The following is a 72,089-nucleotide window of genomic DNA, read 5'->3' as shown; positions in this document are numbered from 1 at the left end:
ATTTCAGCAAATCCAGTAAAATTTCATTAGGATAGTTTACTATTCCATATGAGGATGTGATGTCTGAGCAGTTGCTAAGCCATCCTTCACCTTCTATGAGAAGTCATCTCCTAGGTGTCACTGAATCACATAACTAGTGGGACAACTTTCTCTCACACTAGAAAATGTAGAAACAAACATGCATATCTGCACTTAACTTGGAATGTCAGATTTTATAATCTGCTAAATCTCCAAGCCATCTTTAGTTGTTTATTTTTTTGTCCATTGTGGGGCTTGAACTCTGGGCTTGGGTGCTGTCCCTGTGCTCTTCAGTTCAAGGTGAGCGCTCTACAGCTTGAGCCACAGCGCCACTTCCCTTTTTCTAGTAGTTTATAGGATAAAAGAACCTCAGACTTTCCTGCTCGGGCTGGCTCTGAACCCTGATCCTCAGCTCTCACCTCCTGAATAGCTTGGATTACAGGTGTGAGGCACCCGCACCTGGCTACATCTTTAGCATTTTTAGAAACATGTTCCTGAAGCTGAATCTTTTTTTTTTCTCTTCATCTATCTTGGACACCCTTAGGTTCATAATGGAATGTCAAACAAAGTGAAAAATAAAAGAATCTCACTAGAGATCCTTTCATGCTTTCTTGCTGTTGACAATGAATAAAGATGCTGGAACCATGGCTTGGAGCGAAGGCAAATAAGGGAGTCAGAAAAGAACCTGTGTGATTTTACCCTAGATGTTCCTGTACAAAACATGATATGTGGGCTGGAAGAGCCTTGCTATGGGAGAAGAATCATTCCTGTCTTAAGAAGAGCATTAAAGTGTCCACTAAAGACATATGCATGGGGGCTCGGAAGGTGGCTCAGTGGTAGAGCACTTGCCTTGCATGCCTGAGGCCCTGGGTTCGATTCCTCAGCACCACATAAGAAAAAAGAAAAAAGCTGCAAGTGGCGCTGTGGCTCAAGTAGTAGAGCCCTAGCCTTGAGCTGAAGAGCTAAGGTACAGGGCCCAGGCCCAGAGTTCAGGCCCCAAGACCAGACCCTCCCCCAAAAAAAGAACAGAAAAAAAACCTAAAGCTCCTAAAAAGATTGTTGAAAAATTGAACCCAAAAAAGGAAAACATGTCACTTGTTCACTAAAAGTAATTATCACTGAAATACACCTAGGGATATATAAACTATTTTTCTATTAATGTAAAGATATCATAGGAATCCATTGATTATTTGTACTCTACCTCATTTATTTACATATTCAAACACATGTATGTTATGAACATTATTTTGATACAAAGTTACAGAGATAAAATATATACAACACATATTTTTGTTTTATAATGTTTCAGTAGTGGTTGTCATATGGCACATTTCCCTTTATGCAAATAATTACCATACCTTGTACAATGACTTGCAATTTGAGTTTGAACCTGATTTGGCCAAAGGTACATCTGTAATGATGACATAAACACAGATTGAGAAGTCCCTCACTTTCCTAAGTAGTCATATTAAGCATCATGTCCATTCTGCTGGAGATACAGGGCCTAATAAAGATGCAAGATAAAATGCTGGTCAGAGGAGTGACAAAATCCCAGTCAACCATCCCCAGCCAAGGCACCAGTAGATTGAAGTCTTATGTGTTACTACACAATATTAAAAGAAAAAACACCCCAAAATGGAGATCCATCAAAATTAAAACCAACAAATTATATCCCTATGTGCTTTTGCTTGTACTTATTGGTTGATTACACAGGATATTCTGTTATCGAGTAGTGATGTAGTTTTTACAATTACTTAGAAAGGTAATTGTTAATATAAAATACATGACCTTTACAGTGACATATACAAAAAGTGAAAATCTATTCTGTATACATCATTGAGGTTGTTTTTGCTCAGAAAGACACTATGAATCCTTTAAAGGCAATACTTGCACATTACTACTGCGTTTTATTGTCACAAGAATGTTTTCTTACTTTGAAAAACTTAAAAGAATTTATTATAGACTAAGTGTTCACATTCACAATACTTAAGATCAGGAGTGTTACAGATTTCAAGGTGGGGACATTTTCTGTGTGTTTTGGGATTTGGACTGTCCTCATACACCTTAGTAACTGAACATCCTGCCTTGAAAATTTCAAGTTTTCTATTTCATATTATTGCATTAGAATATAATGTGAATTTTAAAAAGAGCATTGTAAGTGGGCTATCATGTTTAAGAGCTGTAATCTTAGGTATTCACAAGGCTGAGATCTGAGGAAAGTTAGTATTAGCCTCACCTTTAGTCCTCAGCTCCACCCAGACCTGAGCACCTCCCAGACCTAGAGTTCCCTCCACACAGCTGGCCACTCCCTCTCTCATCTCAGACTCACCTGAGCATGTACTTAACTCACTTCCTGCCCCCCAGATCCTGTTGCAACCTGAAGAGGGACAAATGCTTGTGCTCCCTCTCCTGGGAAATATGGTCCTTCTAATAAACCTTATACTAATCTTTCTCCTGTGCCTGCTTGTGGTCCCCTGGGAAGGACATGAAGGAACCCTACACGGATCACAGATTGAAGCCAGAGGGATATGGAAGTCTGAGAGACTTATCTCCAATAAACTACCAAAGTAGTGGGAAGTGCAAATGTGGCTTAAGTGGTAGAACATTATCATTGAACGGAATAATTTCAAGGTCAGTTTCCAGACCTTGAGTTCAAGAATCAGGACAGGCAGACACATATCAAGGGCATTTTATTGTATTCAAATTATATTTTAACAATTGTTTTTGGTATACATGTATAGGAAATCTCTCTCATTTTTTTTTGTCGGTGTGGGGCCTGAACTCTGAGCCTGGGCACTGTCCCTCTGACCTTCAGCTCAAAGCTAGCACTCTACTACTTGAGCCACAGTACACTGCTGGCTTTTTCTGCTTATTTGGTTCTGAGGAATCAAACCAGGGCTTCATTCACGCAAGGCAAGCACTCTACCACTGAACCACCTGCCCAGCCAGTCTCTCTCATTTTAAGTGATGTAAAATAGGCTAATTAAATTAGTAGAGAAATTGTAATTTGTCAGAACAGACACATCAATTGGAGTATATCTGTGCCAGCAGCATTTTGAAAGTTTCAAAAGCCATAGGAAATTCAGATGATGAAAAGAGGATCAGTATTTTTATATAAGACATTTTCAAGGAATGTTTACCATTCATTGGCTTCAATTCACAAAAAGCAAGTTAATAAAGTCACCTGGGTGAGTACCAGAATCTCTAGGTTCAGGAATATAAACGTACAACTCCTGACTCTCCTTGTCTGAAAATCAGAGGTTTGTGAGCCAATTTCTGGCACCTGGAGGAACAAGTGCTAATGGCAGCACAAACCTATGAGCCCTAAAATATCATCCACTCCAGCCTGGGGAAAAATGATAAGGGCAGACTCTTGCTAGGAGCCTCAGATCCCTTCATGTTTCAGCTCTCAAGTTCCCCTGAAAAAGAGAATCTGGGCTTCTACCTCTTGGCTCTGACTATGGTGTGCAAAGCTGTACTTCAGAGCACCTCCAGCAGCAAGACAAAAGCAAAGTAACCCGAATTTGTAAACTAAAAACACAAACAGTGGACAAGGAGGCATTGGCACATCTGCCCCCCCATCCCCCTTCCCCCACACACTTTCAAAGGATCTATGCCCCGATAGAAACTACAATTCCCAGAATGCAATGCACAATTCACCTAGAGGAAGTGGGCTTGTTACAGGGTTTTGACTTGCACAAGACACTTGGTCCTAAGTGTGCAAGGATGCATGGGAACCTTTCTCTCCCAGCTGAAGGAACTTAGGTGAGTTTCTTCTTGAAAATTCAGTTTACCAACATAAATATTGTGAGACCAATTAAAAACACAAATATATTAGAAGCATTGTATAATTTGGCTTTTTAATTCTTAGTTCTTTTAATATAATTGAGGTTATGAATCTACATAGATTTTATTTTTGTTTTTGTTCAAAAAGAACGTTCTGCTGAATGTAAATTATGTCTCTGTTTCTTCTTAAAGTTTTGAATATCTCCCCTCTCACTTTACAAAGGTATTTGCAGCTGGGTGCCAATGGCTCATGCCTGTAATGCTAGGTACTCAGGAAGCTGAGATATGAGGATCCCTGTTCAAAGCCAGCCTGAGCAGGAAATTTCATAAGCCTTATCTCCAACTAACCACCAAAAAATTGGAAGTGGCTTGTGGCTCAAGTGGTAGAGAGCTCACTTGAACTGAAAAACGCAGGGACAGTGCTCAGGCTGGTTTCAAGCCACAAGATCGACCAAAAAAAAAAAGTTCGTGCAGAGAGTAAAAAGAATGATTCTGGCATCATCTTCCCCTGTTCTAATATATATTCTGGAATGAAATAACAGAATTTAAAAACAGATATACTTTATAATCTTTGAATTAAATTGATTTGTCAAATTCAACTCATTACTTTCCCAGAAACTCCCAAATTCTATCTATGAAATTTTAAGGAGTGTTTGGTTATTTGTGTCTGAAATTTGCCTTTCCTTATAAAGAAAATCTCTCATTTTGTTGTTGGTCCTGTGGCTTGAACTCAGAACTTGGGCACTGTCTGTGAGCATTTGCTGTAATGTACTTGTCTTTCTTTTATTAATTGCTTCAGGGAAGTAGTGAAAAATTTCCTCTCAGGGGTTTCTTAGAAAATGGTACTCCTCCTCCAAGACTGTTAAAAAAAAAATGGTTGTCTGGGAAGATCAGGATGAATGTGGGAGGAGGTAGGGTTCGGGGCAGGTCCAGGTTCATGTGAAGTTTCATTACTTGCTCCAATCCAGTCTGTTTTTACTTTTCTGTTTTGCATATCCTATTTTGTTTTGATTTTCTACCTCTTCTCTGACCCTAGAAGTTCCTGTCAGCAAGTCTAGGCCACATATCTAGGGGTCCTCAGACTTGTCTTCCCAGACTGTATCCATTACACTGTGGAATAAATCTTTTGCCTCCCTCCCTCATATCAGACATCCTAAGCTTGTCTCCTAAGGGTTTGTTGTGATTGTTGATGATCCTTTCCCCACATCATGACTGGGAAGGATTGTGTAGGAAATTTTCATGCCTGATATTCAGTCCTCCAGTGTAAGGGTTTTCCATCCCTCTTTTAGTGGACCTTAGCTATTCCTCATGAAAATGGAGATCCTGAGGCACATTTGGATGTATAGATGGCAACATTGGAGCACCTATAAAATATGAAGGAAAAGAATTCTTTCTTTTTTTTTATGTGGCAAGTACATTTAATGGAAAGTTTTAAGAGACAAGCCTTTATTCATTGTTAAAGACAAAATGTTTTGAATTTATTAATATTTGTTACAGGAATTACTTCCCAAAAATGTTAATCACAGCTGGATTGAAAGAGTATTTGGGAAATGTGGCAACGTTGTTTACATAAGTATACCACATTATAAGTCTACTGGAGATCCAAAAGGATTTGCGTTTGTGGAGTTTGAAACAAAGGAGCAGGCAGCAAAAGCTATTGAGGTGGGTCCAAAGTGCAGTTCTCTTTTCAAAGGTAGAATTCTTTCTTTCTGTAAAAGTTAAAAGTAAGTTCCTGAGAGGCAAGGACATAAGGATCAGGTAAAAATGGGTGCTTCCTAGACTAGCTGTGTCCCATAGTTGTCATTGTTCTTGGTTACATTTTTCAAACATTCATTTCTAAGTATTATGTTTATTATACTAGTATAAATATAATTTACTTCTTACATTTTTGAATTGTTCATTGCTTCAGGGTCAGATATCTGGTATTGGTCACTCCACCATGCAGGCTTAGCTGTATCACTTCTCCATTACCTGCAGGGATTCACCTTGGGAAATAGCACTCTTTTTGCTATTTCTTTTTTTTTTTAATTTTATTATATTTTATTTGAGAACATACTGTACAGAGGGGTTACAATTATATGGGCAGGATAATGCATACATTTCTTACCAAGCATTGCAGCCTCCTCCTTTGTTTACCCTTCACCTCCCTTCCCAGCCTCCCCCCTCCCCCCACCCAATCATACCCCCCCTCACACCCCCCACACCGACATTGTAAAGCTGGTTTTGACATGACATTTTGTACTTCTCATTGTTGCATCAGGTCCACCTGAATCCTTAAACGACTTGTTTGTCCCCATCTCCTCCACATGTTATACTGACATCAAATATAGTGAAAGCGGGAGTTACACTGTGGGGGAGGGTTTGCTATTTCTTAGGCATTTTCCTGTTTCTTGTTTTGGTATATCTTTTTTCTTCCATTCTGCTGCATTTTCCAGGTTCAGGCTGATAGACACTTGCTCAATTTACAAAATGAAAAAGGGGGAAATGGTGCAGACCCTGAGGTGCCAGGAGTTGGCAAGGGGTGAGCAAAAGATCCACAACCACGGACTCCAACCTTCAGTGCTATATGTACTTCACTTTTTGTCTGGGCCTGGGTGCTTACCTCTAGGAGTTTGGTGGACAAAGGTTGAACTAGAATGAGGAAAGATGCATATGGTATGCACTTGTTGACTCAGTGAGTCCTAGAACAATGTGATGCAAGCACTGGACAGATCTAGAAAGTGTCTATAGCTAAGGTTATTGCTGGAATAAAGAGAGATTCATCATTGGCCTTCTCTCAGTCTGTTCCATTATCATCCCATTGCCCTTCCAGAGCACTGTTTGTGTTGTGGCTGTCCCGCAACAGTGGTAGAGTGCTTACCTAACATGCATGAAGCCCTGGTTCAAGTCCTCAGTACCATATACATAGAAAAAGCTGAATGTGGAATTGTTGCTCCAGTACTAGGGTGCTAATGTGGAGCAAAAATTTTGGGACAGTGTCCATGCACTGAGTTCAAGCCCCAAGGCTGGGACATAAAAGAGAAGAAATGCAAGCTGGGTGCTGGTACCTCATGTCTTTAATCCTAGCGATTCCAAAGGCTGAAACTTGAGGATTGCAGTCCAAAGTCAGCCTGGCCAGCATTGTCTGTGAGACACTTATCTCCAATAAAAACCAGAAAACCAGAATTGGTGCTTTAGCTCTAAATGTAGAGCACTTGACTTGAGATGAAGGGCTGAGAGATGGTTCCTAGGCTCACAGTTCAAGTGGCATGACCAAAAACCAAACCAAACAAAACAAAAGGATAAAGGAATAAAGAAATTCATCACAAATGTAGGCTTGAACAATGAAAACTATATTTCAGGGATGGGATGGTGGTTCAGTGGTTGAGTGCTTGCCTTGCATGCATGAGGCCCTGGTTTTGATTCCTCAGCACCACATGATAAAAAAAAAAAAGCCGGAAGTGGCGCTGTGGCTCAAGTGGTGGAGCGCCAGCCTTGAGCTGAAGAGCTGAGGCACAGCACCCAGGTCCAGAGTTCAGGCCCCATGACTGGACCCCTGCACCCCAAAAAAAAGAAAAAGAAAAGAAAACTGCATTTCACAGGTATTCTAGGGAGTGCCCCAGTTTTTTCCTGATCCTTATCTCTTTGTGTCTCAGGAATTTAGTTTTAGGGAGGATTTTTTTTTTTTTTGGTCGTGGGGCTTGAACTCTGGGCCTGAGCACTTGTCTGTCAGCTCTTCAGCTCAAGGAGAGCGATCTACTACTTGAGCCACAGTGCCACTTCCCAGGAATTTAGTTTTAAAGAATGAAATTATTTTTTCTTTATATTGTTAGAGGTGCTTTTAAGTTGAAGTCTATACATTCAAATATGCTCTTTGATTCTCATTTTCATGAGGAATATTTCTGGTCCACAATAGAGACATGGAGAACCCATACATTGGAGAACTAAAATTCATATGTGAAAGTTTCCAATCCAGTCTTTCCCAATTATTTTTTATGGAAGGGATTACAAAAAAATCACAATAACCATGTAAGAGACAAGGGTAGGTTCTCTAATAAGAGAGAGGGAGACTGTTGCAGACCCTGGGGTGCCTGCCAGGAGTAGACAAAATGTGAGCTAAGGCTTCAGGACCATTGTCTCCCACCCTCAGCACTTCAAGTCCTTGCCCTTTCTTGGTTTGAGGATGTGTGTGTTCTAGTTTTTTGGCCTGGGGCTTTAACTGACAGGAGGCTTGGGTGGAAAAGATGTATTGAAATAGAATGAGGAAAGATGTGTGCTGTTTGCATTTTTGGGCACAGTGGGTCTAGGCCAATATTACACAAGCATTTGAGACTTATAGCAGAATTGTGCCATCAGCCATCTCTCTGTCTCCTTAATTATCATCCAACTGGCTCTCAGAGCCTTGCTTGTGCTCTGATGGGATTGTGGCAGGAGACAAAGATTTACTGCATACTTTAATGGTTAAGGTCTGAGAAGACAAGTCTGAGGTCCCCTAGATATGTAGCCTAAAGCTACTGAGAGGAACTGTTAGGATCAGAGAAGAGGTAAGAATTCTAAAGAGATTTTCACATGCAAAATGGAAAGACAAAAGCATACTGGTTTGCAAATGATTAAGCTTCACATCATCATAGCCTAGCATAAACTTCACTCTTCTATCTCTCCTGCATTCATCCTGACCCCCCTAACCACTATCTCTTGAAGGGAAATGGAGGTGATGTGCCTTGTTCATAAGAATCCCTGTTTGGGAAATTTTCACTAGTAACCTGAAGAAATTCTTAAAGGAAATGCAAATAGAGCATAACAAATGCTCACAGACAGTGCCCAAGCTCTGAGTTCAAGTCATAGGACCAACAACAAAACAAAACATAAAATCCTTAAATGAAATGCAAAATTATAAAAAAAAACAAAAACTCATTTGATTTAATAGATAGAATTGGGGAGTTTCTGGAAAATTAATTGTTAGATTTTGTGAAATCCAAATCACCAGAAGTATTATGCTGCATATTTACATAACAATCTCACTATTTTAGGCCACTGTATATATTACAGTAATGGGAAATGACCCAGGTATAAGTTTAGTGGTTGTGAATACCTTTGTAAAGTAAGAGGAGATGTATTAAAAAAATTTAAGACAAAACAGAGATATAATTTACATTCAGTAGAAGGCAGGCATTGAATAAACAGAAAGGTATAAGCAACGCCGTCTCATAACCTTAATTTCATTATTAGAATTAAGAATCGAAAAGCCAATGTAGCCAATTCTCCCCATATATATCCATTTTCTGGTTGGTCTTATGTATTTCAAGAGGAAACAGTGGTTTTCAAGAAACTGAGCTTAACTTCCACAACAGGGAGAGAAAAGTCCTAATGCACACAAGCACACTTGTTCCCAGGTATGTAGGAGGGTGGCACCGAGCATTGTGGGAATTGTAGTCTCCCGGAGGCTATTTTCTTTGAAAGTCCTGGGTTGTTTTTGTTTTTTGGAGGGTGGAGGTGGGGCAGAAGATGCTTTTGCGCATGCGTCTCCCCGCCCACCACCTGCGTTTTAGTCTGCGTCTTCCGGATTCTTTTCCTTTGCCTGGCTGCTGGAAGTGCGCAGAAATACAGTTTGGCCTTCCACAGGTGGGAGCCAGGAGGCTGGCGCCCAGCTCTGTGCAGTGGAGCTTGGGAGCTGTAACTTGAAGGAATCTCAGGCTTTGGAACTGATGTCAGGTAGGAATTGTGTGAGTGCTGCGGGAGTCTCCCCTCCACAGGTTTCTGTTTGTTTTTCTGTTTCTGTTTGTTTGGTGGGGGGTGAACTCTGGGCCTGCAAGCAGCATTCCTGAGCTCCTCAGCTCAGAGGGAGAGCTTGATACTTGAACCAAAGCGCCTACTTCCCTCTTCATGCTTTTCTCCAGTATGGAGTTGATAATTTGCTTGAGGTTCAAATGTCTGAGAGCAAGCTGGGTGATTGTCCAGACCAGGAGAGCCCAAGAATTGTGCATTTGTACTCCAAGACCAAGGGATTCTTCTATTAACCCATACGACTTTATTTGCTTTGCCTAGGTGTAAGAGGAGTACAGGAAGAATTCTAGTGAAATTGTGAGGTGTGTGCCTGCCTTGAGTTCTCTTACATTGAAGTTGTATTTGGGGCATCTGTGATTTTTCTCCTAGAGATATTTTAATCTATTTGGCTTGAGTTTTTAATCTCCTGGCTTGAGTTCACAAGTGTTTGTATTCGACACTGTTTCTAGAGACAGTTGTACACTGGATATTGGAGTATTGAGTGCTGGTCCTGTAGTTTTAGGAATGAAGACTAGCAATGTTTGAAGCAGAGCACCGTATGAATAGGAATCTCTATCCTAAATGAACAGACCTTGTCAATTCTGAGAAGCCCTAAAGGGAAGAAGCAGAAAAGCAAGGAAGAGGAAGATGTTGCTAGCTTCCTTTGCCTTATGCAAAAATAGTTGCTACTTCCCTGAGCACCAGATTCACGTGGAACTCTTTCCTACACCACTCTCAATCACTTTGTGTTGTTGCAAGATTAAACTAATTTCTAGGAGGCGTGATGAGCTGGATTGAGGAATAAGCCAGAGCATAGTTATGAGAGGGTACCTGAGGCTGTGCTTTGGGATGGTGGGGTAATTGTTATGACTGAAAGTATCTATTCATGTAGTAATCCCTAACCCTGTTTTTGCTAATTTATTCAGCCTGTTAACACTGTGATTTTTAGTATGTAATCATGCAAACTTACATTAAATGTGCCATCTATGGATTTGCTAATGCTAGCTCAATTGGTTGGTTGTGCTTGGTTGTACAGAAAGTGTTGGTCTGGGACATGTGGCCTAAAAAGAAAATTCACAGGAGAAAACTTGAGGTAATATGTCTTATGCAAGTTTGTATGCTCTGTAGGTGTTACTTATCTTCAGGTGTGTCACGCCTATTTCGATTATTTTATGTTGTATCTTTAGGATGGCCAAGGTTCTTCGCATGACTGTTTAGGGAAATGAACGTTAGGGACTTTTCAAACCTGGATTTACCTCATCTTTACTCATGTCCCTTTGGACAAAGCATTTTAAATGGCAAATTGCTAATCATTGCATATGTGTGCAATGGGTAGAGTGAAATGTGCCATTTGACATCCATTATTGAAGTAGTATAACATAAGAAATATATTCTATATACATTTTTCTCTCTAACTTTGGGGGGAAATTACTGAGTTACATCATACATGTTATCCACGGTGTTTAAATATGTAAATGAATGAGGTAGAACACAAATTACAATGGATTCCTATGATACTTTTGTATTAAAAAAGCAGTTCATGGGCTTGAAAAGTGGCTCAGTGGTAGAGTGCTTGCCTTGCATGTATGAGGTCCTGGGTTCGATTCCTCAGCACCACATAAGCAGAAACCGCTGGAAGTGGTGCTGTGGCTCAAGTGGTAGAGCACTAGCCTTGAGGTAAAGAGCTGAGGGACAGAGCCCAGGCCCAGAGTTGAGGCACCTTGAATGGCAAAAAAAAAAGGAAAATAAAGTACTTCATACATCCCTAAGTATATTCAGTAATAATAACTTTTAATGGAAATATGTGTTTTTGCTTTCAATTATTCAATAATTCCAGTGGGGCCATTCATTTCTTTGAATTTAGTGTGTACATAAACATAGAAATTAGTTGCTTTAATAATATCTATCTAACAGGAAATTGACTGGATTTGTTTATTGGACACTTCAATGCTCTGCCTGAGACATTAAAGATTCTTTGCTTATAAGAAGGCTTTACTTTTTCAGGTAAAAATAAATAAAAATTTAAAAAAAAGTTTACGGTTTTGCATCCCATGTATCATGTTTGCAAGAGGAAATTCTGGGCCCAAAATCTCACAGATTCATTTCTGAATGCATCATTTCCCTTATATCCCAGCCATGTTTCCAGAATCTTCTGCTCGTTGTCAGCAGCAAGACAGAATGAATGGATCTCTGGTAAGTAGTTTTATTATTTTTCATTTGTTTTCCATTCCATTATATGAACCTAAAGATGTCCAAGAATTAAAAACAATACCAACCACACAGATTCAGCCTCAGTACCATTTTCATAAATCAGATAAAGAAGGCTTGTAAATTAGCAGATAAGGATTGCTTGTAGGTTTAGCAGATCAAATGGTTATATTCTAAGTTGAATTCAGATTAGCTTCAGAATGTCTAGGTTTCATCTTGTCATAAAATGTAGTCCTACCTGTTATGTGATGTAATGACACCAAGCAGGTTACTTCTCATGGAAAGTGAAGGATAGATTGCCACCAGATCACTTCCTCATGAGTAACATTAAACTATCCCAATGAAATTTTCTTGGAATTGCTGAATTAGTGTGGTCATACATACCTTCATGTGTTCTTAAGGAATGATTAACCTAAATGTACTTACATTACTCTGCATATATAGTTCTTGGACTGCTTCATGGTCTTGGTCTTACTTGAAACTTCGCCTGTATTTGTTGCTAAGCTTTATGGTCTTTCTACAAATTCCTGTTTGTTTTCTAAAGTATTCTGAAAAGATTTCTTTCTCTATTTTCTCTCTCTACTTTTTCTTTTCTTTTTTTTGTTGTTTTTTTTGTCGGTCGTGGGGCTTGAACTCTGGGCCTGGGTGCTGTCCCTCAGCTCTTCAGCTCAAGGCGAGCGCTCTACCACTTGAGCTACAGTGCAACTTCTGGTTTTCTGGTGGCTTATTGGAGATAGGAGTCTCACGGTCTCTCCTGCCCGGGCTGGCTTTGAACCGCGATCCTCAGAACTCTATTTTTGATTTTCTACTCGCTAGTGTTGGTTATTTTTCTCTTTCACTCTCTTTGTATCTAGCTTTCTATCATTTTTTTCTTTTTTCGTTCCCTCTTTCCTCCATATGTGTCTCAGTTGTTTCTTTTCTTCAAATGATCTATCTGGAACAAGATTTTCGTAGTGATCAGCTTTAAGTTGCTGACATGCCTCTTAGGATTGACATTTTTCTTACCAGTAGTATAGGAAAATTATTGCCTAGAGAGTTCTACAGGATTCCAGAAACAAAGAAAAGTAGAGACACACAAAAACACAAACAGATAGACGTACGGGAAACCAGGGTTCCAAAGGCTCTCTGGCACTTTGTCCCTGGGCGCCAGAAAGCTCCTATAGTTCCTTGAGTGCACACTGGGAAGATTACCTTTGATAACATGCAAAAATGAAGTATCTGCCAGGTGTTGGTGGCTCACGCCTGTAATCCTAGCTACTCAGGAGGCTGAGATCTGAGAATCGCGGTTCAAAGCCAGCCCGGGCAGGAGAGACTGTGAGACTCCTATCTCCAAATAACCACCAGAAAACTGGAAGTGGCGCTGTGGCTCAAGTGGTAGAGCACTCGCCTTGAAGAGCTAAGGGACAGCGCCCAGGCCCAGAGTTCAAGCCCCACGGACGACAAAAAAAAAAAAAAAAGAAGTATCTATATTAATAGTACAATCAGAGCCATAACAGGTTGTGAGGAAAACATGTTTCCTTATTCTCCTGAGACAGAAGACTGTCGCCCAGAGAAAATGCAGACATGGAGGTCACCTTACCTAACCTTCAAGGTCAACAGCACCTCAGTTTCAGATGCTATCTTTCCAACAGTAAGGAAAAGGCCTGCACTCCAGTCTCTTAACCCTCTCCAGAATTCTCTTTTAAGCCTTCTGCAGCCAGCTCTCACTTGTCTCAGTGCTGTCAGGCTGGAATTCCAACTTCTCAAACCTTTTTCCCTTCAGCCAACTTCAGAGTTCCCTACAGAAAAGTACTTCCTTCTACCAATTGATACACTACAAGAAAATCTGTTTTCTCCTGATTTTGTGTTGGTCTAACTTCATTTGATGTGGTATTTAATTTTGTTTTTCCATCCCACTACTGTTGAATATTTTAATTCACTGCCAGTATAAGATTGGAACTAGTGTTGAAAAAAAAAATAATACAGTGACAAGATGTTCTCAATTAGAAATATCACTTGCCGCAAAATCTCACAGATGTTTGCTCACTAATTGATTTTGATCTCTGAGGTATTTCACTATTAACTAACACAAGTGAAAATATATCCTTAGAGATACTCTGGAGAAAGGATTCAAGAATATGTGATGCGTTTGAGCATTTGGTCATATTTATCATTTTTGTCATCTTGAGTGTCCCTTGAGCCTCTCTATATTTGCCTTCACCTTCCATGAAGGCCTATTAAAATGAAAACCTTGTCAAGGAACATTTTTTTCCCTCCCACCTATATTTTGTATTGTAGAATGTAGGCAAAGTTGACAAAATTTCATGGTAGCAGTTCTTTTCTACATAAGAAGGAAATATCAGGGTATCTATGACCACATTTCAATATTTAGCATTTAAACCAAACATGGTAAACCACGGATATTTTTATGTGGGAACTCAATTAAATCTTATAAGGACCTAATCAATCATTAGTTACTTTCTGGAGTACTGTTCCTGTTTTTTGAACATTCATGTGGACACTGCTTTTCATAGATCTAGCAATGCTCTATGTTCTGTATTCCATGTGATATTCTGAATGTGTGCTGCTTGCTTTTGAGAGTACTTGTTAATAGAAGGTCTAAATAGGATTTATGGTGAAGCAGTATGTGTAAATGCAGGAAAAATATTGGTTTAATTCATTTTTACCCTGGTATGTACTGAAATTTTATCAAAAATGATAATATAATTTTTCAGACACCTCCTTAGACTTAATGTTATCATGCCAGATTATTGTCTCCTTAGAGTTTTTATCTTGTCTCTACTGCTAGCAGCAGAAATGTGATTGCATGCATTATGGAAACTGTAATTTTTTATTGGTCTTGGGGGTTGAATTCTGGGTCTGGTTGTTTTCCCTCAGCTCTTCAAGTCAAGGTGAGTGCTACCACTTGAGTGACAGTGCTACTTTCATTTTCTGGTGGTTTATTGGAGATAAGTGTCTCATGGACTTTCCTGCCTGGGCTGGCCTTGAACCTTGATCCTCAGACCTCAGCCTCCTGAATAGCTAGGATTGCAGGTATAAGCCACCAGCGCCCCACAAATCTGAGTATTTTAATGACCAGGTTTATGTATTGTCAAATATTTCTAGTTTGGTATTTAATTCTCCCAATGAATAGATAACAAAGGTAGCTGCAAACATTTTATGTAAGACAAAAGTATACATGCAGCATAATGAAATTCCAGGTTGGAATTCTCATAACCCAGGTCTAATTTCTTTATGGAAATGTGCCATTACAGAAGCTGGTGTCATTTGATGATGTGGCTGTGGACTTCACCTGGAAGGAGTGGCAGGATCTGGATCCTGATCAGAGGACCCTTCATAGAGATGTAATGCTGGAGACCTATAGCAACCTCATGTTCTTGGGTGAGCAAAGGTTATTTTTACTTGGAAGATCAAGTGCTTTTATTTTACTTATTTTTATTTTTTATTTTTTGGGTCCGGTCGTGGGGCCTGAACTCTGGGCCTGGGCACTGTCCCTCAGCTCTTCAGCTCAAGGCTAGCGCTTTACCACTTGAGCCACAGTGCCACTTCCGGATTTTTTCTTTTTGCTTATGTGGTGCTGAGGAATCGAACCCAGGGCCTCATGCATGCAAGGCAAGCGCTCTACCACTGAGCCACCTTCCCAGCCCCGAGTGCTTTTATTTTAGTAGACGTTAGACTATGTTACTTAGGGAGAAGATTCCAGTCCATTCCCAGGTAAAAAACTGCTGGTATAAAAGCCAGTCAAATTTGAGTCTGAGAGCTTGGTGTTGTTTGTCTTTCACACTAGTGCTTGAGCCACAATTCTATTTTCACTTTTGTTTTGGGGTATATTCTGTGTTTCCGTGCCCAGGTTGGTTTCAAACCTGCCTCTTCTGATCTCACCTCCTAAATATAGGATTACAGGTGTAAGCCTTTGGACCATTACATTTTCAAAAAAAAGATTGCAGGCCATGGGAAGTGTCATTTTTTTCTAAGGGAAACTTCAACTTCATTATATGTAACACAAGAGCTAATTTTATTCTCGTTTTTTAAGAAGGCAAATCAGTATTTGGACAATAGTTCTAAGCTATGATCTACTAATAGGAGACTGACTTCCTAGACTTGGGTAATTATTATAGGTGGATCTAGAGTCTAGAATAGAACATACATTACTACTGACAGTATGCTCTGGAAATCAGTAGGTGAAAGTGTGTATTTGTAAACCAAACCTGATACAGGGTTTAGTGGTTCAAGCTACAAATCCTAGATACTCCGGAGGCTGACATCTGAAGGTTTCAGTTTGAAACCAGCAGCTGTAAAAAATTGACCATGAGACTATCTCCAATTAACCATTCAAAAACTAGAAACGTAGTGAAGACTCAAACTAGTAGAATGCTAGCTTTTAGCAAAAGAGCTGAGTTCAAGCCATGCAGTTGGCAAAATAAACCCAAAGGTGGATTCTACTCCACAATGGAGCAGTTAAGAATTGAGAAACCATGGGTTTGGAAGTTGGCTCAGTGGTAGAGGAATTGCCTTCCATGCATGAGTCCCTGTGTTCAATTCTTCAGCAGCACATAAGCAGAAAATAAAAGCCGGAATTGGCATTATGGCTCATGTGATACAGTGTTAGTCTTGAGCTGAAGATCTGCCGGACAGTGCCCAGGACCAGAGTTCAGGTCCCACAACAAGACTGCCCCCACAACAACAATTGAGGAACCACATTTAGGAGCAACCTTGTGAACAGGATGTCTGCGACCTTATGTTAATGATGACCCAGCACGACAAATTGTTCTCCACTGTTTCTTATTCATAGGGCTCTGTGTACCTAAACCAGAATTGATTGTGAGGCTGGAGCAAGGTTCAGAACCATGGATAAGAGAAGCCTCAGACAAGAATTTCACAGGTGAGTTAAAGCATCTACAATGCTAATGATGGGTCCAGAGCCCAGTTGATCTGTTTATCTTGAGCTGTACAGAGCAATAGTATTCTTGTCAATCCAGAATTCACTGGGGACAAACTGAATTTGGTGTGCCATTGTAGTTAATATTAGCAACTCTCCTTGTCTGTAGAGAAGTCATTGTTTAAGAGAAAAAGACAATAGGACATGTACAAAAGGAGATCTCATTTTCTTTTAAACTAGTATTATGCAGGTAGGAGGAAAATAGGAGAATGGTAGTGCTGCTATTCTCTCATCAGGACAATAGCTTATGAGTTGTGCTGGGCATAGAGTGACATTCAGAATGTAGATGTAGTGACATTCAGAGTATGTAGATGAACAATTTGAGTAAATATTTCCTAGAAAAAAATAGAAAAATCTGAAATACAGAAAAACATTATTTTCCATTGTAAAATGTCAGTACTACATTCATAGTTAGTATGTTGCAGAGAAAAGTTTATATTCTGCAGAAAACAATGCTTTGATATTTGAAAATCTTGTAACACTTAAAATGTGAGAAAATACCTTTACAGTAAGGAATTTATGGACTTCATTTATGTTTTTGTCTATTTTTCTGTTATGCATTTTAGATGTCCCACAAATGGAGGATGTGATTAGCACCTGTCAGGAAAGTCACAATAAATATCTCTCTGAAGTAGCAGTCATGAATAGTAACCCAGGGGAGGAAAAAGTGAGACTTATAAAAAGTTTTAATTTGAGCTCAAAACAGAAGTCAGAACTGATTAAGAATAATGTGAACTCCTTAGGAATGAGGACAGAAAAGGTCACTGGGAATCAGAACATGAGTGTTTTCAGTGAACCTGGTAAGATGTGTGCTGTATATAGTCCTCATTTGTCTTCTATAGTTGAAGAATATAAACAATATAAAAGGTCTTTCACCGAGAAGACACACCCTATTGTCCCTCAGAGAACATACACAGGAAAGAAACCATATGAAAGTAAAATGTGTGGAAAGATTTTCACCAGTAAGGCATATCTTACTGTCCATGAGAGAAGACACCAAAATGAGAATCTTTTTGAATGTAACATGTGTGAAATGTCTTTTACCTTGAAGTCAAACCTAACTCTCCACCAGAGAACGCACACAAGAAAGAATCCTTATGAATGTAACATTTGTGGAAAGTCTTTCACCTGGAAGTCAAACCTCACTATCCATGAGAGAACACACACAGAAGAGAAAACTTATGAATGTAACATGTGTGGAAAGTCTTTCGCCAAAAAGGCATGCCTTACTATCCACCAGAGAACACATACTAGAGAGAAACGTTTTGAATGTAACATCTGTGGTAAGTCTTTCACCCAGAAATCAAAGCTTACTGTCCACCAGAGAACACACACAAAAGAAAAACCTTTTGAATGTAACATGTGTGTTAAGTCTTTCACCCAGAAGTCAACTCTCACTGTCCATCAGAGAATACACACAGGAAAGAAACCTTATGAATGTAACATGTGTGGAAAGTCTTTCATCCAGAAGTCAGGGCTTACTGTCCACCAGAAAAGACACACAGGCGAGAAACCTTTTGAATGTAACATGTGTAAAATGTCTTTTGCCTGGAAATCAAGCCTTACTGTCCACCAGAGAACACACACAGGAAAGAAACCTTATGAATGTAACCTGTGTGGAAAGTCTTTCACCCGGAAGTCACACCTTATTGTCCACCAGAGAACACACACTGGAAAGAAACCTTATGAATGTAACGTGTGGAAATTCTTTCACCAAGAAGCCAAACCTTACTGTCCACCAGAGAACACACACAGGACAGAAACCTTATGAATGTAACGTGTGTGGAAAGTCTTTCACCCAGAAGGCACACCTTACTGTCCACCAGAGAACACACACTGGAAAGAAACCTTATGAATGTAACGTGTGTGGAAATTCTTTCACCAAGAAGTCAAACCTTACTGTCCACCAGAGAACACACACAGGAAAGAAACCTTATGAATGTAACGTGTGTGGAAAGTCTTTCACCCAGAAGGCACACCTTACTGTCCACCAGAGAACACACACTGGAAAGAAACCTTATGAATGTAACGTGTGTGGAAAGTCTTTCACCCAGAAGGCACACCTTACTGTCCACCAGAGAACACACACAGGAAAGAAACCTTATGAATGTAACATGTGTGAAAGGTCTTTTACCTGGAAGTCAAACCTTACTGTCCACCAGAGAACACACACAGGAAAGAAACCTTATGAATATAACGTGTGTGGAAAGTCTTTCACCCAGAAGCTACACTTTACTGTCCACCAGAGAACACACACGAGAGAAACCTTATGAATGTAACATGTGTGGAAAGTCTTTCACCAAGAAGTCAAACCTTACTGTCCAACAGAGAACACACACAGGAAAGAAACCTTATCATGTAACGTGTATGGAAAGTCTTTCACCCAGAAGGTACACATTACTGTCCATTAGAGAACACATACAGGAGAGAAACATTATGAATGTAACGTGTGGAAAGTCTTTCACCAAGAAATCAAACCTTACTGTCCATCAGAAAACAAACACAGGAACGAAACCTTATGAATGTCATATGTGTGGAAAATATTTCAGCCAAGAGCTCCAAGTTACTGTCCATCAGGGAGCACACACAAGAGAGAAATTTTATGAATGTAAGCTATGTGGAAAGTCTTTCACCCAGAACATACACCTTTCTGTCCATCAGAAAAAACCCCACCAGAGAGAAATGTTATGTATATAGCAGGCATGGAAATTCTTTCACCTGGAAGGCACACCATAACATCCATCACAGAACACAAGGAGAGAAACCTTATGAATGCAACCAGTGTGGAAAGACCTGGAGGTCATAGCTTAACACACATAAGTTGATTCACACAAATGAAATAACTTAGGATTGTACCAAATGGGAAAGTCTTTGATCTGTAAGAAAATTAAAATTGCAATACAGAACCTATACAGGATAGAGACCTTATGATATAGCACATGTGGAGTCCTCTAACTACAAGATACAACTGAGGGTCCATCATAGAACACACAAAACACACAGACACACACACACACAAACACACAACCTCACACTCAAAGAGGAGAGAAATCCTATGTAGCAAAAATTAATGGAAAGGTTTTCAAGAAACAGTCCTAACTCAGTTTGCATCAGAGAACAGACACAGGTGAGAAAATACAAATGTAACAATTGTGGAAAGTCCTTTACCAAGTATTCATGGATCCAAGTTCATAGGACACACAGCAGAGTAATCTTAAAAATATTACAAATGTGGAAATCCTTTGATCAGAAAGGAATACCTCATGTTCATCAGAGAACTGACTCACATAGGAGAAAAGAAAGTAGTGCATAGATCATACGTGAAATGACTTTCAATCAGAACTGAGTCCTCAGCATATGTGAGAGCATAGACAGGTAAGAAATTATGAGTATAGAAAACATTTTGCCAGGAGTCAAATCTGAACAGGTATTAGAGACCTGGACACATGACAGAATCTCTGTAAATATAAACATGAGAGGAAGTCTTTCAACCAGAAGACAACCCTCAGCAAGTATTAGAACATTCACCCAGGAAAGAAACCCATTGTAGGAAAATCTTTGTCAGAAAACCTGTGTAAATTATACAGAGAAATCCTTCATCGCAGAGATAAGCTAGGTGTGATGGAAAACCATTCTTCACTCTTCAACTCTTTTTGAGCCAACATTTCTCACATTTTCATCGTGTTGAGTGGGGATGGTGTCATTCAATATTATCCAAACATGTGGAAATGACCAGTTATAACAAGTAATTCAGAGATTGAAGTTATTAACTTGCATCTTTTATAATAAGGAATGGTATATTAGGGTAATTTGATAATCTCTTCTAAGAAATATGAGGTCTTTCCCTTTGGGACTGGATTCAGATCATCTCCAACATGGTTAGGGGAACAATAGTTGAGTGAAGACTGTTATGATTGGAGGCAAGAACATGAGAGCAACTTTTTTTCTATTGCTCCCTTAAGTCCTCCTCTATTTGTGTGATCCAGCATTACTGTACAAATGACTAACATTCAGTTATTGAATGGAAGATCTACTGGAAGATATTAGTCCTTATTGCAGTACATACATAGTAGTAAATTTTTTCTCGGAGGGGTAACAATGCTCGATAGGAAATGTATTCATGACCTAATTCATATAATTGTATAACCAATTTGTACAGTATCTTTACAATAAAATATATATTATAAAAATATGGTGGATTTATAAAGACAAGAGTCTCAGCATTTTGACTTGGGGGAAAACTTCAAAATATCTTCAGTGCTTGCTGTTTTATTTAATTAATCACTGGTGATGAACAATCACTGGTGATTGATTCACTCTTAGCCCATTTAGTTGTTCTGCTGAGTGAGCTATAATAAAACACCAGTGTGAATGGTGTGTCGCAACTGTGTTATCTCATAGATGGCCAATGTAAGATATGACATTAGTGGAAATAATCAAGCACACAAAGATATTAATCTCACAAAAATTGAAATAAATACTATCTGCCACTTGAGCTACAGCATCACTTCTAGGCCCTGAGAGGAAGGAAAGAAGGAAGGAGAGAAGTGAGAAAGGGAAAGAGGAAGGGAAAGAATGAGGAAGAAGTAAGAAATAAACTATTCAAAAGAAGAATGTTTAATTTTTGGTGAATGGGAGAATTATTCTTTCAGAGGTGTGGCTCAAGAAAAATGGCTTTTACAAAAAGCAAATTCTTGAATTGTTTACAAAATGATAAAGAGGATGTATCATTTTATAAATTGATTTAATATTCAGTAATATTAAGTAAGGAGGTCAGGTGTGGCTGGTGCCTTATTGGCCACATGGTGGACAGTGAGGTCTGGCATCTTGTCTTCATGCAGGGGGAAGGAAATGCCCCATCCATCACTTGCCTCCCAAATGATGGGTGTGGCTGGATCCCTGGAAGCAGGCATGGACATTTGTCTGATATGTTACTCAATCTGTTAGTTCAGTTTGTGGAACTGGGAATTTCCTGTAGCCCTGCCTCCTGCTTAGGCCCTATTTAGGCTGGAGCAGCAGTGACACTAGATGCCATGCCACATGTCTCTGTGATCATGTCCTGTGTCCTGTCTCCTGGCTTGTCTCTGGTCATCCTAGTGTCCCAATTCATCACTCTCTTGGTGCTGATTGGTTTCTTGGTGTAGTTATTATTCTTTTTTTTCCTTTCTGTTCTGTTTCCAAGCTGTCTAAGTGTATTTGTGGACTGCAAGTCTTTGTTACAACAGGCTGCTTGCAGACTGTTAGCTGTGTAATAGACTCCAGTATTCCATCTTCCATAATGTGGCTTCCAACAAATATACTGTCTTCTTTTACAGAAACACAAAAGTTGACCTAACATTAGAATTTCTGGAGCCAAGATAGATGCCATTGTATAGTTATGCAATTAAAGATATCTTGGAAGCATTTAGAAAAAATGTCTGTTACATCAGAAAGTGCTTAATTAGTAAACCAAGACCAAGACTCCAGATCCTATATAAGCCAATCATTCTACATATGTCCAGAGCTGTTTGGTTACATGAAGAGCTCTACTTTCACACTTTCATGAAGGAATTTTTTTTGTTCCAATATCAGGTGTTGAACTCAGGAACTGAGTTGAAGCCAGCGGGAGCTGGCTTCAATGGAGATTCTCTCATCTTGGCCTCCATAAAAGCTAGGAATCAAAGCATGAGCCCTGTGGGCTGTCCTGAAGAAATCTCCCTCTGGGAACAGGAGGCTTGTGGCTTCAACAATTTCAGTATTTCAATTGTTCAAAAATAAAACTCCTCTTTACAGTATTTTCACAATAAAAAAAGAATCCTTAAATCTTGCCTATGATTCCATTTACAAGATAAGGACAGTGGACTTCACATTGTAAGATTTAGCTAGTTGCTCCCTTAACCTCTTCCCTCACACTATTTACCCTTCTGCTTTTTTTTTTTGAGGGGGTGGGGTGGGGAGGTCCAGTCTTGTGGCCTGAACTCTGGGCATGGGTGCTGTCCCTCAGCTCTTCAGCTCAAGGCTAGCACTCTACCACTTGAGCCACAGGGCCACTTCCAGCTTTCTTTTTCTTTTTGTTTTTGTGGTGCTGGCGAATTGATCCCTGGACCTCATGCATGAAAGGCAAGTGCTCTAACATTGAACCAACTTCCCAGCCCAACACTTCTACTTATCTACAGAGGCCTAGTAAAAATAAATAGGGGGATTGGGAGGCACCTGTGTGTGCCTTTGGCCTTCCTACTTGTACCACACACACACACACACACACACACACACACACACACACACACCATCAATTTGGAAATCGCTCATTCTCTCATGTTTACAAACTATGCTTTCTGAGAAGGGATGGTTCACAGACTGGAGTCCTACCTAGGCCTGTTATATAGCTCAAATTATGAACCAACATACCACATTCATTTAAAGTATGCCTGATGATAATATTAATGTTTTGTATTATTTTTGTTATTATCATTTGGCCAACACTTTGTTTGAACTCAGAATTTAAGGGACTTAATACTCACTGAATGGGTAAAATACACTTCCTTCTTTTAATTTAAGACCAGTAATTAAAAATGAGCAATTAAACTCCCTCATGTGTGGAATCCTAGCTACTCAGGAAGCTGAAATTAATAGTATTAGTAGGCTATCCCATGCAAAATCTTCATGAAAATGGTATGTTAGCCAATAAAAGCATGGCTCTGGTCATATGTGCCTATCTTTTTTTTACTACCTATGAAAGGTAATTATAAAATTAGTGTGTGGAAAGGACCAGGCAGAGAAGCAAGACCCTAAGGTGAAAAATCAGTGATACAAAAGGGCATCTGGTATAGAAGGTAAAGGAAGCCTCACAAATTTTGGCCCCTGAATTCAACCTGAGGACCAATAATATGATCTGTGTAAACAATACATTCTTCCAAATATTTAGTGGAAGAATTTGGATATGGTTTACAGAATGATAAGTGAACAATCCTTTACCAAGTGATTGCAAAAGGACCTGCATCCTGTAGTGTGGACACCATGAGTCCTGCTTGGATCAAGTAATTAAGATCTCCTGATCTAACAGGGCACTGGTGCTTCACATCAGAATTCTTACTTGCTAAAGAGTATGAAGTTTAAAGATCACAATTGAAAGGCAAACGAGGTAGGATTTGCTGTGAGAGTGTTATGGCCCATTATCATCAAATTTCTTACAAGTAGTGCCGTGAATCAAGTTGATAGACTGTCAACAATTTTGTCCCTTTATTACCGAAGACCAGGGACAGTACCCAGGCCCTGAGTAGAAAGCACTCCAAGGCCAGGGAAGATATTTTGTAAAATGGATTTTTGGCCCTCGTGCAGAAAAGTTACCATTCTTGTATAAGCCTAAAGTCCTCCATAGGGTATAGTCATTGTGCTCAATTGAAGTTGATTTTCAAATGTCTTATAAGCCAGGGTAATGATAGAATGTCAGGAATAGTTTTGTATCTTTTGTCATGTGAATTCACATACACTTACCTTTATGTTTCTGACTAGTTCATAGGTCCTTGCAGAGGTTCAAGTTACTATGCAGGAAATGTGGTCTACGTCTGTATAGTGCGGAATGAGACCTTCAAAGAAAGAACTCAACATATAAAATGTGGTCAAATATTTCCGTATACTTGAAACAGTATCATATGAAAAGAAGGAATCAAGTAGTGGTGATTTAAGGTCCCAGAATATCATTATATTTGAACGAGAAGACTGTGGTCTCGTGCTGTGTGTCCATAGATGTAGGAGAAAAACTCTTTTCAGTCTGAGCTGTTCAGATGTGTTTAAGCATTTTTGTTGTTTTACCCTTTCTGATTGCACTTTATTTCAAGGCCACTCACAGGGGTGAATGACAGGTTATTCAGTTTCAGCTCATTCTAAAAGCTATGTCCTCAGAAGAGAAGTGGTCAGCCATGATGGGTACATATTCACCCTAGACATAATCAATAAGAGTGGGTTAAGTTACACAAGTTTTCAGAATGCCAAGAGTCCTACCACACAGTTCATCCTGTAGCCCTTTTCAAAATTAGGCTTTTTAAGAGTTCTGCCTCTGTATGAAGATTTCAGCTCTAAATTTTATTATTTTCAATAGCCATTCAGTGAATGTTGCTGGATAAAGTATACAAATAAAGTCATATTTATTTTAGAGAAAATTCTGATATCATCAGCAGGGGCAGTTAATATGACTCAAAGTCAGGACCCAGAAGGATCTGTTCTCCAGAGATCTAAATAGTTAACCAAGAACCTCCAATTCCCAAGCAATCTCCATGCTAATGAGAGAACAAGTTGTTAGGCGAACCCTTGTTTCTTCCTCAGGTTAACCTGGAATGATGCACCTCAGAGTGACTGCAAGGGAAAGAAGCAGGGATACTGAGCATAGTGGGTACTGAACAAGGCTATCATAGGATTTTCACTAGATCCTCAGGCACCACCCAAGGCCCCCTTGCTTTACCTTGAGCACTTATATCTTCATGTTTGTCCAGCTCTAGGTCATCATTCCTACAATAATTAGCTTAACATTAAGTGTACATATTTTTCTGTTTGCTCAATGAATTGAGAAGTTCTTTTAAAATTCTCTTTCATTTTTCTGGATCACTTACACCCTTGTATGAAGTCCCTGTTATAGAGGTCTCAGTACTTTGAATAGATGACTACCTGGAGCATCCAAAGCCAACCATCTTTTGGCTCACTTGATTATGAAGTCTGAGCAAAACCCAGCCAAAACTTTATATGTGCATTCTAACTTAAATGTTTGTTACCAAAAGTTTGATGTGCAGACTTCATCTGATGCGGTGGAAGTTGGTTAGGCTCATGGTCTAGGCCAGAACTCAAAATGGAAGGCACAGGAAAGAAAAGTTTGGTAAGGAGCCAGCTGAGGAGAGGAGGGCAGTGCCAAAATCTTCATGCAATAGGCAAACCTGGCAAGACCCTTGGGACAGGAGTGAGAAGCCCAGAGCAGGGTATGTGCTACCCATCAGTCCACCACCAGCACAGCATGGCACCTGCAGCGTGGGCCAAGGTGCACACGTGTTTCCTGTAGTGCTGACTGTTGACACACGGACCTATCAGAGAAGTCAGTGGCCTAATGTAATAGTCTTGTCCTATGTAGATGATACAATTACTTGTGGACTAGGAGAATTGGTAGTAAAACATTGTTAGATGAACTAGTAAAAATTCTTCAGGATGTGTATGAATGTATGTGCCCTAAGAAGAAAAGAAATTGAAAATAGTTCAGAGAGAACTTCAATGACAAGTGTGTGACTTGAGTGTACAGGAAAATAGATCCATTACTATCACAACAAATAGGTAAAAAAGAAGGGTTTTCTTCACTTATTTTTACCAACCCTTACAAATCCCATTGTGTTCAAAATAATAACAGAAATGTATGTGTTGATGCTTAATGTTGTACAACAGCTAGTTTATAAATGACAGCAGAGTTCTGTGTGCGGTCCATGAACTCTCTGGAAAGGAGGACAATACTATTCAAAGTGAACTTATGTCACTTGTAAGTTTGTCTTTTAACTTCCAGAGGAAGCATTGATTAATTTAAATGAGCAGACTTTTTGTTTTGCTGGTCTTTAAGCTTGAACCCAGGGGTCAGGTGCTGTCCCTGAGCTGCATTTGCTCAAGGGTAGAACTCTACCACTTGAGCCACAGCACCACTTCTGGCTTTTTCTGTGTATGAGAACCTGAGGAATAGAACCCAGCTCCTCTTTCCTGCGATACAAGCACTGTACCACTTAGCTAACTTCCCTGTCCTATAAACAGACTTTTTATGTTAAAAGAAGAAAGAATAGGTTGGTATGTAGTATCCACTTTCCATGTCCAAGTCTGAAGGTTCAACCCCTCAAGTGAAAGGAAGACAGTAGAAAATGGAATGACAGGAAGTATACAGTTACAACTACAAAGAAAAGTAGAAGAACAAAAGCAATGAGACAGTAATTAGGTTTTTGTTTGGGATTGTTTCTTTTTTCTTTCAATTGTTAGCTGTGGGGTTTAAACTCAGGGAGGGCCTGGTATATTCCCTATGCTTTTCACTGAAGGCTGGCATGCTACCACTTCCAGCCAGAATGTCACTTCTAGTTTTCTGGCATTTCATTGGTGATAAGTCACAACGAATTTTCTGCTGATGTGGTGCTGAGGAATGGAACCCAGTGCCTCATGTATGCAAGGCAAGCACTCTACCATTGAGCCACACTCGCAGCCGTGTCTCCTTAAAACAGTGTGGTTGGGGCTGGAAATGTGGATTAGTGATAAAGTGCTTGCGTAGCATGCATGGAGCACTAAGTTTGATATCTCAGTACCTAATAAACAACAACAGCACCCAAATACCTCTAGAAGCACTGGTGCTGTAGCTGAAATGGTAGAGTGGTAGCCTTCAGCATAATGAATTTCAGAAACAGTTTTCAAGCCCTGAATTCTAGCCCTAGGAATGTCAAACAAGAGCAACAAAAACAAGATGAAATGAGCAAATGAAAACAAAAAAAACCCAAAGTCAGCAAGTTTCATTGATAAACACAACACACAACCACACACATAGACACACATACACAAATAGACTTTTATCAAACCATATTCCTCTCCTTTACCATGTCTGCTCACCCTCCCTGCAGCAACTGCTACCTACATCCACTGGAGAACTTACTCTGTGTTTCTCTTGTTTTTGCATTCTTAAAAAAATTTATTGTGAAGATTAAAATATAAAAGTAGTATCAATAGTCATGAGAAAAGTTCCAATCAAAAGTAAAATAAAATAACCATTTTATACATGTTAGTGTGGCCATAGTTTTAAACAAAACAACAAAATCCTTCCAAAGTCTAACAAAATCTAGGAAAGATGTGACAACAATGTGAACTTGGTGCATTTCTCTCAGGTATGTAAAACTATCAAAGATGGGACAAAAAGTCCTAAAAAGAACTGAATATAGAATTACACAGAAATATTGTCCAGTACTTCTACACTTGTACATAACTTAGGGAAAAACAAAGATTTCTATAAATACCATCAAATATGGACTAAGTTTCAAGAAAGACAAATACCACAAAGAAGTCCAAGAGTATTAACAGAGATTAATTGAACTACTTATAACACACTCAGTCCTGTACAGCAGTCAAAATTATGTTTGACCACACTTTTTCAGCAAATCCATTAAAACTTCATTAGGATAGTCTCATGTTATTTTTGTGGATGTGATGTCTGACAAGATTCTAGGCAACCTTTACCTTCCATGAGAACTTACCTCCTAGGTGTCATTGAATCCCAAAAAAGTGAGGCAACATTGTGGTCAAATTAAAAAATGAGAAGCAAACTAAAGCAATTCTGCACTTAACTTAGAAGGCAAGATTTGATCATCTGCTAAATCTACAAGCCATCTTTAGCTTTTTTAGAAACATGTTCCTAAAGATGAATCTTTTTTTTTTTTTTTTTCTGTTTTTCAGTCTTGGACACAATTAGGTTCATAACATGGAATGTCAAACAGAGTGAGAAATAAAAGAATCTCATCAGAGATCCTTTCATTCTTTCTTGCTTTAGACAACAAGTAAAGATTCTGGAACCATGGCTTGGAGAGAAGCCAGATGAGAGAGTCAGAAAAGAACCTGTGTGATTTTACCCTAGAAGTTTCTGGTCAGAACATGATAGGTGGGCTGGAAAAGCATAAAGCCTTCTTATGGGAGAAGAAACATTCCTGAATCAAGTAGAGCATTAAAGTCTCCACTAAAGACAAATCCACAGAAGAGTGAAGTCTTATGTATTACTAAACAATATTAACAGAAAATACACTCAAAAATGTAGATCCATAAAATGTAAAAGAACTTATATAGGTATGTGCTTTTGCTTGTTGGTTGATTACACAGGAAATTCTTTGATCCAGGATTCTGGTTTTTCTTACACTTACCCACAATGGTAATTGTTAATATAAAATGCATGAACTTTGCAGTGACATTCACAAAAAGAGAAAATCAATTCTGTTTACTTCAGTAAGGTGTTTTTGATAGGAACGACGATATGAATCCTTTAAAAGCAGTGTTTGCACATTAGTACTGAGTTTTTCTAATTCACAAGAATGTTTTCTTACTTTGAGAAACTTAAAGAGAATTTATTATAGGCTAAGTGTTCACATTCACAATATTTAAGATGAGGAGTGTTACAACTTTCAAGGTTGGGTATTTTCTGTTTATTCTGGGATTTGAACTGTCCATATCCATATTAGCGACTGAATATCTTGCCTTAAAATTTTCAAGTTTTCTATTTCATATTATTTTTTAGGATATAATCTGAATTTCAAAGAGGACATTGTAACTGGGCTCTCATGTCTAATGGCTGTAATCTTAGCTACTTAGTAGGCTGAGATCTGAGGAAAGTTAGTATTATCCCCTCTTTTGCTCCTCAGCTCCACCCAGACCTGAGCTCCTCCCAGACCTAGATTTTTCCTCCATACTGCTGACCACCCCTCTCTCTACCCACACCTACCTGAGCATGCACCTACCTAACTTCCTGCTCCCCAGCTCCTCTGGCTACCTGAAGAAAGACAGATGCATGTGCTCTGTCTCCTGGGAAATATAGTCCTTCTAGTAAACTCTATAATAATCTTTGTCCTGTGCCTGCTTGTGGTCCCTGGGATACACATGAAGGATCCCTACAAGGATCACAAAATAAATCCATGGGTAAACGCATGTCTGAGACACTTATCTCCAATAAAGTACCCAAAGTAGCTGGATGTCGAGATGTGGCTTACGTGTACAACATTATCATTGAACCAAATAATTTCATGGTCATTTTCCAGACCTTGAGTTCAAGAATCAGGACAAGCACACACACATCTAGGGCATTGTATTGTATTCAAATTCTATTTTATCAATTGATTAGGAACACATACACAGGAAGTCTCTCTTTTTTTTTTTGGTCGGACATGGGGCCTGAACTCTGAGTCTGGGAACTGTTCTTCAGCTCCTAAACTCAGAACAAGCACTCTACAAGTTGAGCCACAGTGCACTGCAAGCTTTTTTTTACTTATGTGGTTCTGAGGAATCAAACCTGGGACTTATTCATGCAGGCAAGCACTCTACTACTGAATCACTTGCCCCGACAGTCTCACTTATTTTAAGCGATGGAGAATAGGCTAATTATATCAGTGGAAAAATTGTAATGTGTCAGAACAGACATGTAAAGTATATCTGTGGGAGCAACATTTTGAAAGTTTCAAAAACCATAGGAAGTGCAGAGGGTTAAAAGAGGATGAATATGTTTATATAAGACATTTTCAAGGAATGTTTAAGATTCATTGGCTCCAATTCACAAAAAGCAAGTTTATAAAGTCACATGGGTATGTACCAGAATCTCTAGGTTCAGGAGTATAAGCGCACAACTCCTGACTCTCCTTGTCTAGAGGACCAGAGGTTTGTCAGCCAGTTTCTGGTACCTGGAGGAACAAGTGCTAATGGCAGCACAAACCTATGAGCCCATAAGATATCATCAAACCCAGACTGGGGAAAGACTCTCCCTAGGATCCTCAGATGGCTTCAAGTTACACCTCCCAAGAAGACAAGCTGGGCTTCTACCTCTTGGCTTTGACCATGGAATGCAAAACTGTACTTAAGAGCAAGTCCAGCAGCAAGGCAAAAGGAAAGAAACCCGAATTTGCAAACTAAAAACACCAACAGTGAGCAAGGAGGCATTGGCCTCTTTTCTTCCCTTTCCTGCAAACACACTTTCAAATGATCTGTGTCCTGATAGAAACTACAATTCCCATAATGGGATGCATTCACCTAGAGGAAGTGGGCCTGCTACAGGGTTTTCACTGGCTCCAGACACTTGGTCCTAAATGTGCATGGATGCATGGGGAACTCTCTCTCCCATCTACGGGAACTAAGGTGAGTTTCTCCTTGAAAAATCAGTTTACCTCCTGAAACTTTGTAAGATCAACCAAAAGAAAGAAATGTATTAGGAGCATTAGATATTTTGGACTTTTAATTCTTAGTTCTATTAATGTAATTGAAGTTATGAGACCCCATGGTTTTGTTTTTATTATTGTTAAAAATGTGTGATATGGTACATATAAATTACGTCCCTTTTGCCTTAAAATTTTGAATATCTCCTTTCTCACATTAAAAGCGTATTTGTACCTATGTGCCAGTGGCTCATGCCTGTAATCCTAGGGACTCAGGAGGTTGAGATCTAAGGATGCTGGTCCAAAGCCAGCTCGAGCAGGAAAGTTCATGAGCTTTCTCTCCATTAAACCACCAGAAAAATGGAAGTGGCCTTGTTGCTCAATTGGTGTAGAGCTCACCTTGATCTGAAGGGATCAGGGATAGTGTTCAGGCCAAGGGTTCAAGTCACACAATCAGATATTTACAGCCATTTAACCGATTGATTCTGGGATCATTTCCCCCTGCTCTAATATATATATATATATATATATATATATATATATATATATATACTGAAATAAGATAGCAGGATTTTAAAGTAGACATACTTTATAATCTTTGAATTAAATTGATTTGTCAAACTCTCCTCATTACTTTCCCAGAAACTCCCAAATTCCATCTATGAAATTTCAAGGAGTTTTTGGTTATTTGTGTCTGAAGTTTTCCTTTCCTTAAAAAGTTTTTTTCCCTGGTTTTGTTGTTGGTCCTGTGGCTTGAACTCAGAGCATGGGCACTGTCTGTGAGCATTTGCTGTGCTCTACTTGCCTTTCTTTTATCAATTGCTTCAGTGAACTAGTGAAAAGTTTCCTCCCAGGGTTTCTTAGAAAATGGTACTCCTTCCCAAGACTTCAAAAAATGGTTGTCTAGGAAGATTAGGTTGAATATGGGTGGAGGTATAGTTTAGGGTAGGTCTATATTCATGTGAAGCTTGATCACTTGCTCCAAACCAGTCTGTTTTTACTTTTCTGTTTTGCATACCCCATTTTGTTTTGATTTTCTACCTCTTCTCTGATCCTAGAAGTTTCTGGAAGCAACTGTAGGCTACATATCTAGGGGTCCTCAGACTTGTCTTCCCAGACTATGTCCATTACACTGTGGAACAAACCTTTTGCCTCTCTCCCTCATATCAGACATCCTAAGCTGTCTCTGAATGATTTGTTGTGATTGTTGATGATCCTTTCCCCACATCATGACTGGGAATGATTGTGTAGGAAATATTCATGCCTGATATTCAGTCCTCCAGTGCATAGGTTCTCCATGCCTCTTTTAGTGGACCTGAGTTATTCCTCATGAAAATGGAGATAATGAGGCACATTTGGATGTATAGACGGCAACATTGGAGCACCTATAAAATATGAAGCAAAAAGAATTCTTTCTTTCTGTAAAAGTTAAAAGTAAGTTCCTGAGAGGCAAGGAGATAAGGATCAGGTAAAAATGGCTGCTTCCTAAACTAACTGTGTCACATAGTTTTCATTGTTCAAGGTTACATTTTTCAAACACTCATTTCTAAGTATTATGTTTATTGTACTAGTATAAATAGAATTTACTTCCTACATTATTTTTGAATTGTTCATTGCTCAAAGACTTGTCTCACTATTTGTTGTACAAATATTATGTCCTCTTCTTGCATTGATCTCAATTATTGAGTGTTGTAGATCCTGAGGTAGAAGGTACAAGTATGGAAAGGTATTCAGGGATAGATTATGGCTCTGACTTCCTCTGGAAGAAAAGGTGAATGAATGGAAATATGTGAGCTTATGCATAGCACTTGTAGAATTCATTTGTCAGGAGATGTGGTGCTTCCCACTTGGGTTCCAGTATTCCTAGAGATTCCTTTGTTGGTAATGATCCACCACCATGGAGGGCCTGTGGATTTCACTTCTTGTCCACTGTTCTGGTGTTAGGAGCATCCCAATATTCACTGCAGGACTGCTTTCAGAGGAGTGACGTGATCAGTGGTAACTTACTGGACCTCATGTTTGTCAGCCTGTGTGGACAAGCTCACCCTGACATTGTAGACTGGATGCTGCCTTGAGGCCTATTTGCATGAATACCTGTCTTGATTCCATACCTCTGCTTCAGAGACCTGTTTTGTTTCATGATTCCTTGATCACTTACAGTGCAAGCTTGTGTTATGTATCTGTACAGGCTGGTAGTTGAGCTGCGTATTATTTTCAAGGATGGGCTGTTGTTTCATGCCTCTTGAAGGAACAATTGTAGTTTCACTAACCTTATAAATCCTCTGAGATTACTATTCAATTACCTTAACTTATGTTGCCTGTTTAGTTGATAGAACAATGATGGTAGATTAAGTTTGGGTCTCTGTTTGCTATTGAGCTTTAGAGGCCTCTTAGCCATTGCTGCCAATTTTTGGGAATATTGGTTGCCAACCTTATTGTACCCCAACTCTTCTTGCTAGTGCTACTACTTCTGCTGTGAACCTTATGCAAACCATATATACAGCACAACATGTTAATTCTTTAGCTTGATAAATTTCTGGTGCCCTGGGATGCAGGTGGAGTAGATAAAAAGATTGTGATATGTTTTATGATTTGGAAACAGCAATGATATATGTTGATAATCAGGTGGACCTGCTAACGATGTGGTTAAAAATGATGTGTCAGGCTAATGGTCAGTACATCTGTGTTGTTCTTAAATATGATGGAAATATGACTTGGACCACTATCCAGTGACATATTTGAGGAATCTGGTCCGTTGATAATTTAAGCTTAGACATTATGCAGCTTCAGGGTCAGATATCTGATATTGGTCACTCCACCCTATAGGTAGCACACCCCCAGAATTAGCTGCATCACTTCTCCATTACCTGCAGGGATTCAACCTGGATAATAACACACCTTTTGCTATATCTTAGGTATTTTGCTCTTTCTTCTTTTCGTATGCCTTTTTCTTCCATTCTTCCTGAGATATATGATCTGCTGCTTTTTCAAGGTTCAGGCTGATAGACACTTGCTCAATTTACAAAATGATAAAGGAGAGACATTGGAGACCCAGAGGTGCCAGGAGCTGGCAAGGTGTGAGCAAAATCTCCACAACCACTGCCCTATTCATAGGAGGAAGTTTCCCTATTACTTCTGGCCTTGCAGGCTTACCTGTAGAAATTTGGTGGACAAAGGTTGAACTAGAATGAGGAAGGATGCATATGATCTGCACTTGCTGGCACATTGGGTCCTAGAAAAATGTGATGCAAGCATTGTGCACATAGAGAAAATGTCTATAGCTAAGGTCATTGCTAGAATAAAGAGAAATTCTTCATTGGTCTTGTCTCTGTCTCTTCCATTATCATCCCCTTGTTCTTCTGGAGCACTGCTGGAGTTGTGGCTGGCCCCAGCAGTGGTAGTATGCTTACCTAGCATGCATGAAGCCCTGGGTTCAAGTCCTCAGTACCACATACAGAGAAAAAGCAGAATGTGGAAATGTGGCTCAGTAGTAGGGTGCTAGTCTTGAGCAAAAGAAGTTCAGTGACAGTGTCCATGCACTGAGTTCAAGCCCAGGGTTGGGACATAAAACACAAGAAATGTGTGTGCTGGGTGCTGGAGCCTCATGTCTGTAATCTTCACTTTTCAATAGGCTGAAACTGAGGATCCCAGTTCAAAGTCAGACTGGCCAGCAACATGTGTGAGACACTTATCTCCAGTGACCACTAAAAATCCGGAAGTGTGTTGTGGCTCACATGGTAGAGCACTTGAGCTCAGTGATGGTTCCCAGGCTCAGAGTACAAGTGCCATGACCAAACAACAAACAAAAAAAGGATAAAAGTATAAATAAATGCATCAGAAATATAGGCTTGAAAAGTGAAAACTACACTTCACAGATAGTCTTGGAAGCACTCCAGTGTTTTCTGATCCTTTTCTCCTTGCCTCTTAGGAATTAACTTTTACAGAATGAAATTAGGTTTTCTTTATATTATTAGAGGTTCTTTTAAGTTGAAGTCTATAATCCAAATATGGCCTTTGATTCCCATTTTTCATGAGGAATAGTTCAGCTCCACAAAATGGACATGCAAAACCCATACACTGGAGAAATAAAATCAGGTAAGAAAGTTTCCAATCCAATCCATCCCAATTATGTTGTTTGTAAAGGATCAACAAAAATCACAATAAACTTTAGGAGACAAGTATAAGATCTCAGATTATGAGAGAAAGAGAGAGAGAGAGACAGAGAGAGAGAGAGAGAGACAGACAGAGAGAGAGAGAGAGAGAGAGAGAGAGAGAGAGAGAGAGACTTCCAGACCCTGGGGTGCCTGCAGGAGCAGGCAAAATGTGAGCAAAAGCTTCAGGGCCATTGACTCCCACCTTCAGGACTGCAAGTCCTTGCCCTTTATGGTTTGAGGAAGTGTGTGTTCTAGCTGATTGGCCTTGGGCTTTAAGTGAAGGGAAGCTTTGGTTGAAAACATAGATTGAAATAAAATGAGGAAAGAAGTGTGCTGTTTGCCCTTATTGACAGAGTGGGCTTAGACCAATATTACACAAGCATTTGAGAGACATAGCAGAATTGTGCCATCAGCCCACTCTCTGTCTCCTTAATTATCATCCCATTGGCCCACAGAAGTCTTGCTTGTGCTCTGATGAGACTGCGGCAGGACACAAAAGATTTATTCCACAGCTTAATGGATAAGATTTGAGAAGACAAGTCTGAGGTCCCCTAGATATGTAGCCTAAAGCTACTGAGAGGAACTTTAAGTTTCAGAGAGGAGGTAAGAATATTAAAGAGATTTTCACATGCAAATATGAAAAGACAAAATCAGAGTGGTTTGCAAGTGATTAAGCTTTACATCAACATAGACCTACCCTAAACTTCACTCTTCTACACACCTGCATTCATTCTGACCCCCAAATCACTCTCTTTGTAGGAAAATCAGGGTAATGTGCCATGTGCTTAAGAATCCCTGTGAGGAAACTTTTCACTACTTACCTGAAGAAATTATTAAAGGACATGCAAATAGAGCACAGCAAATGCTCACAGGTAGTGCACAAGCTCTGAGTTCAAGCCACAGGACCAATAGCAAAAACAATCATAACACCCTTAGATGGAAAGCAAACTTCAGAAACAATCTAAAAGTCCTTTTGATTTAATAGATAGAATTGGGGATTTTCTGGAAAATTAATTGTTAGATTTTTACGAAATCCAAATCAACAGAAGGATTATGCTGCATATCCACTTAACCATCTTCCTATTCTAAGCCCTTGTGTACAGTACAGCAATGGGAATTGACCTGGTATAAGTTCAGTGTCTGTGAGTACCTTTGTAAGATGAGAGGGGAGGTATTAAACAAGTTAAGGCAAAACAGAGATATAATTTACATTCAGCAGAACACAGGAATGGAACAAGAAGAAATGTGTGAGCAACACAGTCACATAAACTCAATTTCATTATTAGAACTAAGAACCAAACAGTCAATGCATGCACTTTTCCCCATGTATTTATCTTTTGTGGCGGGTTTCAGGAAGGAAATAGTGTTTTTCAAGTAAAATTCAGCTTAGCTCCTACAGCAGGGAGAGAAAAGTCCCATTGCATTCAAGCACTCTTGTGACCAGGGTGGTGCCGGGCATTGTGGGAATTGTAGTCTCCAAGAAGGACATTTTCTTTGAAAGTCCTGGGTTGCTTTGGTTGTTTTGGAGGGCAGAGGTGGGGCAGAAGATCGTTTTGCGCATGCGTCTCCCCGCCCACGCGTCTCCCCGCCCACCACGGGCATTTTAAGTCGGCTTCTTCTGGGTTCTTTCCCTTTGCCTTGCTGCTGGAAGTGCCCTGAAGTAAAGTTTGGACTTCCATAGGTAGCAGCCACGAGGCCGGCACTCAGCTATGGGCAGTGTAGCTTGGGAGCTGTAACTTGAAGGAATCTCAGGCTTTGGAACTGATGTCAGGTAGGTACTGTGCGATTGCTGCGGGAGTCTCCCCTCCACAGATATCTTTTTCTTTTTCTGTTTCTGTTTGGTGGTTGGTGTGGCTGAAACTCTGGGCCTGCAAGCACCATTCCTGAGCTTGTCAGCTCAAAGCGAGAGCATTATGATTCAGTTAAAGCTCCTACTGCCCCCTCCACACTTTTCTCCAGTGTGGAGTTGGTAATTTGCTTGAGGTTCAGGAGTTTGTGCTGTCATTAGGCTCTGGGCCCTGAGGTGCAAGAACCTGGTTCCCAAATATCTGAGAGCAAGCTGGGTGATTCTGCAGATGAGGAGAGCCCAAGAGTTGTGCATTTGTCCTCCAAGACTAAGGGATTCTTCTATTAACCCATATGACTTTATTTGCTTTGCCTAGGTGTAAGAGGAGTACAGGGAGAATTCTAGTGAAATTGTGAGGTGTGTGACTGCCTTGAGTCTTCTTACATTGAAGTTGAATTTATTGCTTTTGTGTTGTTTCTCCTAGAGATATTTTAGTCTGTTTGGCTTGAGTTTTTAATCTCCTGGCTTGATTTCACACCTGTTTGTATTTGACTCTGTTTCTAGAGACAGTTGTACATGGGATATTGGATATTGGTCCTGTATTTTTAGGAATGAAGCCTAGCAATGTTTGAAGCAGAGCACCCTATGAATAGGAATCTCCATCATAAATGGACAGACCCTGTCAATTCTGAGAAGCCCTAAATAGAAAAACAGAAAAGCACAGGAAGGGTAGATGTTGCTAGCTTCCTTTGCTTTATGCAAAAATTGTTGCTGCTTCCCTGAGCACCAGATTCACGTGGTACTCTTTCCTACACCACTCTCAATCACTTTGTGTTGTTGCAAGATTTAAACTAATTTCGAGGGTCATGATGAGCTGGATTGAGGAATAAGCCAGAGCATAATTATCAAAGGATATCTGAGGCTGTGGTTTGGGATGTTGGAATAATTGTTATGACTGAAAGTATCTATTCATGTAGTAATCCCTAACCCTCTTCTTGCTAATTTATTCAGCCTGTTAACAATTATTTTTAGTATGTCATCATGCAAACTTACATTAAGTGTGCAATCTATGGATTTGCTAATGCTAGCTCTAATCAGTTGGTTGTGCCTGGTAGTATGGAAAGTGTTGGTCTGGGACATGTGGCCTAAAAAGAAAATTCACAGAAGAAAACTTGAGGTAATATGTCTTACTCAAGGCTGTATGCTTTGTAGGTGCCACTTATCTTCAGGTGTGTCATGCCTATATCGATTATTTTATGTTGTATCTTTAGGATGGCCAAGGATCTTCCCATGACTGTGTCGGGAAATGAACGTTAGGGACTTCTCAAACCTGGGTTTACCTCATCTTTACTCATGTCCCTTTGGCCAAAGCATTTTAAATGGCAAATTGCTAATCATTGCATATGTGTGCAATGGTTAGAGTGAAATGTGCCATTTGACACCCACTATTGAAATAGTATAACATAAGAAATATATTCTATATACATTTTTTATGTAACTTTGGGGGAAAATTAGTGAGTTACATCATACATGCTTTCCATGGTGTTTAAATATGTAAATGAATGAGGTAGAACACAAAATCCAATGGATTCCTAGGATGCTTTTGCATTAAAAAAGCAGTTAATGGGCTGGAAAGGTGGCTCAGTGGTAGAGTGCTTGCCTTGCATGCATGAGGGCCTGGGCTCGATTCCTCAGCACCACATAAGCAGAAAAGGCTGGAAGTGGTGCTGTGGCTCAAGTGGTAGAGCTCTAGCCTTGAGCTGAAGAGCTGAGGGACAGCACCCAGGCCCAGAGTTCAGGCACCAGGACTGGCAAAAAAAAAAAAAGGAAAAAAAAGCAGGTCATACATCCTGAAGTATATTCAGTAATAACGAATGACTTTTAGTGGAAATATATGTTTTTGCTTTCAATTATTCAATAATTTCAGTGGGAACACTCATTTTTTCCCATTTAGTGTGTACATAAATATATAAATTAGTAGGTTTAATAATATCTATCTATCAGGAAATGGGCTGGATTTGTGTTTATTGGACACTTTAATGCTCTGCCTAAGACATTAAAAATTCTTCACTTATAGGAAGGCTTTACGTTTTCACAATAAAAAATAAATAAAAATTAAAAAAAGAAGGCGTTACAGTTTTCCAGTCCATGTATCATGTTTGCAAGAGGAAATTCTGGGCCCCAAATCTCACAGATTCATTTCTGAATGCATCATTTCCCTTAAATCCCAGCCATGCTTCCAGAATCTTCTGCTCATTGTCAGCAGCAAGACAGAATGAATGGATGTCTGGTGAGTTGATTTTTTTAATTTTTCATTTGTTTTCCATTCCACTGTATCAACCTAAAGATGTCCAAGAATTAAAAACAATACCAACCACACAGATTCAGCCTCAGGAATATATTCATAAATCAGATAAAGAAGGCTTGTAAATTAGCAGATAAAGATTGCTTGTAGGTTTAGCAGATTGAATGGTTATATTCTAAGTTGAATTCAGATTGGCTTCAGAATGTCTAGGTTTCATCTTGTCATAAAATGTAGTCATACCTGTTATGTGATGTAATGACACCAAGCAGGTTACTTCTCATGGAAGGTGAAGGATAGATTGCCACCAGATCACTTCCTCATGAGTAACATTCAACTATCTCAATGAAATTTTCCTGGAATTACTGAAATAGTATGGTCATGCACACCTTCATGTGTTCTTAAGGCTTGATTAACCTATATGTACTTAAATTACTCTCCATATATAGTTCTTGCACTGCTTCATGGTCTTGGTCTTACTTGAAACTTAGCCTGTATTTGTTGCTAAGCTTTATGGTCTTTCTACACATTCCTGTTTGTTTTCTAAAGTATTCTCACAAGATTTCTTTCCTCTATTTTCTCTCTCCATTTTTGATTTTCTACTCACTAGTGTTGGTTATTTTTCTTACTCTCTCTTTGTATCTATCTTTTATCATGTTTTTCTTTTTTCAATCCCTCTTTCCTCCATATGTGTCTCAGTTGTTTCTTTTCTTCAAATGATCTATATGGAACAAGATTTTCTTAGTGATCAGCTTTATGTTGCTGACATGGCTCTTAGGATTGACATTTTTCTTACCCATAATATAGGAACATTGTTGCCTACAGAGTTCTAAAGGATTCCAGAAACAAAGAAAATTAGAGAAACACAAAAACATAAACAGATAGACTTAGGGGAAACCAGGGTTCCGAAGGCTCTCTGGCACTTTGTCCCTGGGTGCCAGCAAGCTAGCATAGTTCCTTGAGTTCACACAGGGAAGATTACCATTGATTATATGCAAAAATGAAGTATCTATAGTAATAGTACGATCAGAGCCAAAACAGGTTGTGAGGAAAGCATATGTCCTTATTCTCCTGAGACAGAAGACTGTCGCCCAGAGAAAATGCAGACATGGAGTTCACTTTACCTAGCCTTCAAGGTCAACAGCACCTCAGTTTCAGATGCTATCTTTCCAACAGTATGGAAAAGGCCTGTACTCCAGTCTCTTAACACTCTCCAGAATTCTCTTTTAAGCCTTTTGCGGGCACCTCTCAGTTCTCTCTGTGCTGTCAGGCTGGAATTCCAACCTCTCAAACCTTTTCCCCTTCAGCTCAACTTCAGAGTTCCCTACAGAAAAGTACTTCCTTCTAGCAATTGATACACTACAAGAAAATCTGTTTTCTCCTGATTTTGTGTTGGTCTAACTTCATTTGATGTGCTATTCAGTTTTGTTTTTCCTTCCCACTACTTTTGAATATTTTAATTCACTGCCAGTATAAGATTGGAACGAGTGTTGAAAAAAAAATTATACAGTGACGACATGTTCTCTATTAGAAATATCACTGTCACAACATCTCACAGATGTTTGCTCACTAATTGATTTTGATCTCTGAGGTATTTCACTATTAAGTAACACAAGTGAAAATATAAGCTTAGAGATCTACTGGAGAAAGGACTCAGGAATATGTAACGCATATGAGCATTTGGTCATATTTATCATTTTTGTCATCTTGAGTGTTCCTTGAGCTTCTCTATATTTGCCTTCACCTTCCATGAAGGGCTATTAAAATGAAAACCTTGTAAGGAACATTTTTTCCCTCCACCTTTATTTTGTATTGTAGAATGTAGGCAAAGTTTACAAAATTTCATGGTAGCAGTTCTTTTTTACATGGGAAGGAAATATCAGGGTATCTATGACCATATTTCAATATTTAGCATTTAAACCAAACATGATAAACCACGGATATTTTTATGTGGGAACTCAATTAAATCTTATAAGGGCCTAATCAAGCATTAGTTACTTTCTGGAGTACAGTTACTGTTGTTTTTTTTTTAATATTCATGTGGACACTGCTTTTCATAGATCTAGCAATGTTCTATGTTCTGTATTCCATGTGATATCCTGAATGTGTGCTGCTTGCTTTTGAGAGAAGGTCTAAATAGAATTTATGGTGAAGCAGTATGTGTCAAACAGGAAAAATATTGATTTAATTCATTTTTACCCTGGTGTGTACTGAAATTTTATCAAAAATGATAATATAATTTTTCAGACACCTCCTTAGACTTAATGTTATCATGCCAGATTATTGTCTCCTTAGAGTTTTTATCTTCTCTCTACTGCTAGCAGCAGAAATATGTTTGTGTGCATTATGGAAACTGTAATTTTTTATTGGTCTTGGGGCTTGAATTTTGGGTCTGGTTGTTTTCCCTCAGCTCTTCAGGTTAAGGTGAGTGCTACCACTTGAGTGACAGTGCTACTTTCATTTTCTGGTGGTTTATTGGAGATAAGTGTCTCCTGGACTTTCCTGCCTGGGCTGGCCTTGAACCTTGATCCTCAGACCTCAGCCTCCTGAATAGCTAGGATTATAGGCATAAGCCACCAGTGCCCTGCAAATCTGTGTATTTCAATGACCAGGTTTATGTATTGTCAAATGTTTCTAAATTGCTATTTAATTTTCCCAGTGAATAGTTAACAAAGCTAGCTGCAAACATTTTATGTAAAACAAAAGCATACCTGCAACATAATGACATTCCAGGTTGGAATTCTCAAAACCCAGTCTAATTTCTTGATGGAAATGTGCCATTACAGAAGCTGATGTCATTTGATGATGTGGCTGTGAACTTCACCTGGAAGGAGTGGCAGGATCTGGATTCTGGTCAGAGGACCCTTCATAGAGATGTAATGCTGGAGACCTATAGCAACCTCATGTCCTTGGGTGAGCAAAGGTTATTTTTACTTGGAAGATCAAGTGCTTTTATTTTAGTAGAGATTAGACTATGTTATTTAGGGAGATGATTCCAGTCCATTCCCAGGTAAAAAACTGCTAGTATATAAGCCAGTCAAATTTGAGTCTGAGAGCTTGGTGTTGTTTGTCTTTCACACTAGTGCTTGAGCCACAATTCTATTTTCACATTTGTTTTGGGGCATATTCTGAGTTTCCATGCCCAGGTTGGTTTCAAGCCTGCCTCTTCTGATCTCACCTCCTAACTGTAGGATTACAGGTGTAAGCATTTGGACCATTACAATTTCTAAAAAAAAAAGATTCCAGGCCATGGGAATTGTTATTTTTTTCTAAGGGAAACTTCAACTTCATTATATGTAACACAAGAGTTAATTTTATTCTCGTTATTTAGGAAGGCAAATCAATAGTTGGACAAAAGTTCTAAGCTATGATCCACTAATAGGAGACTTACTTCCCAGAGTTGGGTAATTATTATAGGTGGATTTACGGTCTAGAATAGAACATAGGTTACTACTGACAGTATGCTCTGGAAATCAATAAGTAAAAGTGTGTATTTGTAAGCCAAACCTGCTACAGGGTTTAGTGCTTCAAGCTACCAATCCTAGATACTCTGGAGGCTAACATCTGAAGATTTCAGTTTGAAACCAGCAGTGTAGAAAAATGACCATGACTCTTATCTCCAATTAACCATTCAAAAACTAGAAATGTAGAGAAGACTCAAACTAGTAGAATGCTATCTTTTAGCAAAAGAGCTGAGTTCAAGCCACACAGTTAGTAAAATAAACCAAAGCTGTATGCTACTCCACCATGGAGCTGTTAAGAATTGAGAAACTGGGCTGGGAACGTGGCTCAGTGGTAGAGTGCTTGCCTTGCATGCTCAAGGCCCTGGGATCGATTCCTCAGCACCACATAAGCAAAAAGAAAAAAGCCAGAAATGGCGCTGTGGCTCAAGTGGTAGAGCTCTAGCCTTGAACTGAAGAGCTGAGGGACAGCAAGCGCCCAGGCCCAGAGTTCAGGCCCCACGACTGGACCAAAAAAAAAAAAAAAAAAAAGAATTGAGAAACCATGGGCTGGGAAGGTGGCTCAGTGGCAGAGGAATTGCCTTCCATACATGAGGCCCTGTGTTGGATTCCCCAGCACCACATAAGCAGAAAAAAAAAAAGCCAGATTTGGCTATGTGGCTCATGTGATACAGTGCTAGCCTTGAGCTGAAGATCTGCCAGACAGTGCCCAGAACCAGAGTTTAGGCCCCAGAACTGGACCCCCAACCCCCCAAAAACAATTGAGGAATCAGAATTAGGAGCAACCTTGTGAACAGGATGTCTGCGACCTTTCGTTATTGATGACCTAGCAAGAGCAATAATTCTCCACTATTTCTTAATCATAGGACACGGTGTTCCTAAACCTAAATTGATTGTGATGCTGGAACAAGGTGCAGATCCTTGGATAAGAGAAGCCTCAGACAAGAATTTCACAGGTCAGTTAAAGCATCTTGAATGGTGATGATGGGTCCAGAGCCCAGTTGGTCTGTTTACCTTGAGCTGTACAGAGCAATAGTATTCCTAGTGCCCCTGAGTCATGTGTGGCAGAGAACTAGGTGATCCTTTGTCTCAAGGAATTGTCAATCCAGAATTTACATGGAGGCAAGCTGAACTTGGTGTGCCAGTGTATTTAATGTTAGGAATTCTTTGTCTGTAGAGAAGTCATTCTTTATTTTTTTTTTTTTTGTTGTTGGTCGTGGGACTTGAACTCTGGGCCTGGGTGCTGTCCCTCAGCTCTTCAGCTCAAGGCAAGCACTCTACCACTTGAGCTACAGCGCCACTTCCAGTTTTCTGGTGGTTTATTGGAGATAGGAGTCTCATGGTCTCTCCTGCCCGGGCTGGCTTTGAACCGCGATCCTCAGAACTCAGCCTCCTGAGCAGCTAGGATTACAGGCGTGAGCCACCAGCGCCTGGCAGAAGTCATTCTTTAAGAGAAAAAGACAATAAGAAATGTACAAAAGGAGATCCCATTTTCTTTTAAACTAGTATTATGCAGGTAGGAGGAAAATAGGAGAATGGTAGTGCTGCTATTCTCTGATCAGGACAATAGCTTATGAGTTGTGCTGGGCATAGAATGACATTCAGAATGGAAGCATTAAGAGTATGTTGATGAATAATTTCAATAAATATTTCCTAGAAAAAAAATAGAAAAATCTGAAATACAGAAAAACATTATTTTCCATTTTAAAATGTCAGTACTACATTCATAGTTAGTACGTTGCAGAGAAAAGTTTATATTCTGCATAAAACAATGCTTTGATATTTGAAAATCTTGTCACAGTTAAAATGTGAGAAAATACCTTTACAGTAAGGAATGTGTGGATCTCATTTATGTTTTTGCCTATTTTTCTGTTATGCATTTTAGATGTCCCACAAATGGAGGATGTGATTAGCACCTGTCAGGAAAGTCACAATAAGTATCTCTCTGAAGTAGCAGTCAGGAATAATAACCCAGAAGAGGAAAAAGTGAGACTTATAAGAAGTTTTAATTTGAGCTCAAAACAGAAGTCAGAACTGATTAAGAATAATGGGAACTCCTTAGGGATGAGGACAGAAAAGGTCACTGGGTGTCAGAACATGGATGTTTTCAGTGAACCTGGTAAGATGTGTGCTGTACATAGTCCCCAGGTGTCTTCTGTAGTTGAAGAATATAAACAATGTAAAGAAGACACACCCTATTGTCCCTCAGAGAACACATACAGGAGAGAAACCATATGAAAGTAAAATGTGTGGAAAGATTTTCACCAGTAAGGCATACCTTACTGTCCACCAGAGAACACACACAGAAGAGAAACCTTTTGAATGTAACATTTGTGGAAAGTCTTTCACCTGCAAGACATATCTTACTGACCACCAGAGAACATACACAGGAGAGAAACCTTATGAATGTAACATGTGTGGAAAGTCTTTCACCAAGAAGTCAAACCTTACTGTACACCAGAGAACACACACAGGAGAGAAACCTTATGAATGTAATATGTGTGGGAAGTCTTTCACCAAGAAGTCACTTCTCACTGTCCATCAGAGAATACACACAGGAAAGAAACCTTATGAATGTAACATGTGTGGAAAGTCTTTTACCCAGAAGTCACACCTCACTGTCCACCAGAGAATACACATAGGAAAGAAACCTTATGAATGTAACGTGTGTGGAAAGTCTTTCACCCAGAAGACAACTCTCACTGTCCACCAGAGAAGACACACAGGCGAGAAACCTTATGAATGTAACATGTGTGAAAAGTCTTTCACCAAGAAGTCAAACCTTACTGACCACCAGAGAACACACACAGGAGAGAAACCTTATGAATGTAATATGTGTGGAAAGTCTTTCACACATAAGTCACCCCTTAATGTTCACCAGAGAAAACACATAGGAAACAAATCTTATGAATGTAATGTATGTGAAAAGTCTTTCACCCAGAAGCTGCACTTTACTGTCCACCAGGGAACACACACAGGAGATAAACCTTATGAATGCAACATGTGTGGAAAGTCTTTCACCCAGAAGCTACACTTTACTGTCCACCAGGGAACACACACAGGAAAGAAACCTTATGAATGTAACGTGTGTGGAAAGTCTTTCACCCAGAAGATACACTTTACTGTCCACGAGAGAACACACACAGGAGAGAAACCTTATGAATGTAACGTGTGTGGAAAGTCTTTCACCCAGAAGTCATACCTTACTGCTCATCAGAAAACACACAGGAAAGAAACCTTATGAATGTCATATGTGTTGAAAGTTTATCAGCCAAGATATATATGTTACTGTCAACCAGAGAGCACACACAGGAGAGAAATTTTATGAATGTAAGCTATGTGGAAAGGCTTTCACCCAGAACATACACCTTTCTCTCCATCAGAAAAAAACCCACCAGAGAGAAATGTTATGTATGTAGCAGGCACGGAAATTCTTTCACCTGGAAGGCACAACTTAACATCCATCACAGAACACAAGGAGAGAAACCTTATGAATGCAACCAGTGTGGAAAGACCTGGAGATCACAGCTTAACACACATAAGTTGATTCACACAAATGAAATAACTTAGGATTGTACCAAATGGGAAAGTCTTTGACTTGTAAGACACAGCTCAGGGTTCATCATAAAACACACAAAACACAGAGACACACAGACACACACACACCCTCACACACAAAGAGGAGATAAATCCTATGTAGGAAAAATAAATGGAAAGGTTTTCAAGAAAAAGTCCTAACCAGTTTGCATCAGAGAACAGACACAGGCGAGAAAATAAAAATGTAACAATTGTGGAAAGTCCTTTACCAAGTATTCATGGATCCAAGTTCATAGGACACACACAGCGGAGTAATCTTAAAAATATGACAAATGTGAATAAGGGAAACCATGGGACCTATTTTTTGCAATATCAAGTATATGTATGAGTCAAGCAGAAAAGGTCAGATAATGTGGTGTTAGGAAAATGAACCCTTAGCTATGTATTTAAATGTTGTTTTTTTCTTTCATGCATTTCTTTCTAATGCATTTATAAGATTATTTCTTTGTTGCTTTGTATGTCCCTCCCCCACAGTATAATCCTTGCTTTCACTATATTTGATGTCAGTATAATTTCTGGAGGAGAAGGGGAAAAACAAGTCATTTAAGCATACAGGTGGACCTGTTGCAACAATGAGAAGTACAAGTTGTCATGTCGAACATGAACTTTACAACTTTGGTGGGGGGGGGAGAATAGGGTGGTGGGGCAGGGGGAGGCTGGGAAGGGATGTGAAGGGTAAACAAAGGAGGAGGCTGCAATGCTTGATAAGAAATGTACTCATTATCTTGCCCATGTAATTGTAACCCCTCTGTAAGTATGTTCACAAAAAAATAAAATAAAATGAAAAATATCACAAATGTGGAAATCCTTTGATCAGAAAGAAATACCTCATGTTTATCAGAGAACTGACTCACATAGGAGAAAAGAAAGTAGTGCATAGAACATATGTGAAATGACTTTCAATCAGAACTGAGTATTCAGCATATGTGAGACCAGAGACAGGAAAGAAATTATGAGTATAGAAAACATTTTGCCCGAAGTCCCATCTGTACAGGTATCAGAGACCTGGACACATGACAGAATCTCTGTAAATATAAACATGAGAGGAAGTCTTTCAACCAGAAGCCAACCTTCAGCAAGTATTAGAACATTCACCCAGGAAAGAAGCCCAATGTAGGAAAATCTTTGTCAGAAAACCTCTGTAAATTATACAGAGAAATCCTTCATGGCAGAGGTAAGCTGGGTGTGAAGGGAAACCATTCTTCACTCTTCAGCTTTCTTTGAGCCAACATTTCTCATCCTCTCATCCTGCTGAGTGGGGATGGTGTCATTCAATATTATCATTTGGCAAATACTTTTGCTTGAGCTCAAAATGTAAGGGACTTACTGCTCACTGAGTTGGTAAAGTACCCTTTCTTTCTTTTAATTTAAAACCTGCAATTAAAATGAGCAATGACATTCCCTCATGTGTGGAATCTTAGCTACTCAGGAGGCTGAAATTAGAAAGGTAGTATTTGTAGGCCATCCAATGCAAAAGCTTCATGAATATGGTTTCTTAGCCAATAAAAGGATGGATCTGGTCATATGTGCCTATCTTGTTTGCTACTTGTGATATGTAAGTATAAAATTAGTGTGTTGAAAGGCCCAGACAAAGAAGCAAGTCTCTAAGGTGAAAAATCAGTGATACAAAAAGGCATCTGGTATAGAAGGTGAAGGAAGCCTCACAAATTTAGTCCCTGAATTCAACCTGAGGACCGCTAATATGATCTGTGCAAACAATGCATTCTTCCAATTATTTAGTGGAAGAATTTGGATGTGGTTTACAGAATGATAGGTAAACAGGCCTTTACTGAGATTGCAAAAGGACCTTTGCATATGTCTATATGAATTTTTTATCCTATTCTGTGGAAACCATGAGTCCTGCTTGGATCAAGTAGTTAAGATCTCCTGATCTAACAGGGCACTGGTGGTTCACATTGGAATTCTTAATTGCTCAAGAGTATGAGTTTTAAAATCACAATTGAAAGGCCAACTAGGTAGGAAATGCTCTGAAACTGTTTTCACCTAATTTCCCACAAGTAATGCTGTGAATCATGTTGATAGACTGTCATCACTTTTGTTCCTTTATTACAAAATCTCAGGGACAGTACCCAGGCCCTGAGTAGAAAGAACTTCAAGGCCGGGGAAGATATTTTTTAAAATGGGTTCTTTGGCTTTCATGCAGGAAAGTTTCCACTCCTATAGGAATCAGAAATACTCCATAGGGTATAGTCATTGTCCGTCAATTGAAGTTGATATTGAAATGTCTTAAAGCCTGGGTAATGATAAATTGTCACACATAGTTTGGTATCTTTTGTCATGTGAATAGACATGCCTATACCTTTATATTTCTGACTAGTTCATACGTCCTTGCAGAGGTTCAAGTTACTATGTAGGACAATGTGGTCCACATCTGTAGGAATTAGACATTCCAAGAGAGATCTCAACATATAAAATGTGGCCAAATTTTTCAATATACTTGAAACAGTATCATAAGAAAAGAAGGAGTCAATAGTGATCATTTAAGATCCCAGAATACCAATATATTTGAATGAGAAAACAATGGTCTTCTAATGTGTGCACACAGATGTAGGAGAAAGAATCTTTTCAGTCTATTCTGTCCAGATGTGTAGAAGCAATTTTGTTGTTCTTCCCTTATGGATTGCACTTTATTTCACGGCCACTCCCAGGGGTGAATGACAGGATGTTTAGTTTCAGCTCATTCTAAAAACTCCTATGTCCTGAGAAGAAAAGTGGTGAACCATGATTTGGGTACATATCCACCCTAGACCTAACCCCTAAGAGTGGGTTAAGTTATGTAATTTTTCAGAACGTCAATGGTCCTACCACAAGGTTCATCCTATAGCAATATCCAAAGTTAGGCTTTAGAAGAGGTCTGCCTTTGTTCAAAGATTTCAACTCTAAATTAGATTATTTTCAATAGCCATTCATTGAATGTTACTGGATAAAGTATACAAACATAGTCACTTCTATGTTACAGAACGTTGTGATATCATCAGCAGGGGAAGTTCATATGACCCAAAGTCATGACCCTGAAGAGTCTGCTCTCCAGAGATCTAAGTATTTAACCCAAAACCTCCAGTTCCCAAGCAATCTTGATCCCAATGATAGAGCAGGATTTTAGGTGAATCCTTGTTTCTTCCTGAGGTTAACCTGGAATGATGCATCTCACCGTGACTGGAAGGGACAGAACCTGGGATACTGAGCACAGTGGGTACTGAACAAGGCTCTCATAGAATTTTCACTAGAACCTCAGGTCCCACCCAAGGCCTCCTTCCATTACCTTGAGCACTTATATCTTTAGTGTTGTCCACCTCTAGGTCATTTTCCTCCCATAATTAGCAGAGTATTAAGTGTACATTTTTCCTGCTCCTTTGAGAAACATCTTACCCTAACCTCTCTTTTCTGTTTTCTCAATGAATTCTGAGGTTCTTTTAAATTTTTTTTGTTCATGTTTCTGGATCAGAAACATCCTTGTATGAAGTCCCTGTTATAAAGTTGTCAGTACTTTGAGAAAATCACTACTTGGAGGATCCACAGCTAACCATCTTTTCTTCACTTGTCCATGGGGTCTGAGCAAAACCAAGCCAAATCTTTATATGTGCATTCTAACTTAAATGTTTGTTACCAAAAGTTTGATGTAGAGACTTCATCAGGTGTGTTGGAAGTTGTTTGGGCTCATAATGCAAGGTACAGGAAAGAAAAGATTGGTGAGGAGACAGCCAAGGAAAGGAGCACAGTGCCAAAGTCTTCATGCAATATGCAAGCCTGGCAAGCCCCTTGGGACAGGAGTGAGGAGCCCAGAAGAGGGCCTGTGCTACCCATCAGTACACCACCAGCACCACATGGCACCTCCAGCATGGGACATGGTGTGCCCAGGTTTCAGGAGGGCTGACTGTTGACACAGGGACCTGTTAGTCAAGTTAAGCCAGTGGCCTAATGTAATTGTCTTGTCTTATGTAGATGATACAATTGCTGTGGACAAGAAGAATTGGTAGTAAAACTGTTGTCTGATGAGCTAGTTAAAATTCTTCAGGATATTTGTGTGTGTGTGTGTGTGTGTGTGTGTGTGTGTGTGTGTGTGTGTGTGTCCTAAAAAGAAATTGAAAAGTAGTTCAGAGAGAACTCAAATGACAAGAGTGTCAGACTTAATTCCTCAGCAAGATGGATCCTTTACAATCACAACCAATAAGTGAAAAGGAAAGGTTTCCTTCACTTATTTTTACCTACCTTCACAAAGACCATTGTGTTCAAGATAATAAGAACAGAAATGTATGTGTTGATGCTTACTGTTGTACAACAGCTAGTTTACAAGTGACAGCAGAGGCATAGAGTCTCTTCTGTGTGCGGCCCCTGCACTCACTGGAAAGGAGGACAGTAGTATTGAAAGTGAAATAAAGTCACTTGTAAGTTTGTCTTTTAAATTGCAGGGAAGCATTGACTAATTTAAATGAGCAGACTTTTTGTTTTGCTGGTCCTTAGGCTTGACCTCAGAGGCCAGGTGCTGTCCCTGAGCTGCTTTTGCTAAAGTGTAGCATTCTACCTCTTGAGCCACAGCACCACTTCCAGGTTTTTCTGTGCATGTGGACTTGAGGAATAGAACCCAGCTCCTCATTCATGCGATGCAAGCACTATACCACTTTGCTACCTTGCTTGTACTATAGTACAAATGTCTACTTATAAGTAGACTTTTTATGTTAAAAGAAGAAAGAATAGGTTGGTATGGAGTATCCACCTTCCATGTGCAATTCCCAAGGTTCAATCCCCCAAAGTGAAAGGAAGAAAGTAGAAAATGGAATGATATGAAGTATACAGATACAAGAACAAAGAAAAATAGAAGAACAAAGGCAATGAGCAAGTTTTTAGGGTTTTGTTTGTTCATAATTGTTTCTTTTTTCTCTTAATTGTTGGCTGTGGGGTTAAAACTCAGGGAGGGCCTGGCATATTCCCTAGGCTTTTCACTAAAGGCTGGCATGCTACCACTTCCAGCCAGAATGTCACTTCTAGTTTTCTGGCATTTAATTGATGATAAGTCACAATGAATTTTCTGCTGATGTGGTGCTGAGGAGTGGAACCCAGTGCCTCATGTATGCAAGGCAAGCACTCTACCACTGAGCCACACTCCCAGCCCTGCATCCTTTCTGAAAATAGTGTGGTTGGGGCTGGCAATGTGGCTTAGTGATAAAATGCTTGCCTACCATGCATGGAGCACTAAGTTTGATATCTCAATACCTAACAAACAACAAAAGCTACCAAACACCCCTAGAAGCACTGGTGTTGTAGCTCAAGTGGGAGAGTGGTAGCCTTCAGAATATTGAAATTCAGGAACAGTTCCCACACCTTGAGTTCAAGCCCCAGGAATGTCAAACAACAGCAACAAATGAGCAAATGAAAACAAAAAACCCAGTGTCAGCAAGTTTCATTGATAAACACCACACACACACACACACACACACACACACACACACACACACACACACACACACACACTTTTTTTTTAAAACCATATTCACCTCCTTTACTGTGTGTGCTCACCCTCCGGGCTCCAAATGCTACCTACATCCATAGGAGAACTTATTGTATGTTTCTGTTGTTTTTGCATTCTTATAAAAATTATTGTGGGGGCTGGGAAGGTGGCTCAGTGGTAGAGTGCTTGCCTTGAATGCCTGAGGCCCTGGGTTCAATTCCTCAGTACCACATAAGCAAAAAGAAAATAAAAAGCTGAAAATGGCGCTGTGGCTCAAGTGGTAGAGTGCTAGCCTTGAGCTGAAGACCTGAGGGACATGGTCCAGGACCCGAGTTCAAGCCCCACGACCAGACCCCCCCAAAAATTATTGTAAAGGTGATATATATATATATATATACATATACATCTATACATACATATATCTGTATGTCTATATATACATATATATGTACATATACATATGTATGTACATACATATACATATGTATGTATATCATACATATTTACATCTATGTATATATACATATGTGTGTATACATATATACCGCTATGTATATATACATATATACACCTAAGTATATATACATAGTTGTGTGTGTGTGTGTATATATATATATAGAGAGAGAGAGAGAGAGGTATATATGTATGTCAAAGTTCCATAAGCCAGGTATTGATTTCATTACTTGATTGATTACTCACTTGATTTCATTGTTTTCATAACTTGTTGAACGAAATGCATTTTGCACAATTCCATCTCCTTTGGAAAGCAGCGTTTATTTCCATATAACACAGTAAAATATACCAATATTAGGTATTGATCTCATTGTCTGGGTGCTGTCCCTGACCATTTCATCTTAAGGATCTATCACTGGATCCATCTATCAATTTCTACCCCTGGATTTTTAGGTGATTAATTGTACATAAGAGTTTCATTGACTTTTCTGAAAGGGCTGGATGAAATCTCAATCCTTGGGTCTCAGGTTTGCTACCATGAGACACTTGTGTCCAGCACCTTTAAATATTATTATATACACTATGTTATTTGTGGTATGTTTTTTCTTTTCATCATTCATGAGGTTTGATCTCTGGGCCTGGGCTCTGTCCCTCAGCTCTTCAGCTCAAGGCTCATGCTCTACTACTGGACCCACAGCACCACTTTCAGATTCTTCTGTTTATGTGGTGCTGAGCAACCTAACCGAAGGCCTCATGCATGCAAGGTAAGCACTTTCCACTGAGCCACCTTTCCAGCCCCTACAGTAGCATTTTCAAAGGAATATATTAGGCCTTCCATATTTGTTTGTTGCACAGATTCAACAAACCATAGAACCCAAAGAATTGACAAAGTATGGTACCTATAGTAAACATGCAGCCTTTTAAAAAACTGTCATTATCCGATGAACAATGCATTGTAACAACTATTTAGTAGAATTTAAATTGTAATAGGTATCAGAGGTGATTTACAGTGTATATAATATATTCCCTAGAAATTATATTAGAGGTGATTTGCACTGTGTAGAACGATGTGTGCAGGTTACATGAAAGCAAACTAAGAAATACACATCAGATGAGACAAACATAATAAATAGCAAAGTAATCACTAACATGAAACCATGTTAATATTGTAAGATAAAAATAGTAAATATATCAGGTACTGTCTGATTTGAACAGAAGAAAACATACTCAAAAAACTCAATAAGCCAAAGAGGCATACATTAATTATTGAGAAATAAAAGTAAATCATTATAAACATACCATAAGCAACAATCAATACTGAAAAATACAAGTAGTCATAATAGGAAAGGAAAAGAACCTCAGCACAAATTGTGTTACCACAGATACAGAGCATTGATAATAACAGGCAAATTATAAATGTGTATAACAAAAGTTCTATTCTGAAAAGTAATGTCTACAAAGACATGATTAAAAGGACAAAGAATGTTAATTTCTTTAATCTATCATTATAATTGGAGAACTAATACTCCTCTTAATGACTGAATAACTAGACAAACGGTCAATAGAAATACACACATGGATGGCATTATCTTTACAAAATGCTGTTTATAAAGCACTATGCAGTTATATTTACCAAGACAGACACACTGAGAATAGATCTGAAGACAAATTGTCTTGAAATCAGTATGACAAATAAATCTATGATATAAGTACAAAGAAATCCAACAATATGTTGCTAATAATCTAACAGTAAAACAAACAGAAGGAAACTAGAATGAATATGTAAAAATATATGTATGCTCTCATTGTGATTTATTCAATATTAAAGGGAGCTACTTTCTTATTTCACTTGTGAAATAAAAACAATTGTTTTCAATTATGTATGGTGTTTTCACGTGTATATCTTCTGGTGTGTACGGCAGAGCCATAGAATGTGAGGGAAATAGGGTGATGAAAGTGAAATATACAACTCAAGAGTAGAGGTAGGAGGGAGAGATTGGTAGAGAATGAAGGCATGGAAGACACTGCATGAAAGGAAGGGTATTTTTTACCTCACTCATGTCATTATATCTCTCTATACATCACCTCCACAATAACATTAAATTACATTAATTATAAAACAATGCCTCCAGCATAAATGATTTGCTTAGTGAAGAAATATACTGCAGTTAGAACAGTTACAATTGTTAGAAACACATTACAACACTTAATTTGAAAGATAAACTATTTCAGTTTAGGTTGAATATTAATTCTACATAAACCAGTAACAATAAAGTGTTTCATTGTAGTATCCAATTAAGTGTTAATGTTAAATGTTGAGGTAAGAAAAATCAAGGCAAGTACTTCTTGCTCAAGACTGTCATTTTAGCCTAGCTACTAAGGAGGAAACTGAAGTCTGGAAGCCAGCCTGGATAGACAACTCAAACTAAGCAGCTAATGAACAGGTTAGAGGTATGGCTCAAGTGATAGTACCAACAGTGAGTGAGGAAGTTGACTGACTGTGAAACCTGCAGTTCAAGCTCCAATAGTAGCTCAAGAAACCCATGAAGTATGTGTATTACATGTGTTTCTAAGTTAGAAACCTAATTGTAGTGATACTAGCAAGTCTTCGTCTCAGATATAAAGGGAAAAGAAGATGAGTGGAGAAGGTGGGGAAGGGAAGCAAAAGGTTAGGGAAAAGAAGGAAGAAGAGAGTGGTGGAGAGGAGGGGAACAGAGGGAAAGGGAAAAGAAGAGAAGAGAGAAGGGGAGGAATACTTCATGGCATCAGATTTGACAGTAACTGGTCTGGGAAGATTGCTCAGTGGTAGAGTGCTTGCTTAGCATGCATGAGGCCCTGTGTTTGAATCCTCAGCACCACATAAGCAAAAATGTTGGAAGTGTTCCTTTGGTTCAATTTTTAATGTACTCATTTTGAGTACATTAAAAAAAAAAGTACTTGCAGACAGTAAACTGATTGATTCTGGCATCGTCTTCCCCTGCTTATATATACTGCAATAAAATAACAGAATTTAAAGACAGATATACTTTATAATCTATGAATTAAATTGATTTGTCAAATTTTACTCATTACTTTCCCAGAAACTCCCAAATTTCATGTACGAAATTGTAAGAAGTTTTTGGTTATTTGTGTCTGAAATTTACCTTTCCTTATAAAGTTTTTCCCTCATTTTGTTGTTGGCTTGAACTCAGAGCTTGAGCACTGTCTGTGAGCATTTGCTGTGCTGTACTTGCCATTCTTTTACTAATTGCTTCAGGAGACTAGTGAAAAGTTTCCTCCCAGGAGTTTCTTAGAAAATGGTACTCCTCCTCCAAGACTTTTCAAAAAAAAAATGGTTGTCTAGGTAGATCAGTATGAATGTGGGAGGAGGTAGAGTTCAGCGCAGGTCTATGTTCATGTGAAGCTTCATTACTTGCTCCAAACCAGTCTGTTTTTACTTTTCTGTTTTGCATATCCTATTTTGTTTTGATTTTCTACCTCTTCTCTGACCCTAGAAGTTCCTGTCAGCAAGTCTAGGTCACATATCTAGGGGACCTAAGACTTGTCTTCCCAGACTGTATCCATTACACTGTGCAATAAATCTTTTGCCTTCCTACCTCATATAAGACATGCTAAGCTTGTCTCTTAAGGGTTTGTTGTGATTGTTGATGATCCTTTCCCCACATCATGATTGGGAAGGATTGTGTAGGAAATTTTCATGCCTGATATTCAGTCCTCCAATGTAAGGTTTTCCATCCCTGTTTTAGTGGGCTTTAGCTATTCCTCATGAAAATGGAGATCCTGAGGCACATTTGGATGGATAGACGGCAACATGGTAACACCTATAAAATATGAAGGAAAAATAATTCTTCCTTTCTGTAAAAGTTAAAAGTAAGTTCCTGAGAGGCAAGGACATAAGGATCAGGTAAAAATGGGTGCTTCCTAGACTAGCTGTGTCCCATAGTTGTCATTGTTCTTGGTTACATACTTGTAAAATAGAATTTACTTACTACATTATGTTTGAATTGTTCATTGCTCACAGATGTAAGTCTCATTATTATACAAATATCCTCTTACTTTTATCCTCTTACTTCATTGATCACAGTTATTGACTATTGCAGATCCTGAGGTAGAAGGTACAAGTATGGTAAGGTATTCAGGGATAGATCATGGTTCTGACTTCCTCTGGAGGAAAAGGTGAACCAATGGAAAAAGATGGAGCTTAAGCGGAACACCTGTAGAATTCCTTTAGCAGGAGATGTGGTGCATCCCTCTTGGCTTCCCCTATGCCCAGCGATTCCCATGGTTGTGATGATCCATCGCCCTGAGGGCCTCTGGATTTCACACCTTGTCCACAGTTCTGGTGGTAGGAGTCTCCCAGTATGTAAGGCAGGACTGGTCTCAGAGGAGTGACATGATCAGTGGTACCTTGCTTGCTCCCATGTTTGTCAGTTTGTGTGGACAAGCTCACCCTGACATCTTGAGCCTGGCTGCTGCCATGAGGCCTATTTGAACTAATCCCTCTCACCATCCCATACCTCTGTTTCAGAGACCTGTCCTGTTTCACGGTTGTGTATCATTTACTGTGCAAGCTTGTGTTATGTATCCATATATGCTAGTAGTTGGGCTGGGTATGGTTTTCAAGGGTGGGGTGGTGTTTCATGACTCTTGCACGAACAATTGTGTTCTCACTAACTGCATGAGTAATCCTAGCTTACTATGCAATCCCCTTAACTTACATTGCATGTTCAGTTGATAGAACCATGGTATAATAAGTTTGGGTCTCGGTTTGCTATTGAGGTTCAGAGGACTCTTAGCCATTGGTGCAGATTTTGGGGAATATTGGTTGCCATCATTATTGCTATCCTGACTGTTTTGTTAGGGCTCCTGCTTCTGCTGTGATCATTGTAGAAACCATATATACAGAACAACATGTTAATACTTTAGTTTGAAATGTTTCTGGTACCCTTGATATGCAGGTGGTTGTAGATAAAATGATTGTGATATGTTTTATGATTTGGAAACAGCAATAATGTATGTTGATAATCACATAGACCTGCTAAAGACAAAGTTAAAAATAATGTGTCATGCTAATTGTCAGTACATCTGTGTTATCCACCTTGAATATGATGGAAATATGATTTGGACCCATATCCAGTGACATATTTGAAGAATCTTGCCCTCTGATAATATAAGCTTAGATATTATGCATCTTCAGGGTCAGATATCTGGTATTGGTCACTCTACCACGCAGGCTTAGTTGTATCAGTTCTCCATTACCTGAAGGGATTCACCTGGGGAAATAGCACTCTTTTTGTTATTTCTTAGGCATTTTCCTGTTTATTGTTTTGGTATTTCTTTTTTCTTCCATTCTTCCTGAGATGTATGATCTGCTGATTTTCCAGGTTCAGGCTGATAGACACTTGCTCAATTTACAAAATGAAAAAGGGAGAAGTGGTGCAGACCCTGAGGTGCCAGGAGCTGGCAAGGTGTGAGCAAAAGCTCCCCAACCACAGACTCCAACCTTCAGGGCTATAAGTACTTGCCCTTTTTGTAGGAGGGAGTGTTCCTTTTAGCTTCTGGGCCTAGGGGCTTACCTCTAGGTGTTTGTTGGACAAAGGTTGAACTAGAATGAGGAAAGATGCATATGGTATGCACTTGTTGACTCAGTGAGTACTAGAACAATGTGATGCAAGCACTGGACCGATCTGGAAAGTGTCTATAGCTAAGGTTATTGCTGGAATAAAGAGAGATTCATCATTGGCCTTCTCTCAGTCTGTTCCATTATCATCCCATTGCCCTTCCAAAACACTGTTGGTGTTGTGGCTGTCCCGCAACAGTGGTAGAGTACTTACCTAACATGTATGAAGCTCTGGTTCAAGTCCTCAGTACCACATACATAGAAAAAGCCGAATGTGGAATTGTGGCTCCAGTACTAGGGTGCTAGTTTGGAGCAAAAATTTAGGGACAGTGTCCACGCACTGAGTTCAAGTCCCAAGGCTGAGACATAAAAGAAAAGAAATGCAAGCTGGGTGCTGGTACCTCATGTCTTTAATCCTATCTATTCAAAAGGCTGAAACCTGAGGATTGCAGTCCAAAGTCAGCCTGGGCAGCAATGTCTGTGAGACACTTATCTCCAATAAAAACTAGAAAACCAGAATTGGTGCTTTAGCTCACAATGTAGAGCACTTGGCTTGAGCTGAAGGGCTAAGGGATGGTTCCTAGGCTCACAGTTCAAGTAGCATAACCAAAAACAAAACCAAACAAAACAAAAGGATAAAGGAATAAAGAAATCCATCACAAATGTAGGCTTGAACAATGAAAACTATATTTCAGGGATGGGAAGATGGTTCAGTGGTAGAGTGCTTGCCTTGCATGCATGAGGCCCTGGGTTCGATTCTTCAGCACCACATAAGCAGAATAAGCCAGAAGTGGCACTGTGGCTTAAGTGGTAGAGCACTAGCCTTGAGCTGAAGAGCCGAGGAACAGTACCTAGGCCCAGAGTTCAGGCCCCATGACCAACAAAAAGAAAAGAAAAGAAAAGAAAACTACATTTCACAGGTACTGTTGGAAGCACCCCAGTTTTATCTCTTTGTCTCTCAGGAATTTAGTTTTAGAGAGGACTTTTTTTTTGGTTGTGGGGCTTGAACTCTGGGCCTGAGCACTTATCTCTCAGCTCTTCAGCTCAAGGTGAGCACTCGACCTCTTGAGCCACAGTGCCACTTCCCAGGAATTTAGTTTTAAAGAATGAAATTATTTTTTCTTTATATTGTTAGAGGTGCTTTTAAGTTGAAGTCTATACATTCAAATATGCTCTTTGATTCCCGTTTTCATGAGGAATAGTTCTGGTCCACAATAGAGACATGTTGAACCCATACACTGGAGAACTAAAATCAAAAGTGAAAGTTACCAATCCAATCTTTCCCAATTATTTTTTATGGAAGGGATTACAAAAAATCTCAATAAACATGTAAGAGACAAGGGTAGGTTCTTTGATAAGAGAGAGGGAGACTGTTGTAGACCCTGGGGTGCCTGCCAGGAGCAGACAAAATGTGAGCAAAGGCTTCAGGACAATTGACTCCCACCCTCAGCACTGCAAGTCCTTGCCCTTTATTGGTTTGAGGAAGTGTGTGTTCTAGCTTTTTGGCCTGGGGCTTTACCTGTCTGGAGGCTTGGGTGGAAAAGATGTATTGAAATAGAATGAGGAAAGATGTGTGCTGTTTGCACTTTTGGGCACAGTGGGTCTAGACCAATATTACTCAAGCATTTGAGAAATATAGCTGAACTGTGTCATCAGCCATCACTCTGTCTCCTTAATTATCATCCCATTGGCTCTCAGAGCCTTGCTTGTGCTCTGATGGGATTGCGGCAGGAGACAAAAGATTTATTGCACATTTTAATGGTAAAGGTTTGAGAAGACAAGTCCGAGGTCCCTTAGATATGTAGCCTAAAGCTACTGAGAGGAACTGTTAGGATCAGAGAACAGGTAAGAAGTCTAAAGAGATATTCACATGCAAAATGAAAAGACAAAAGCAGACTGGTTTGCAAGTGATTAAGCTTCACATCAACATAGCCTAGCCTAAACTTCACTCTTCTATCCCTCCTGCATTCATCCCTGACCCCCCAAACCACTATCTCTTTGAAGGGAAATGGAGGTGATATGCCATGTTCATAAGAATCCCTGTGAGGAAACTTTTCACTAGATACCTGAAGAAATTATTAAAGGGAATGCAAATAGAGCACAGCAAATGCTCACAGACAGTGCCCAAGCTCTGAGTTCAAGCCATAGTACCAACAACAAAACAAAACATAAAATCCTTAAAAGAAATGCAAAATTCAGAAAAAAACAAAAATTCATTTGATTTAATAGATAGAATTGGGGAGTTTCTGGAAAATTAATTGTTAGATTTTGTGAAATCCAAATCACCAGAAGTATTATGCTGCATACTTACCTAACAATCTCACTATTGTATGCCAGTGTTTTCATTACAGCAATGGGAAATGACACAGGTATAAGTTTATGGTTGTGAATATCTTTTTTTTTTTTTTTTTTTTTTGGCGGTTGTGGGGCTTGAAGTCTGGGCCTGGGCGCTACTCCCTCAGCTCTTCAGCTCAAGGCCTGCACTCTACCACTGTAGTTACAGCACCACTTCTGGTTTTCTGGTGGTTTATTGGAGATAGGAGTCTCATGGTCTCTCCTGGGCGGGCTGGCTTTGAACAGGGATCCTCAGATCTCAGCCTCCTGAGTAGCTAGGATTACAGGCTTGAGCCACCGGCGCCCGGTAATATCTTTGTAAAGTAGGAGGGGATATATTAAAAAAAATTAAGACAAAACAGAGATAATTTACATTCACCAGAACACAGGCGTTGAATAAACAGAAAGGAATAAGCAACGCAGTCTCATAACCTCAATTTCATTATTAGAACTAAGAATCAAAAATCCAATGTATCCAATTCTCCCCATATATATCCACTTTCTGGTTGGTCTTATGTATTTCAAGAGGAGACAGTGGTTTTCAAGAAGAAACTGAGCTTAACTCCCACAGCAGGCAGAGAAAAGTCCCAATGCACAAGAGCACACTTGTTCCCAGGTTTGCAGCAGGGTGGCACCGAGCATTGTGGGAATTGTAGTCTCCATGGAGGATATTTTCTTTGAAAGTCCTGGGTTGTTTTTGTTTTTTGGAGGGTGGAGGTGGGGCAGAAGATGCTCTTGCTCATGTGTCTCCCCCCCCCTTCCCGCCCACCATGGGCATTTTAAGTCTGCCTCTTCCGGATTCTTTTCCTTTGCCTGGCTGCTGGAAGTGCCCTGAAAGACAGTTTGGCCTTCCACAGGTGGGAGCCAGGAGTCTGGTGCCCAGCTCTGTGCAGTGGAGCCTGGGAGCTGTAACTTGAAGGAATCTCAGGCTTTGGAACTGATGTCAGGTAGGAAATGTGTGATTGCCGCGGGAGTCTCCCCTCCACTGGTTTCTGTTTGTTTTTCTGTTTCTGTTTCTTTGGTGGGGCATGAATTTTGGGCCTGCAAGCAGCATTCCTGAGCTCCTCAGCTCAGAGGGAGAGCTTTATACTTGAGCCAAAGTGCCTACTTCCCTCTCCAGTATTTTCTCCAGTCTGGGGTTGATAATTTGCTTGAGGTTCAGGAGTTTGTGCTGCCATTAGCCTCTGGGCCTTCAGATGCAAGAACCTGGCTTCCAAATGTCTGAGAGCAAGCTGGGTCATTGTCTAGACGAGGAGAGCACAAGAGCTGTGCATTTGTACTCCAAGACCAAGGGATTCTTCTATTAACCCATGTGACTTTATTTGCTTTGCCCAGGTGTAAGAGGAGTACAGGAAGTATTCTAGTGAAATTGTGAGATGTATGCCTGCCTTGAGTCCTCTTACATTGCAGTTGTATTTGGGGCTTCTGTGTTGTTTCTCCTAGAGATAATTTAATCTGTTTGGCTTGAGTTTTTAATCTCCTGGGTGGATCTCACAAGTATTTGTACATGATCCTGTTTCTAGAGACAGTTGTACATGGGATATTGGAGTAGTGAGTGCTTGTCCTATATTTTTAGGAATGAAGCCTAGCAATGTTTGAAGCAGAGCACCCTATGAATAGGAATCTCCATCCTAAATGGACAGACCTTGTCAATTCTGAGAGGCCCTAAAGCGAAGAAGCAGAAAAGCACAGGAAGGGGAAGATGTTGCTAGCTTCCCTTGCCTATTACAAAAATTGTTGCTACTTCCCTTAGCACCAGATTCATGTGGTACTCTTTCCTATACCACTGTCAATCACTTTGTGTTGTTGCAAGATTTAAACTAATTTCCAGGAATTGTGATGCGCTGGACTGAGGAATAAACCAGAGCCAAGTTATGAGAGGGTACCTGAGGCTGTGGTTTGGGATGGTGGGGTAATTGTTATAACAAAGTATCTATTAATGTAGTAATCCCTAATCCTCTTCTTGCTAATTTATTCAGCCTGTTACCACTATGATTTTTAGTATGTAATCATGCAAACTTATGTTAAATGTCCCATCTAAGGATTTGCTAATGCTAGCTCTTATTGGTTGGTTTTGCCTGGTAGTACAGAAAGTATTGGTCAGGGAAATTTGGCCTTTAAAGAAAAATCACAGAAGAAAACTTGAGGTAATATGTCTTACTCAAGGTTGTATGCTTTGTAGGTGTTGCTTATCTTCAGGTGTGTCACTCCTATATGGAGTATTTTATGTTGTATCTTTAGGATGGTCAAGGTTCTTTCCAAGACTGTTTAGGGAAATGAACATTAGGGACTTCTCAAACCTGGGTTTACCTCATCTTTACTCATGTCCCTTTGGCCAAAGCATGTTAAACGGAAATTGCAAGTCATTGCATAGGTGTGCAATGGGTACAGTGAAATGTGCCATTTGACAACCATTGTTGAAAAATTATAACACAATAAATATCTTCTGTAGACATTTTTTCTCTAAATTGTGTGAAAACTACATCATACATGCTTTCCCTGGTGTTAAAATATGTAAATGAATGAGGTAGAACACAAATTCCAATGGATGCCTAGGATACCGTTGTATTAAAAAAAAGCAGTTCCTACATGCCGAAGTATATTCCGTAATAAATACTTTTAGTGGAAATGTGATATGTTTTTGCTTTCAAGTATTCAATAATATTTGTGGGAACATTCATTTTTTCGAACTTAATGTGTACATAAACATAGAAATTAGTTTGTTTAATAATATCTATCTGTCAGGAAATGGACTGCATTTGTGTTTCTTGGAAACTTTAATGCTCAGCCTGAGATATTAAAGATTCTTCTAGGACAACTTTATGGTTTTGCAGCCCATGTATCATGTTTGCAAGAGAAAATTCTGGACCCCAAATCTCACAGATTTATTTCTGAATATGTCATTTGCTTTATATCCCAGCCGTGCTTCTAGAGTCTTCTGTTCATTGTCAGCAGCAAGACAGAATGAATGGATCTCTGGTGAGTTTTTTTTATTTCTCATTTGTTTTCCATTCCATTATATGAACCTAAAGATTTCCAAGAATTACAAACAATGCCAACGACACAGATTCAGCCTCAGGAATGTATTCATAAGTCAGAAAAAGATGGCTTGTAGATTAGGAGATAAAGATTACTTGTAGGTTTAGCAAATTAAATGGTTATATTCTTTCTAAATTGAATTCAGATTGGCTTCAGAATGTCTAGGTTTCATCTTGTCATAACATGTAGTCATACCTGTTACGTGATGTAGTGCCCCGGAGCAGGTTACATCTCGTGGAAGGTGAAGGGTAGATTGCAACCAGATCTCATTCTCATGAGTAACATTAAACTATCTCAATGAAATTTTCCTGGAATTGCTGAAATAGTGTGGTCATACGCACCTTCGTGTGTTCTTAAGGAATGATTAACCTATATGTGCTTAAATTACTCTCCATATATACTTCTTGGACTACTTCATGGTCTTGGTCTTACTTGAAGCTGAGGCTATATGTGTTGCTAAACTTTATGGTCTTTTTTCAAAATCTTGTTTGTTTTCTAAAGTATCCTCACAAGATTTCTTTCCTCTATAATCTCTCTCTACTCACTTGTGTTGGTTATTTTTCTCTTTCTCTCTCTTTGTGTCTATCTTTGAATCATTTTTTCTTACTTTTCTCATTCTCTCTTTCCTCCATATGTCTCTCAGTTTTTTTTTTCTTCAATGATCTATCTGGGAACTAGTTTTTCTTAGTGATCAGCTTTATGTTGCTGACATTGCTCTTAAGATTGACATTTTTCTTACCCACTGTATAGGAAAATTGTTGCCTAGAGAGTTCTACAGGATTCCAGAAACAAAGAAAATTAGAGAAACACAAAAACATAAACAGATAGACTTAGGGGAAATCAGGGTTCTAAAGGCTCTCTGGCACTTGGTCTCTGGTTACCAGCAAGCAAGCATAGTTCCTTGAGTTCACACAGGGAAGATTACCATTGATAACATGCAAAATTGAAGTATCTATATTAATATTACAATCTGAGCCACAACAGGTTGTGAGGAAAACATGTTTCCTTATTCTCCTGAGACAGAAGACTGGTGCCCAGAGAAAATGCAGACATGAAGTTCACCTTACCTAGCCTTCAAGGTGAACAGCAGCTCAGTTTCAGATGCTATCTTTCCAACAGTAAGGAAAAGGCCTGCCCTCCAGTCTCTTAACCATCTCCAGAATTCTCTTTTACGCCTTCTGCAGCCAGCTCTCAGTGCTCTCAATGCTGTCAGGCTGGAATCCCAACCTTTCAAACCTTTTCCCCCTTCAGCTCAACTTCAGAGTTCCATACAGAAAAGGACGTCCTTCCTCCAATTGATAAACTACAAGAAAATTTGATTTCACCTGATTCTGTTTTCTTTGCTCTAACTTCATTTGTCGTGGTACTCAGTTTTCTTTTTCCATACCACTACTTTTAAATATTTTCATTCACTGCCAGTATAAGATAGGTAGTTTTGATAAAAAAAAAAATACAGTGATGAGATTTTCTCTATTAGAAGTATCATTTGTTGCAAAATCTCACAGATGTTTGCTCAGGAATTGATTTTGATCTCTGAGAAATTTTACTATTAACTAACAAAAGTGGAAATATATCTTTAGGGATCTACTGGAGAAATGACTCAGGAATATTTAACACATTTGACCATTTGGTCATATTTATCATTTTTGTCATCTTGAGTGTTCCTTTAGTCTCTATCAATTTGCCTTCACCTTCCATGAAGTCCTATTAAAATGAAAATCTTCTCAAGGAACATTTTATTCCCCTCCCACCTATATTTTGTATTGTAGAATGTAGAGAAAGTTTACAAAACTTCATGGTAGCAGTTCTTTTTTACATAGGAAGGAAATATCAGGGTATCTAAGACCACATTTCAATATTTAGTATTTAAACCAAGCATGGATAACCTAGGATATTTTTATGTGGGAACTAAATCAAATCTTATAAGGGCCCAATAAATCATTAGCTACTTTCTGGAGTACTGTTACTGTTTTATAATATTCATGTGGACACTGCTTTTCTTTGATCTAGTAATGTTCTATGTTCTGTATACCATGTGATATCCTGAATGTGTTCTGCTTGCTTATGAGAGTACTTGTTAATAGAAGGTCTAAATAGGGTTTACAGTGAAGCAGTAAATGTAAATGAAGAGAAAATATTTGTTTAATTCATTGTTACGCTTATATGTACTAAAATTTTATAAAAACTAATAATATAATTTTTTAGACAGCACCTTAGACTTAATGTCATCATGCCAGATTATTGTCTCCTTAGAATTTTTATCTTGTCTCTATTGCTAGAAGCAGAAATGTGTTTGCATACATTAGGGAATCTGTAATTTTTATTGGTCTTGGGGCTTGAATTCTCAGCCTGGTTATTGTCCCTCAACTCTTCAGGTCCAGGTGAGTGCTCTACCACTTGAGTCACAGTGCTACTTTCAGTTTTCTGGTGGTTTACTGGAGATAAGTGTCTCATGGACTTTCCTGCCTGGGCTGGCCATGAAACTTGATCCTCAGACCTCAGCCTCCTCAATAGCTAGGATTACAGGCATAAGCCACCAATGCCCTGCAAATCTGTGTATTTTAATGGCCACGTTTATGTATTGTCAAATATTTCTAATTTGCTATTTAATTTTTCCTGTGAAAAAATAACATAGCCAGCTGCAAACATTTAATGTAAGACAAAAGCATACCTGCAGCATAATGAAATTCCAGGTTGGAATTCTCATGACCCAGATCTAATTTCTTGATGGAAATGTGCCATTACAGAAGCTGATGTCATTTGATGATGTGGCTGTGGACTTCACCTGGAAGGAGTGGCAGGATCTCGATCCTGGTCAGAGGGCCCTTCATAGAGAAGTGATGCTGGAGACTTATAGCAACCTAATGTACTTGGGTGAGCAAAGGTCACTTTTATTTGTAAGATCAAGTGTTTTTATTTTAGTAGACATTTGACTATGGTATTTAGGTATAAGATTCCAGTCCATTTCCAGGTGAAAAACTGCTAGTATAAAAGCCAGCCAAATTCAGGTTGGGGAGCTTGATATTGTTTGCCTTTCACACTACTGCTTGAGACACAACTCCATTTTGGATTTTGTTTTGGGATATAGTCTTAATTTCCATGCCCAGGATGGTTTTAAGCCTGCCTCTTCTAATCTTACCTCCTAAATGTAGGGTTACAAGTGTAAGCCTTTGGACCATTACATTTTGTTAAAAAAAAAAAGATTCCAGTCCATGAGAAGTGTCATTTCTTTCTAAGGGAAACTTCAACTTCATTATATGTAACTCAAGAGCTAATTTTATTCTCATTCGTTAAGAAGGCAAATTAGTAGTTGGACAAAAGTTCTAAACTATGATCCACTAACAGGAAACTGACTTCCCAGACTTGGGGTGATTATTATATGTGGATCTACAGACTAGATAGAATATACATTACTACTGTCAGTATTATCTGGAAGTCAGTGGTTGAAAGTGTGAAAGTGTGTATTTGTAAGCCAAATCTGACATAGGTTTCATTGCTTCAAGCTTGGAATCCTAGATACTCTATAGGCTGAAATCTGAAGATTTTGGTTTGAAGCCAGCAACTGTAGAAAAGTGAACATGAGACTCTTATCTCCAATTAACCATTCAAAAACTAGAAATGTAGCCAAGACACAAACTAGTAGAATGCTAGATTTGAGCAAAAGTGCTGAGTTCAAGCCACACATGGGCAAAATAAACCCAAAGCTGGGGGAAAGTACACCATGGAGCTGTTAAGAATTGAGAAACCATGGGCTGGGAAGGTGGCTCAGTGGTAGAGCCCGTGCCTTGCATGCTTGTGGCCCTGTGTTTGATTCCTCAGCACCAATAAAGCAGAAAAAAAGACAGAATTTGGCGTTGTGGCTCAAGTGGTAGAGTGCTAGCCTTGAGCTTAGGAGGTGTGATACAGCTCCCAGGCTCAGAGTTCAGGCCCCACAACTGATCACACTCCCCAAAAATAAAACAATTGAGAAACCAGATTTAGGAGCAACCCAGTGAAAAGGATGTCTGCAACATTACATTAATGATGACCCTGCAAGAGCAATAGTTCTCCACTATTTCTTATTCACAGGGCACTGTGTTCCTAAACCTATATTGATTGTGAAGCTGGAGCAAGGTGCAGAACCATGGACAAGAGAAGGCTCAGAAGAGAATTTCACAGGTGAGTTAAAGCATCTTGAATAGTGATGTTGGGTCCAGAGCCCAGTGGGTCTGTTTATTTGAGCTGTACAGAGCAATAGGATTCCTAGTGCCCTGAGTCATGTATGGAAAAGAAATAGGTGATCTTTTGTCTCAAGGAATTGTCAATCCAGAATTCTCGTGGAGACAAACTGAATTTGATGTTCCACGTAGTTAATGTTAGCAATTCTCTTTATCTGTAGAGAAGTTATTCATAAAGCTAAGAAGACAATAAGAAATGTAGTAAGGAGATCTCATTTTATTTTAAACTAGTATTTTGCAGGTAGGAGGAAAATAGGATCAGGACAATTTCTTATCTGTGGTGCTGGGCATAGAGGGAGATTCAGAATGGAAACATTAAGAGTATGGAGATGAATAATTTGAGTAAATATTTCCTTGAGAAAAATATAAAAATCTGAAATACAGAAAAACATTATTTTCCATTGTAAAATGTCAGTACTACTTTCTTAATTACTACATTGCAGAGAAAAGTATATATTCTGTATAAAGCAATGCTTTGATATTTGAAAATCTAGTAACAGAATTTGAGAAAATATCATTATAGTAAGGAATTTGTGGGTCTTATTTATGTTTTTGTCTATTTTTCTATTATTCATTTTAGATGCCCCAGAAATGGAGGATGTGATTAGCACCTGCCAGGAAAGTCACAAGAAGTATCTCTCTGAAGTAGCAATCCTGAATAGTAAGCAAGGGGAGGAAAAAGTGAGACTTATAAGAAGTTTTCATTTGAGCTCCATACAGAACTCAGAACTGATTAAGAATAATGTGAACTCCTTAGGGATAAGGATAGAAAAGGTCACTGGCTGTCAGAGCATGGGTGTTTTCAGTGAACCCGGTAAGATGTGTGCTGCATATAGTACTCATGTGTCTTCTGTAGTTGACAAATGTAAACAGTGTGAAAAGTCTTTCACTGGGAAGAAACACCCTGTTGTCCCTCAGAGAACACACACAGGAGAGAAACTTTATGAATGTAACATGTGTCAAAAGTCTTTCACCCATAAATCAAAGCTTACTCTCCATCAGAGAACACATACTAGAGAGAAATCTTATGAATGTAACCTTTGTGGAAAGTCTTTCATCCATAAATCAAAGCTTACTGTTCACCAGAGAACACACACAAAAGAGAAACCTTTTGAATGTAACATTTGTGGAAAATCTTTCTCCTGGAAGGCATATGCTACTAGACACCAGAGAACACACACAGGAGAGAAACCTTATGAATGTAACAACTGTGGAAAGTCTTTCCCCTGGAAGACACACCTTACTCGCCACCAGAGAACACACACAAAAGAAAAACCTTTTGAATGTAACATTTGTGGAAAGTCTTTCTCCTGGACGGCATATCTTACTCTCCACCAGAGAACACACACAGGAGAGAAACCTTATGAATGTAACAACTGTGGAAAGTCTTTCACCAAGAAATCAAACCTTACTCGCCACCAGAGAACACATACTAGAGAGACATCTTATGAATATAACGTGTGTTGAAAGTCTTTCACCGAGAAATCAAAGCTTACTTGCCACCAGAGGAGACACACAAAAGAGAAACCTTTTGAATGTAACATTTGTGAAAAGTCTTTCTCCTGCAAGGCATATCTTACTAGCCACCAGAGAACACACACAGGAGAGAAACCTTATGAATGTAAGATGTGTGGAAAATCTTTCATCAAGAAATCAAATCTTAATGTCCACCAGAGAACACACACTAGAGAGAAACCTTATGAATGTAACTTGTGTAGAAAGTCTTTCACCCATAAAAGAAACCTTACTGTGAACCAGAAAACACACACATTAGAGAGACCTTACGAATGTAACATGTGTGGAAAGTCCTTCTCTTGGAAGTCAAGCGTCAATGTCCATCAGATAATGCACACAGGAAAGAAACCTTATGAATGTCATATTTGGGAAAGATTTTCAGCCAAAAGCTACAACTTTCTATCCACCAGAGAGCACACACAGGAGAGAAATTTTATGATTGTAACCTATGTGGAAAGTCTTTCATCCAGAACATACACCTTTCTGTCCATCAGAAAAAAAACCCACCTGAGAGAAATGTTATGTATGTAGCAGGCATGGAAATTCTTTCACCTGGAAGGCACACCTTAACATCCATCAAAGAACACACGGAGAGAAACCTTATGAATGCACCCAGTGTGGAAAGACCTGGAGGTCACAGCTTAACAGACATAAGTTGCTTCACATAAATGAAATAACTTAGGATTGTACCAAATGGGGAAAGTCTTTGATCTGTAAGAAAATTGAAATTGCAATACAGAACCAATACAGGATAGAGACCTTATGATATAGCAGATGTGGAGTCCTCCAACTACAAGACACAGCTCAGGGTTCATCATAGAACACATAAAACACACAGACACACACACACACCCTCACACACAAAGAGGAGAAAAATCGTATGTAGAAAAAATGGAAAGGTTTTCTAGAAAAAGTCATAACAGTAGTAAAGTCTTTCTTGGAGGGGTAACAATGCTCAATTGAAAATGTATTCATGACCTAACTCATATAATGGTATAACCAATCTATACTGTATCTTTACAATAAAATATATATTTAAAAAATATGATGGATTAATAGACTAGAATCTCTGCATTTTGTCTTGGGGGAGAACCCCAAAGTGTCTTCAGTGCTTGCACTTTTCTTTAATTAATCACTGGTGATGAAAAACTTGTGATTGATTCACTCTTAGCACATTTAGTTGTTCTGCTGAGTGAGCTATAATAAAACACCAGTTATCTATAATAAAACACCCATGTTATCTCATAGAAGGCCAAAGTAAATATGACATTAGGGGAAATAATCAAGCACACAAAGATATTGATCAATCTCTCACAAAAATTGAAGTTAACAAAGAAATAAAACCATCTGCCACTTGAGCTACAGCATCTCTTCTAGACCCTGAGAGGAAGGAAGGAAGGAGTAGGGAAGTGAGAGAAGGAAAGAGGAAGGGAAGGAATGAGGAAGAAGGAAGAAATAAACTATTCAAAAGAAGAATGTTTAATTATTGGTGAATGTGAGAATTATTGTTTCAGAGGTGGAGCTCACGAAATATAGCTTATAAAAAAAGAAAATTTTTGAATGTTTACAAAATGATAAAGAGGATGTAACATTTTATAAATTGATTTACTAATTCAGTAATATTAAGTAAGGAGGTCAGGTGTGGCTGGTGCACTATTGGCCACATGGTAGATGGTGGGGTCTGGCATCTTGTTTTCATGCAGGGGAAGGAAATGACCCATCCATCACTTGCCTCCCAACTGATGGGTGGGGCTGGATCCCTGCAAGCAGGCATGGGCATTTGGCTGATACGTTACTCAAACTGATAGTCCAGTGCCTGGGACTGGGAATTTCCTGTAGACCTGCCTCCTGCTTAGGCCCTATTTAGGCTGGCCCAGCAGTGGCACCAGATGCCATGCCACATGTCTCTTTAATCATGTCCTGTGTGCCGTCTCCTGGCTTGACTCTGGTCATCTTAGTGTCCCAATTCAGCACTCTCTTGGTGCTGATTAGTTTCTTGGTGTTGTTTTTATTCCCCCCCCCTCCTTTCTGTCCTGTTTCCAAGCTGTCTAAGTGTATTTGTGGACTGCAAGTCTTTGTTACAACAGGCTGCTTGCAGACTGCTTGCTGTGTAATAGACTCCAGTATTCCATCTAAAATAATGTGGCTTCCAACAAATATACTGTTTTCTTTTACAGAAACACAAAGTTTGATCTAACATTAGAATTTCTAGAGCCAAGATAGATGCCACTGTATAGTTATGTAATTAAAGATATCCTGGAAACATTTAGAAAAAAATGTTTGTTACATCAGAAAGTGCTCAATTAATAAACCAAGTCCAAGACTCCAGATCCTATATAAGCCAATCATTCTAGATATGTCCAGAGCTGTTTGGTTACATGAAGAGCTCTACTTTCACACTTTCATGAAGGAATGTTATTGTGCCAATATGAGGTGTTGAATTCAGGAACTGAGTTGAAGCCATCCAGAGCTGGCTTCAAAGGAGATTCTCTCATCTTGGCCTCCATAAAAGCTTTTTCTTTTTGCTTATGTGGTGCTGGGGAATTGAACCCAGGACCTCATGCATGCATGGCAAGTGCTCTAACACAGAGCCACCTTCCCAGGCATACCCTTCTGCTTATTTACAGAGGCCTAGTAAAAAAAAATGAGATTGGGAGGCACCTGTGCTCTTGGCCTTCCTATTTGTACCACACACACACACACACACACACACACACACACACACACACACACACACACACTCTATCCATTTGGAAATCGCTCATTCTCCCATGTTTACAAACTGTATGCTTTCTGAGAAGGGATGGTTCACAGACTGGAGTCCTACCTAGACCTGTTATATACCTCAAATTATGAACCAACATGCCACATTCATTAAAAGTATGCCTGATAATAACATATTTTATTAATGTTTTGTATTATCTTTGTTATTATCATTTGGCCAACACTTTGCTTGAATTCACAATTAAAGGGACTTAATGCTCACTGAATTGGTAAAGTACCCTTTCCTCTTTTTTTTTTTTTTAATTTAATTTTATTTTATTTGAGAACATACTGTACAGAGGGGTTACAATTACATTGGCAGGATAATGCATACATTTCTTACCAAGCATTGCAGCCTCCTCCTTTGTTTACCCTTTACCTCCCTTCCCAGGCTCCCCCCTCCCCCCCACCCAATCATACCCCCCTCACCCCCCCACCGACATTGTAAAGCTGGTTTTGACATGACATTCTGTACTTCTCATTGTTGCAACAGGTCCACCTCAATCCTTAAACGACTTGTTTGTCCCCGTCTCCTCCACATGTTATACTGACATCAAATATAGTGAAAGCGGGGGTTACACTGTGGGGGAGGGACATACAAAGCAACAAAGAAATAATCTTATAAATGCGTTAGAAACACATGCATGAAAGAAACAAAAACATTAAAATACATATTTGAGGGTTCGTTTTCCTAACATCACATTCTCTGACTTTTTCCGCTTGACTCATACCTATACTAGATATTGCAAATAAGGGAAACCATGGGACCTATGTTTCTTTGGGCCTGGCTTACTTCACTTAATATAATTTTTTC

General features: G+C 39.2%; 1 protein-coding gene and 1 pseudogene across 1 annotated transcript; both read left to right on the top strand.

The window, feature by feature from the left end:
* The first annotated feature begins 15,101 nt into the window (after positions 1–15,101).
* LOC122123329 (zinc finger protein 809-like) lies at positions 15,102–65,713 on the top strand. Its single transcript, XM_042697682.1, has 4 exons — positions 15,102–15,135; positions 16,547–16,636; positions 62,662–62,720; positions 65,528–65,713. The coding sequence occupies exons 1-4, from the start codon at positions 15,102–15,104 to the stop codon at positions 65,711–65,713; spliced, it is 369 nt and encodes a 122-aa protein (XP_042553616.1).
* On the top strand, positions 18,009–36,855 carry LOC122123280 (annotated as a pseudogene).
* Positions 65,714–72,089: the final 6,376 nt, after the last annotated feature.

This window comes from Dipodomys spectabilis, unplaced genomic scaffold, assembly GCF_019054845.1.
Source record: "Dipodomys spectabilis isolate Male_0828 unplaced genomic scaffold, ASM1905484v1 ptg000227l, whole genome shotgun sequence".
Taxonomy (NCBI): domain Eukaryota; kingdom Metazoa; phylum Chordata; class Mammalia; order Rodentia; family Heteromyidae; genus Dipodomys; species Dipodomys spectabilis.
The sequence above is the reverse complement of the archived record's forward strand: the minus strand, read 5'-3'. Positions and strand labels throughout refer to the sequence as shown.

Coding starts and splice junctions, on each gene's coding strand:
- LOC122123329 (XM_042697682.1), top strand. CDS start 15,102: ATGCTGGAGACCTATAGCAACCTCATGTTCTTGG. Junction 16,637..62,661: donor CTCAGACAAGAATTTCACAG/GTGAGTTAAAGC, acceptor TTTATATCCCAG/CCGTGCTTCTAGAGTCTTCT. Junction 62,721..65,527: donor ACAGAATGAATGGATCTCTG/GTGAGTTTTTTT, acceptor GTGCCATTACAG/AAGCTGATGTCATTTGATGA.